The sequence below is a fragment of the Ixodes scapularis genome, unplaced genomic scaffold (genome assembly GCF_016920785.2).
Source record: "Ixodes scapularis isolate PalLabHiFi unplaced genomic scaffold, ASM1692078v2 PGA_scaffold4__175_contigs__length_147842914, whole genome shotgun sequence".
NCBI classification, from domain to species: domain Eukaryota; kingdom Metazoa; phylum Arthropoda; class Arachnida; order Ixodida; family Ixodidae; genus Ixodes; species Ixodes scapularis.
In genome coordinates, this window is record NW_024609879.1 from 145,199,673 (window position 1) to 145,271,761 (window position 72,089).

Here is a 72,089-nt window from a genome sequence, read left to right on the forward strand (position 1 = left end):
GACATCAGTAGATGTTCGTTGCTAGTTGAAACAACTGTGTGTTTGTCCTTGTCCTTACGAGCTTTATTCTTTCTTTGATTCTTGTATTTTAACCAACCCGCTCTTGGTTCTTGGTCTACAACCGGAATTCACCATAAATTGCAAATTTTGCTGTATCTTTTCTGACACGACACATGCCTATAACAACTGAACATAATATTGAGAGCGTTTAGCCCTATCTCTACACATAGCTTTGGTAGGCAAATTTCTGGTCACCCAAGATCAACGTAATACTTCCGTATATCATTTTCGAACGGTAATAGTGTCAAAATAAAGCACGAAAAGTGTGAGTGAAAACGAAACTTAACATAAAGTAACCTATCCCAAATTTGCCCACCTTGCTTGCCTTATTAAGCTTTCTCCAACCATCGCGCATTACTCTAATGTGACATTTTTGTTTGTTAAACTGAACAAACTTCCCATGAGAGGTTCTCGGCATGTGCTACTGGGCCTCAAAACTAGTCAAACTCAAAGTTGGGGCCAAAATTGACGGAGCGCACCGATTGGCTCATCCCGAGGATGACTTGGCGCTTCTTTCGCCGGCATCCAATCGGCTTGCTCCGCTAACTTTTGGCTCCAACTTTGTGTTTGACGAGTTTAGGGCGCCTGGTTTATGACAAGGCGCCATTCTCAAGCCCCTGAGTAGTAGTAATACGTTGTAGTGCGCGCAGGTAACGAGCTGGAAAAAGGTGGTTGAGAACGACAGCTTTCTTTCTGTTTCTGAGAGAAATATTTCTTTTTCTAATTATTTAATACTTATTACTACTCTCGTGAGGTGGAACAAATAAAAGAAAGGCGTGACTCACGTAGGTGTGCTTTTCCACATCGCCGACGTAACTTTTTAACAAAAATTCCTCCCCCAAGACTGAACTTTTTTTAAGGTTAAGTGTGATGTCTTCGTTGATCTTCAGAACATGACTTCCGTCGGATCCTCTCTCCTCCAAAAGGCGAGGGTACACAAGGAGTCCCCTGCTTGACGCTATTCGGGAAAGTTAATGTTTAGATGGTTTACACAAAGATGCAACCAATCTTTGACGACAAAAATAAACATACGTTCCACATTTCCTACCAAACTATTGTCAAAGATCTCGAGCAAATGACACGGACAGTTTAAAGATTCATATCAAGGTCGGAGAGTACTGTACTGTCCCAACGATTCACTCATGTATAAGATACATGCAATCACTTAAAAAGGAAATATTTTTCTTCGCAGAATTGACTTTGAATATCGTATTAACGGGTGGAATAACGTCCATTTTATGCGATTGACCTAAAAGTGGTTTATAATTCGACATTATTTGCGTTTATTTTGCTCTCACTATATCTAACTACCTCCACTTCAACGATAAAAGCTGGTGCTTCATTTTGTTTTGCCACTCTAGTTGGCGTTACATGGTAAATAATCCTATATCCAAACATATCTGCGTCTTTTATAGTTACTCAAAGGAATATACGAACGGTAGGCCTTGTCTTACGAACGCTTGGCCTCCACCACGCGCCTGTGCCCTCCGCCATTCTTGTGGTGCTCGCGCGCACTTGGTGAGCACGAGACTCCGCAGGAAGCTCGTGCTGAAGACGAGACAAACTGAAACTTCTCTCCGGCGTTCCCAACTTGTCAAAAACTACGATGCATCTGAGATTATTTTTATTTCTTAAATGATAAAATCTGTTTCTCTAGCCAATGTGAGAGCTTGCAAGCACTGACAAGAAATTACATCGAGAGTATTTGTTTTTGTTTTTTTATTATCAAACTATGCGGAGAGAACGTCGCCTGCTTCTAGCACAGGAGTTACGTTGACGTTAGAACGACGGAGAGCTCAGATTGGCTTTGAATAGTGGGTAGGCCTCAAGGCTAGACGCCTTAAGGTCGACCCACTATTTTTTTTTTTCAATCAGTTAATAAGAGCTCGGCGTTCTGACATCATCGCAACCCTTGAGCAAGAAGCAGACGAACTTGCGCTCCGCATACGCTTGACTTGAACTTAGGGACATGTTTTCTTTGATAATTGTGCATCGCTCGGAAAAAGTTCTATGTAACCCGAAATGGTCGAGCTATAATACCCAGCCTAGTGGAGACACACTAAGAACTTACAGCTTGCTGTGTCCAAAGCGGTAATGAATGCAATAAAACTCAAAAAGATGAAGACTTTCTTCATTTTGCTCAGTGGTGTGACTCTCCCGAACAATGGCCAGACCTTCTGTTTTATGCGTATGGCACCGCGTCAGCATTTCACCGCCTCACGTCAATGAAAGTTCGGAACGCACCTTTTTCAAGCGCCCTTTCTTCTCTTACTAAAAAAAAAACAAAAAAACTCCCATCTGTCTTTTTAAAAGCAAAGAAAATCCAGAGCGTGGGTGGTTTTGGAAAAAGCCCAGGCTTAACCATGTTGCTTCGTGCTAAAGGCTAGAGGCGTGAAAGTCGTGAAAGGTGAGCGTACGCGTAACTACCTGACATTTCCATAGTGCGGCTGCCTAGAACACGTGTTCAACTGGTGTGTTTTTCGCCTTCTCATAAATGGTCCCTCGCTATCCGCCTGATGACATCATAGAAGTGTCATGCTGTCACAGATCACGAAAGAAAAGCCCTTTTCAAAAAACATCTAATGAGGAGACAAACCCGTCAGGCCACGTGACGTCACCTGACGTCACGTGACCACATCACGTGACGCGACATCACTTTACATACCCAACCTCACTACATTTCATAACATTGAACCATGATCCCACGTCGTGGTGTCAACATCCCGATGCCACGGGACCTAGCGTGGCCTGAAAACACGTCACGTGGTCGGATGACCTGTAGCGGTACCAGCCACGTGACCACATGACTCACAGTGTCATCGACCATGTGACCACGTGAACCATAGTGGTGTCTAGCTAAATTAAGTTAATTACTGTGCGGTACAGTGACGGCGAGACGACATGATTTCGTTGAAACACACATGTCATGAATAAATGAACGATTGAAAGCATTTTACTATATGGCCACTACAGTACGAGCATTGCAGAAAGGATTTTCAGTTTTCCTGGCACCAGCGCGAAATTTTATCTTCGATTGTTTTTATTATTATTAGTATTATTATTATTATAGAGTTCTTATCAGAAGCGTCTTTGTTACTCAGGTACTAATATTTTTATTTATGGGGTGTAATGTAAACGAAAATGTAGTGAATGGATTGTTCTCCTGGACACATTCTTACCTGTAGTTTTTAGCGTACAAAACACGGGCATAAAATAACAGTAATTCGCGAATTTAATTAATGGCCTTTTTTTCACGCTAATGGCGCTAATATCAAGCAGTTAGTCAAGAACCAAAACAATACAATTCGACCTCTTGTGTGCACTTGTTCGTATACAACAATTCCGTCAGACTGGAAAGTTCAATGGGGTGACTCGCCTTGACATTTGTTGTTTTTAACGGATGCTCAACTTTACGCAGTTATTATTGCGAAAGTATTAACTGTCCCATGTAGCGAACCCGGCGTTGTCTGTAACCGCGAAAGACGGCACCTAAATTCCCTGAGCGAAACGGCCGTTAAATTCCCATTGGCTGCGACGTGTCATACCAGATGCTTCGTCACGGACACCTGTGGGGCCCTCAAGGTCAAAGCGGACGCGCCTCAGGAAGTAAACACAAAGAAAAGCACAGCAACGCAATGCTTCGTCACGGAAGCCCTCGTGAAGCTGGAAAGGTCCGCCGCGACTGCGCAGTTGGAGGACCGTGACGTCAGCGCCGGAGCGCCGTGTGCAGTAAGGAGACATGGCGTGCTGCTTGTACAAATGCGCTGCGTGTAGGAATGCTTTCGCATTCCTACACTTAAGTAGTCCTAAGTGTTTTCCTGTATTTTTTTAACACCTCGTCTCGGTAACGAAAATGATGCACTGTGGCGAGGTGCTTGAGTGAGCCACCAACTCCGTCGCATGAGATTTTCCAGACATGTGCGAAAATTGCTACACGTTTTTTCTTATCTTCTTCCGGCATCAAACGTAAGCCCAAATGTTTCTTTTTTCTTTTTTTTTTATAGTTTGGTGTGACTAAAGGCTTGACTTTTATTTTCGATGGTCGCGTAATTAGGTACGCTAGCTGTTCTTAACGTCGATGATTGGTAATTGCTATCACTGTAACCCAAGAATGTGATACAGGACTCAGAATGAGTAAAGCAAAAAAGTAACCCTACATGATCCCCGTGACATCTGGAAAAAGAAATGACTGTAATGACCGTCAACAAAAAAAACGAAGGGTGTGGCGAGTGTGGAACAGTAATCATCGCTACGCATTCAAAAGAGATTCGACCCTTTGCCATTAAATAGGAGAACCGTAGAACGAAACACGAAGCAAGAAGTGTGAACATAGAAAGAATTGACAGCGACCCTAATCTCCAAATTCTTCTAATGCCTTAAATACAGTACATCTGAGGAGCGGTCGTTTAAATTTCTTTAGTAATCAGGTCGTTTAGGGAAGTAAACAAAGAAAAAGGGATTTTTATGAATTCACTCTTTAAATGTAGCAGGGAATCATAATTGGTGCAAAGATCAAGTGACGTCACTTTTCTCGCTAAATTTAGCGGGAAAATATATCGGTGTAATAGGTCGCGTGACGTGAAGTCACGGGACTTCACTTTTTCCGCTAAATTTAGCCGAGGAACTAGGTTGGTGTAGAGGTCTCCTGAAGTTGCGTCACGTGACGTCCATTCCCCCGGCAAATTTAGCGGAGAAACTTAATTGATGTATGGATGGTTGGATGGATGGTAATGGCTACACCCTTTGTAATGGGTGGCAGCTTGCGCCACCTAGCCTAACATTCCGTCATTCCTTTTTTTTTTTAATTTGTAGACTTTTTTTTTCTAACACAACACAATCTCGACGGTAAATTTAGCGGGGAAACTGACTTTGCGTGCGGGTCTCGTGATGTCAATTTTTTTGCTAAATTTAGCGAGGTAACTGAATTCATGTATAGGTTTGGTGACGTCAATTGTCCGGCTAAATTTAGCGGAGAAACTGAATTTATGTATAGGTCCCGTGACGTCGGGTCACGTTACATCAATTTCCCCGCCAAATTTAGCGGGGAATCTGTATTTGTGTATCGGTCACGTGACGTCAATTTTGTAGCAAAATTTAACGTGGAAACTGAAATTGTGTATGTGTCATGTGAAGTAAATTTTCCCGCTAAATTTAGCGGGAAAACTGAATTGGTGCGTGGGACTCGTGACATAAGGTCACCTGACGTCAATATCCCTGCGAAATTTAGCAAAAATGCGCGAAAGAATGTACGCACAAAATTGTGGGGCGGGGGTTTCGCTGAAAGGTATTTCATTCTTTATTAAGCCACTCCCTCCGTTTCATACGCTGTCGGCGATTAGACGCAAATATTATAATTTGTTGCCCACACCCTAAATGAAAAATACGTATCGACGCGATTTATTATTTAATACTGATTATTTATTACTGATTAAGTCGCTGAAACGCAAAACACTTCAGTAGCGAATGTGCCTAAAATATTCGTATTACTCCGCCAAAGAAAACACTGTCTCTTCGTTTTCTTAACGTTACTGCCGTAATAACAAACTTTTTCAGTTATAATATGTCCTCTGGCATGACAGCACCTGGCATTATACAGCTACCTACAAATGTCGTCCCCACGCAGCAATTTTCTTTCTTTTTACGATCGAAAAGTCATCCCGCGGGTGTCCGTATTTTTACGGCGTCACTCGAGCGTCCAGCGCCCAGAGTACAGCGTTCAACGGACGCACTATGTAGGCACTATGTAGGCACTATGTAGTCAACGGACGCAACGGACGACAATGTAGGCTTAGTAAGGTTTTGTTGTCGGGCGTTTTCCCTCGGGCGCGGTCATCGCTACCCGAAGTGGTCCCGCGGCTTGGGATGTAGGTTCTGTACGGAATGCAAGTTCGTCTGCTTCTTGAACAGGGGTTGTGATGATGTCAGAACGCCGAGCTGTTATCGGCCGATTGAAGAACAAATAGTGGGTAGAGCTGGAGGCATCTAGCATTGAGCTCTACCCACTCTCCTTGGATTCAAAGCCAATCAGAGCTGGGCGTCGAAATGACGTCGTCACAACTCCTGCGCAAGAAACAAAGGACTTGCTGTCCTCATATACTTATTTCACGGACTAAAGCCTAGATCGCACTGCTAAGAAATCGTACGAGAAACAGTCTGCCGTCACTATCCGACGCCTTTTTCGACCTTCCTGGCATGAGAGTCCTGTCGCATTGGTTGTGCAAAAACATGCACGGGGCGTATCCGCATACAATTCTATCAAGGTATCTGCAGACGGTGTCTTTTGTATGGTGTGAGCAGCCTGACTGCGGCCCCGTAGCGTAGGGTCAAGGCGCATGCGCTGTGCTCGATCGTCTTGGCACAGTAAGAGCGCTCATAAAAAAAGACAATCAACGGCGTGACGTTGCACCTTTGGCACTGCTTGATTAGTCCCACAGACTCGCACCTCCGAGCTGTGAAACCGGGTAGCGCTCGTTCGTGCGGGTCGCCACCGACGACGAGCTGCTTCGCCGGACGACACGCTTTCTTTTTAAGCGTCATCCGTCTCTAGAGCAATACGGCCTGCAAGTTCGTCTGCTCTTTGCGCACCTAGTGTATTTGTTTAACCCCTGCCACCAAATGCGGAATGCGCTTCACGTGCTTTTGTTTCCCGCCCGACCTCGACCGATGGCGGCACTCGCTTGGCTGCCTCGTCATGAGCCCGTTCTCTGCGCCTCTGAGCCGCATAGAGAGATACAGTTTGGCCATTCATTGGGAAGTGTGGGAGGCAAATGACGTGGCGCCATGGGCCGAAAACGTACTGGGCGTGTTCCACCGCGTCTTCACAAAATTGAATGGGGCCAACCGAAAGCCAGAAATAGTGGTCGCGAGAAACGAAATTAATAAGTGCGTCGGAGTAACTCTCAGTGACCGAAACTATGACGCACGTGATGTTTCAATCACGGTCATCTAAAATCATGGTGAAACAGTACGACTAGCGGAACGATCGACTCTCACGTCTGTGGTGTGTCCGAATGGATTTACGACGTGCTAAGGGTGGTGCTTTTACAGCACCTTCTATCTTGCGGTCCAATCCTTAATATTACCTACTGTGGAATTGGTCATTTTGAACTCAGTTCGTTGCAGTGAAATCTTGTAACTCCTACAATTACGGCGCATGCTGGCTTGATAAAACCCAATTTCAGGGCCTCCACAGTGCTCCACATCCATTTTAATCTCCGTGTGCTCAACCCTTGCAGCACGCCAGCAACATTCAGAATATATGTCTGGAAGAAGGGTTAGATAGCACAGTATTATAAGGAAGTGAATGTTCCATGAAAAGCACCTGTGAACATGATGGTCCCTGCTCAGGGTTTCAGCTGGAACTAGCTATACTCCGCGACAACTTTTCTTGGCAATGCAGTGGAAGGTACGTCCCGCGTACCCTCTCTCATTTTGAGTGTACGCGGGCTCTCCTCCTCCCCCATTTCCGGGGAGAGGAGGAGAGCCTGCGTACACTCAAAATGGGAGAGGAAACGCGGGACGTACCTTCCACTGCATTGCCAAGAAAATTTGTCGCGGAGTATACACAACATTGTTTGATGAGTCTTCTAATTAATTCTGCAGGTTACGACAGTGATGCCCCTTGTTGGAATCCTTCCTAAGTCTCGGGCCGGTGTCATGCAAAGAATATTGCTGTTGGCTTGTCACATTACTCAAAAACTGGAACCCCAACCCCCCCCCCCCCCCCCCTTCCTTTCATAAATGTCAGTTCACAAACGTCTGCAGTCGTCCGTGCCTGTTGGTCTGGCACTTCTGCAACCTGAGGAGTTTACCATGAGTGCATGCACTTTGACAGATGTCTGTGGTGTAGCAGTGGCGACAGCACCAGCCATTAGAGCTGCCGTCTCTCACGGCTTGAATAAAACAGGGCGTACCAACGCTGGATATTGGTTTATTACAAAGTGGTTGTTAATTTTTCTTTTCGCTTGCAAGTAGCTGGTCGCTTTAATGATCAGGTGAAGGTTCCTTGGTTTCCCTCTTATCACATAGTGGAGCACCTACGTTCATCAAATGTATGCACTTTGAGGTGAACAGCCTGAAGAGATTGCTGGCCCAACACGGTTTGAAAGTCCAGACGCCCGATGGATGATGACCACCAACTGGAGCTTGAATATCTCGTTGACAACTGGAACCTTTTATGTCTCCTTGTCACGCTTTCTGGGCAGTCGGGAAGGCTGAAATAACATTAGGCATAGGACTCATTGACTTACACAGTGTAGATAAATTAAACTTGTTTGATTATGCTTCAAGTAACGGACGTGATCACGTGTACATCCCTGATTTAGTAGTCAACATGTTATACCGAGACTAAATGGAGCTTCACACAGCTCGTACTAGCAATCCTAATATACTGTAATTTATCCCCAAACAAGGTGACTCAAATGTTTGTGGAAAACGTAGCAATATAATTAATTATTGCATTGCCATATAAGCGCAGACGTGATTACATATTTGAAAGTGCACCTCTAGTAAAAAAATAATAATATGAATCTATTTAAGAACTCTTATGAAATATCCAAAAACTGATATGCGACATATGAAACTGCTATGAAATACCCAAACACTGATATGCGGCATATAAGAACCGGTCTTCAACATGTGCCAACAGATATGCAGCATACAAGTTCACAGGTGATTTAAATAATAACGTATTTCATTCATATCAGTATTTAGAATATCCTATGCTGCCTAAATGAAAACTTGTATGACGTCAACATCATGCATATCATTTTTTAAGTTATATCTGTTTTTCATACTTCTCCTGTTTTTCATACTTCTATTTATCTGTGTCTTTTGCACTATATTTGTGTTATATAGACCGACACGCGGGGTTGACGTCACGGCGCTGCGGCGGCGCTGCGATCGCGCCGGAGTCGGGTGGTGTGGGCAGAAGAGCGCACGTTTCGCATGGGCGTCATAGCATTTGAGCATGCCGCGAAGCTGTGCTGCCGTTAATTGCTCCGAAAGGTGCAAAGAGGGTACTGGAGTGAGTTTCCACAAGTTCCCGGCAGACTCTGAAAGGCGCAGAAGGTGGATAATATCCGTGGATCGAAAAGAATGGTCGCCTCGCGCGAACGACCATTTGTGCAGCAAGCACTTTCTTGAAGGCAAGTGTGGCCTCCATTTCAATCTCCGTCCCGAGGCTTGCTTATGTGCAGGGAAACCGTCGTCTGATCGAGACCACCCGGATTTTGTTCCCACAAAGCATCGGCCAAGCGCTCGTCGGAGGCTGGCTACGAGAGAACGGCAGCGTTGTTGACGTTACAAGAAAAAAGTAACGAAGTACGTTACTACTTACTTGAAAATAAAAGCTACGCGTTACCGAGCTAGATCACCTAAAAATAAAAGGAACACGTTGCCACCACCGATAAAAAGTAACGCACGTTACTTCTGAGTTACTTTTTAAATTATGATTTAACACGTTTTACTGTTTTGGTGATACAGCAATGCATACGCTGATATATCAAGAAACATTACGTTCATACAGAAACTGAACATAATTACTTTATCTCTTTTTACGGTTTCACCTAATTACTTACGAGAAAAAATGCAACGAAAAACGCTAAAAACTCAGAAATTCACAAGGCTTTGACGCCTAAATACACATAAAAAATTGAAGTGTAATTTCTTTAAAACTTGAGAACTAGTAACGAGTAATGTAACTTCGTTGCCTGGTACTTTGTCGAAAAAGTAACGAGTAGGTTGCTACGTTACTGAAAAAGTAAGGGGCACCTGGTAACGCCGTTACTTGTAACGTGTTACCGCCAAGACTGCAGACGGCAGAAGGCGCTACTGCGTGTCATGTCTTGTGGTCATGAGGGTAGGAAAAATATCATACCTTAATTTGAAGACGCGGTGTGTATTTAATCAATCAATAAATACACTTCCGAATACCCACAGTCTGCTGATCCCGCCGGAAGTACGGAAACCGACTCGAAGTAATCGTAGTCCTCGAGAGACTTGTACGCCTGCACCGTGTCGACCGTGAACTGGCTTGGCGAAAAAACTAAAGAAACGATGACGTGAGCCGTCGACTTCGGTGGCAGAAACGTCACGTCGGAAGTCCAGCAGGCCTTGTTTACGGCGTACGGATCCTGGAAGGCAACGCCGTCCACGCACAGTTTGTTTCGATACTGCTGCCGTTCAGGCTCGGCTAGCGAGCTCAAATAGTCGAATATAGCATACGACATATGTTGTCAGGAAATACTACACACAAATAAAGCTAGAAGCGTCCCTACAACATCAACAACGAGCGCACGCCACACAACGCAGTGGCAAAAACACGGAGAGCCGGGCCGTTTTTGCCCACATAGCTTCCGCGCGTGCGCTGCCTTCCGGCCGTGTTGGTAAACAGAGCCGCTCCGCGTGTCGGTCTATACTTGCCCTGCCAGCCCATCACTCCATTTAAATACATAATTGCATTCATATCATATCTTATACGTTTTCATATCATATAAGTTCTGATATGAAATTGTGTCCAATACACATATCAGAAATACATTTATATATATATATATATTTTGTATAGTGTCTTACGTGCCGCGCGGCTGGATTTATTGGCTTTCATATAATTACGGCATGAGCATTTACATTTTACTAAGACTTCCATCCCTTGAACCGTTCAAAATATTCTCAGAGGTATTACATTACTGAAAAAAGTAAACATGCTGGGAATATTATTTATTGCTTAGGTGGCCACCGAGAAAATTCGTACCTTTAAAAGGACTATTATAAAAGGCGGAAACGCAGAGCTCAAAAGTAGTTATCGAGTGTGCTGTTGTATTCATGTTTTTTGTGCAGTGTATGTGTGTGCGCTCAAAGTACATGTTCAGCTGATGCCACTGGTATGCTTAATGTAACTACATGTGTGTATAATAAAAGTGTCCGAAGGACCCGAAGTGTAATGTGGCGTGAGCAAATAAAATATTTTGTAGCACATGAACGGGGGCCGTACCTAGCGCCACCTAGACTAGCTGAAAGTTATATGCGACATATGAAATTGATACGAAATATCCAAAACTGATATGCGACATATGAAACTGATATGAAATACCCAATAAGTTCCGATGTGAAAATGTGTCCAGAAAATATATCAAAAATGAAAGCCGCTTACAACTCCCTGTAACGCCGAATTAGAGCGCAGCTCTTGAGGAGGAGGAGGGAAGGGCACTGGGGGGGGTTAAACTAACCAGGGGGGATCACGTTACCTTGGGGGTCACGTGACCCCCAATGCCGATGATGTCATCACTGACGTCACTGATGACGTCATCAGTGACGATGACGATGCGGGTACCGATGACGTCATTAGTGACGTCACTGATGACTTCACCAGCGATGATGACGATGACGATGCGAATGTCGGTGACGTCATCAGTGACGTCGCTGATGACGTCATCAGTGATGATGACGATGACGATGCGGATGCCGGTGACGACATCAGTGACGTCACTGATGACGTCATCAGTGATGATGACGATGACAATGCGGATGTCGGTGACGTCATCAGTGATGATGACGATGACGATGTGGATGCCGGTGACGTCATCAGTGATGATGACGATGACGATGTGGATGCCGGTGACGTCATCAGGGATGATGACGATGACGATGTGGATGCCGGTGACGTCATCAGTGATGATGACGATGACAATGCGGATGCCGGTGACGTCATCAGTGATGATGACGATGACGATGTGGATGCCGGTGACGTCATCAGTGATGATGACGATGACGATGTGGATGCCGGTGACGTCATCAGTGATGATGACGATGACGATGCGGATGCCGGTGACGTCATCAGTGATGACGATGACGATGTGGATGCCGGTGACGTCATCAGTGATGATGACGATGACGATGTGGATGCCGGTGACGTCATCAGTGATGATGACGATGACGATGTGGATGCCGGTGACGTCATCAGTGACGATGACGTCATCGGGGGGTCACGCGACATCGGCGGGGGTCACGTGACCTCGAGGAGGGGGCCACGTGACTTCGGGGGGTCACGTGACCCCCCACGAGGTCACGTGACCTTGGTGGGGGGCTCGCGCGGTGCATTATGGGACATTTCCCATGATGCACCGCGCGGTTACGCCGACGGCGACGGCGACGGCGACGGCGACGGCGACGGCGACGCCGACGCCGACGGCGACGCCGCTCAAGCCGGAAACGGGCCCCTAAGAGCTGCGCTCTAAAAAGTGAAAGCCGTTTACAACTTCCTGTAACGCCGAATTGGAGCGCAGCTCTTGAGGAGGAGGAGTGGAGGGTATATTCCTCCTCCTCCCTCGTGATCATGCCTGCTAGTCCTCCTCCCCTCCTGCTCCCCCTCCCTCTCCTTTACCACCTCCTCGTCCTTCAAGCTCCTCCCCTCCCCTCGCCTCCGCCTCCTCGTCTCTCCCCCCCCCCCTCCTCCACCTTCGTACTGCTTTCCTCCTTGCCGCTCAAGCCGGACAATGAGGGGAGGAGGAGGAGAAGGAAGGGGAGGAGGAGGAGGGGGGAGGAGGAGGGGAGGAGGAGAAGGGGGAGGAGGAGGAGGGGAGGAGGAGGGGGAGGAGGAGAGGGAGGAGGAGAGGGAGGGGCGCGGTTACGCCGACGCCGACCGCGTGACCTTGAGATGACCTTGGAAGGGGTCACGTGACCTTGGGGGTCACGTGACCTCGGGGGTCACGTGACCTTGGGGAGGCGACCACGTGACCTCGGGGGTCACGTGACCTCAGGGGTCACGTGACTTGGGGGTCACGTGACCTTCAAAGGATCACGTGGGGTCATCTTGGGGTCACGTGACCTTGAGATGACCTTGGAAGGGGTCACGTGACCTCGAGGGGTCACGTGACCTTCAGGGGGTCACGTGGGGTCACGTGACCTTGAGATGACCTTGGGAGGGGTCACGTGACCTTGGGGGTCACGTGACCTTGGGATGACCTTGGTTACGCCGACGGCGACGGCGACGGCGACGGCGACGCCGACGCCGACGGCGACGCCGCTCAAGCCGGGAACGGGCCCCTAAGAGCTGCGCTCTAAAATAAAAGGCGAAACTGCGGACACCGCAGGGGGTGTTGTTATTTGTTTTGTCTTTGGTGAACTATAAACGTTATATTCCCACATTGTTCCACAATCCTGGGCTATTTATAGTTTTCAAATCAGACGCTCCTCGCAAGTGATGCTCACTTCTCATACCGGCTGCTCTGGTAGTAGTGCCCATGGGAGGAAGCACAGGCGCTTCAGATTCAGACTTCCAACAATTGTCGGCTATAAATTGAAAGGTTGGGACCTCATCATCCGACGGGGAAGTCGTGTAAAGTACTTCGGGTTAGGGATCTGTAGCAGCTGAAACGTTGCGGAAGCGGATGCGCTAAAATAAAAGTGAATGGAAGAATGACAGACAATAATGATCCCTGGAGAGAGGGAACAAAGGTGACAAAGGACAAACACAAATCTCAAAATAAAGCTAGCTGACTGGTGCACGACTGAAACAAATCTGCCTGGTCCTGGTATCCAAACAGAGACCTCTCCATTTCAAGTGGAGTGCTCTACCGACTGAGCTAACCAGGAGTTTGATACCAGAACCAGGCGGATTTTTTCAGTCGCGCATCACTCACCCAGCTGTGTTTGCTGACTCGTGCTTGTCCTTTACCCTCCTTGTTCCCACTCCCCAGGGATTATTGTTGTGATTTTTGTTCAGCTCGCTCGCACCTTTGCATTAATTTCATAATCATCGAACCCAGGGGACAACTTTTTGCCTTCAATATATTCATTTGGTGCTTCTAAACCTAAACACCCTGAAAGCACTGTACCTAAGCAGCCTGTGCATTCAGCCATTCTTTATGCTTTTTTTTCCAAACAAAACTTGACCACTGCGAATTTTATTGCGGGGGGGGGAGGGGGGGGGGGGAAAGGGGGAACTCAACCGTCAAAGGTTTTATAAGATACTGTCCAAGAAACAATGTTTTCGTGAACAGTTTCTGGGAGGCGCAATGCCAATAGTTTGCGCATAAGGCCCATGCTTTGATAAGTGGTGAACACGACTGTAGGACCGTTTGTCGAACGATAATTCGTCGCAAGTCAACTGGTAGCAGGGCTCTTCGTGAGGTAGGGCAATTCGTCAAACCATTAACAGTTTTTTTCTGTTTGTTCTGGCATTTCTGATATTTATCGAATATAGCTCTTCCAGGTGAGTAGAATTGTCAGCGGCCACCTTCCTGGATTTAATGAATTTTTCTTGACACAAAAATTTGACTTTTACAAATTTCAAATAAACACTAACAACCGTAGAACACCGTGCATCTCCCCATTCCACACTAATTGTTTATTCCTAATTTTGTAATACCTGAGAAAATACGCACAACACATTTACTGTAAAATCCTGAGAGATAAACCACCTAACACCAAGAGCAAATCGGCTGAAAATATGGAATGGTCTAATTTTTAGTCTAGAATCAAGAGAAGTTTTAAAAAATTGCTATTTTTAAGTCATATCCCTTCCAAGCTTGTCATGGTGGCGTGGTGCAACGAAGCAAAAATTACTGTACTTCCTAGTAAGCAATGTTCGCTTATATCGCTCCGTAACAAAATAGCCGCATTTATGCCGAGGCCATCATTGATCCTAACACTACCATTACCAGGATTGGGCTATCTATCGGTGTTTAAACAATTATAGCAAATCAAGCCGAAAATAGGGGGTGGGCTATTTTTCGGGGGTGGAGCACCCCTCGGGATTTTACGGTATATGTAAAATTGATGACTGAAGAAGCGCCCATACGCCATTTTTCCGAGATTATCTCAATTTTGAGTGGGCGCCTGCCCAATACATTACGGTACTCATGTCTTGTTCACCACAATCGTGGCACCTTTCTGAATCACTAATAGAAATAAATGGATGGCAGATTGCTAGGCAGTAGTGGAATGTTACGTGAAACATTTCGGTCGTGGATCCGCAGTCTGCGTGTGTTCTGCATGTGCAGTTTGTGTCTGTGTCGCGCACATGGACGAGCTACGTTCTCTCTGTGTCGCTGTGGTTGGTACATCCTCTCCGCGTTGCTGTGGCCTCGAGTGAATAGCGGTGTATGAAAATCCATCACAAAGCCGCATCTCTCCCACTCTTTCCGTCTAGACGACTTCCATGGCAACTTCAAAGAAAGATGCACGAAACCAAACCTTTCATAGCATTCTGCTGATTCCTGAACGAGTCGCTGAAAGTCCCATTTTCAAGACGCCCATTACCTAAGCCAACAGTGCTGAAGGAACTGAAGGGTGGGGGACTTAAACGAAAAGAAGTAGACCAAACTCTCAATAACAAAAGTGACGGAACGCTAAAAAAATCTAGTACTCGGGCAGCAAGGTCTTCAAACATTCGACAAGTTGTTCTAGTGACAAATGACCCTATGATGAATTGACCTTTGTGAAGAATTGCCCTGCTACGAGTTGCCCTGTTACGAACTGTCTTTCGACGAACGCCCTTTTATCCCGGCGAACGCATACTTGATGAACCGTGGAGGTTGCATCCTCGGTCATAGAACCGTATAAAGCAGCAGCAACACCTCTCGTACATCATCCAAAAGACAGTGTGTGCGGCAGACAGAATTGTATTCGGACACGCGTCATCACGGTAGAAGCCCTTCACAAGTATGCATCGACACATGCCTGCAGACAGTCGTTGTATGTGACGTCATACAAGGATGGCCTCAGTGTCTGTAGACTCTTTTGTGTGGCGGATTCTCTGTGTGACAGCGACTTAAACTTTCTAAGAAAACAAGTTGTGAAACGCGCTGCCGCGCGCGCACTTTTATCTAGGTTGTTATCGTATCTCCTTCAGGCACTAATGCACCTCGAAGAGCAAACGGATCATGGTCATAACTTTTGCTCGCCTTTGAAGGAGGCCTTGCGCGAATTAGATTTCAAGCGAGCTCACCCTCCAGCGCTAGCCAGCTTACAGATTGTACAATAGTTATACTTGCACTGGCTGCGTTACCTGAAAGGTAGCAGACCGTCCCACCAAGTGCCGTGAGATCGCAGGCGTATACTTTTATTTTTATTGCCATTTTCCTGTACGTCGAGACGTAGTTAGCCTCCGGTCGCCGGCGTTGGAGGAGAGTGATTTCCTTGCTTTTAGGAGCTTCGCCACATTCTTTTGGCAAAGTCGGGGCTCAAAAAGCTGGACATGCGGCCCCAATAGTTACCGAGTTTTTGAATTATATCGCTGATGTAGCTTATGGTGAATTCCGCTCGCAGATCTCGAGCGCTCCAAAAGCGCTCCATTTTGAGCGCGCATATTCCGCTCGCAGATCTCTGGCAGCAACCGCCCAGTGGAGCGCCTCCAACTCCGCCGAACTTGATCTGCGCGATTTCAGAGATCTACACGGAAGTTGAGAGAGCGCCACAGAGCGCGCTACGTCATTTCGTTTCCCTCGACGGTGGTGCATGGCGCGCCGAGGCTTTGCCAGCGACCGGCCGCGCCTTCGCCGAAGGGACGGAGTCGAGTCGGTCGAGCTGGGTCTTCTCGGATGCGTCGGTTGTTTACGCTGGATTGTGACGGCTCGAACGCCTCTACCTCGCGTTGAAAGCCGGGACAGGATCGTGACAAATCGGAAACGCTGACATCTGTGATCGTGAGAGGAAGAACGAGAAAAAGAACGGCTGAAAGTCGGAAGGAGGCAGACGCAAGATTAGGCCTCTTATTCATTTTGCCACCACTGATTGTTAACTTTTTTAAGCTGCATGTCGCCGGCGCTTTCTCGTGCTATAAAGCAAGAACAGATCAGGCAACGACCGTGCCAGTGATGGTTTGTTACCCCTGTGTTTATTCAAGTCGTCCCAGCAATCTGAACTCCACCGATGGCTATCGCTGTGCTTGCCCCGCCGCTTGGAGGCGGCCGAGAGGTATGTGACGGTGCCGAATGCGGACGTCTTCCTCGTTATTTGTGACGCTCCGTGGTGTGGATATTTTTTGGCCCGCCCTGTGCCGTGTGTTATTTCTGCAGCTAAGCAGTGACAGTTGTCACTGATCGTCGGAAAGATCAGTCGGCTAAGCGTTGTGGGGCTCGTCAAGTTCGAGCAGCGGCCATTTCGAACGGCCGAGGGGGGAGCGGGGGAGAGGTCGCTCCAAAAAGTCGAGTTCACCTTCCGCTCGTCGATTCGCAGCGTGTCTCACGGAGCGGAATTTTGCCTCCCTCGCGAATTATGAAAAGCGCGCCGGATCTACGAGTGGAATTCACCATTAGAAAGGTACGGTAGTGTCACAACAACGATACGTTACGTCCACGACTCCGCAGACATGTTTTTGGCCTCTTTGTCACAGTTGTCCGCCTTGTTCCGAAAAAGCTGATGCGGAGACTCGCAGCTTGGGAGCGTTCTTCGCAATAAGGTTAGCCCGACACTTAAAATTGTGATTTATAGCACTTTATGTTGACCTACGATAATTATCACGCAGTACGAAGAACTTTTTGGTTATAAGTTTATTTTGAAATAGATGGGACGCGACTGTCGAGCTCACACAAGATTGGCTGCCGTTGCTCCGCTGAAAAGAGGAAAAGCTCCTCCCGTTGCCGGAGAAACAGGCGCTCGCGTAAGGACTAGGTTTCACGTAGGTACGGCCGGGAAAGCGTAGAAACGGCAGGAGACAGCGTAGCTTCTTCCGCTCTCCGGGGGTTGGCTCTTGACGTCTCTCGAAAACGTGACAGACGCCAATCTTGCCATGTCGTCACGGCGTCAAGGAGGGCGGTTCAAATGAGCGCGCCGTTGCTTCTCCTACCCCTACGTCACTTCTGTTTCTAGTTTCTCGAAAGTCGAACATAGGTATCCTGCAACACTTCGAAAATTCCTCTCGGCCCGCAAAGGCCTGGAGTGACATAGATGAGAAGCCCTAGATGCCATTAAGGCCAATAAAAGGTCACTACGCTGGAGGAGCACAGAAAGGCCATACTCGAGTCCCTGATGCACTACATCAGGGAGACGCAAATCCATCACCTCATCTAGGTTTCGCCCATCTACATGGATTTCCCTAACCCTCTGACCCTTCAGAACCCTATTCTTTTTCCTCCTCAGGGGTACAACTCCAAAGCCTGTGATCCCTTATATGATATAAAGACATTCTTCTCTCCTTTCGTTCGTTGAGAAACCGCAACTAATTTATTATAACAATATAATTGCCATTTTTTCTGAATATATATAGGTTGTAAAACCAGCAGTTATTTTTCAATAATTACAGAAAAAAAAAAATTGTACCGCTTCAATTATTTTTTTTTATTTTCTAAATTCTTATAATATCTGAAACATGCTATTTTCATGGGTGAATCACACCAGGTAAAGAATCAAAATTCGTCGTCCAAATATATTTTGATTATACTTTTTCAACTTAGTTGTAATATTTCTTTTCTTTCTTCCGGCAGTCGCCGTTGATGCAGACCTAGAAGAAAAACAAAGGACGACACACTGTTAAGTTTTATTTCCACGCTCAGTTATAAAGTTCTGAACAAATACTTGCCAAGCTCTCTTCAACCGTCATTTATTTTCTTTTACATTCTTTTTCTATCTCTACCTCTATTTGTTTCTCCTAAATACTTATATAAAATTTTTAAATCAGTACACGAGCAAAAAGCCAAGGACACTTTACCAGCACCCATGAAAAATAATAAAGGCACCATACCCCTCCAGTTTTATGATATCTCATCAGGAATTCTGTATCATATCAGTCTGTATTGTTTTAGTTACTAGCCAAATACTTTCTTATTTACAAGCCATGTATATTTGCTAGCCATAGGAATTCTCATGCAACAACCAACTCCTTGAATTCACGCACGATATGCATAGTAATAGGGAACTAAACACCCAGACCGAAGCCATTTTCTTAGAATTCTCCAAAGCGTTCGACCACGTGCCGCATTGACATCCAATATCTAAGCTCTCCTCACTTCGCATTGACGATTTAACTCTTTCCTGGATCCGAAACTTTCTCTCCTTAAAAAAAAAAAAGTTCACCACAGCAGGTGCTTTTTACTCGGAGTTTGTCAATGTAACCTCCGGGGTGCCGCAACGTACCCCTGAGGTTACATCGCCCCCATAAGTTCCCTAAATTTAGGCGGCTTTTTCAAGTATGCACCAACACGCCCAAGTCATCACCGTTAATTTTTAAAAGTAGTAAAAAATTATATAATACCGTCGTTGTGTTTGTCTGTTGTATTTGAATACTTTCTCTAAAACGTTTAACTGAACTTATAACTCAATAAATTTTGTCGATGTATTTGTGTTTAAATACATTATTCCAGATATCTTGCCCATTTCTGTGCATTAATAGATGTTGTACCAGTGTTAGCGACAATTAAACCAGATAAATTCTTATTCATTTTTGTGTACAAGCCAGGAGTTTTAGTTGAACAGAAAGTTCTGAATGAATACTTAGTATATTGATTTTCATAATACAAAAAATACAAGGTGAAAAGTTTTTCAAGGACCTGTCAAAAAGAATAAACGCTAAAACAGTCCAATCAGTTTGTTAGCCCCTAATGAAATAATGCGTCTTACGACACTAGTTTTATATTTTAACTAGGCTTTTATTAAGTTCTACGTAATTAAAATATTTTATCAAAGCGTTAAACAATTAAGTAAAACAATTTTTTGTTTGTTAATGGTCTTTAACGCTTTTGTAAAAGATTTTGATAATCTGGAAGTAATATAAGAAAGCTTGTAAAAAATGCGTTTTTGAGAAACTAAAAAACAAATTAACAGATGATCCTTATAAGCTTTATTAAGAGTGCGCACCGCACCGCCATTTCCCTATTCATGAATTGTCCTTTTTACGTACGTCCTATCAAAAGCTCAAAACTACATTCTTGGCTTGCAGAAGGTTCTAAGCGTCAGTGCTATTGGCTTTCTTCAGGTCTAATGTGTTAGGTTACTATTGTACTTCGACTTAGAGGTTCCAAGTTTAGAAAGCCCGATCGCGTACTACGATCATAATACAACAAAGAATGGTTCGAACATTCGCGTTCGAGTGTAACTGACGGCGTTGAACCGGTTGCAACCGCTGCTACGAAAGAAGAAACTAGCGCCATCTATTGAACAGCCCTTCTTCTTTTCAGTCGCGTATATTCGCCAGTGTCCAAGTGCGTCTTTTTTTTTTTTTCGAAAGCGGTTACAAGTAGTTCTAATTCAGTCAATCCCACTCATACGCCAATGTCTGAACCAGCCTTGATGCTCTAAAAGGGGCACGGGAGCACTTACATATCCCTTGTCATTGCATGGTGTGCCATCTGTTACGTAAAGTCCTAAGTGCGTGTCGTAGCCGTATACTCGTCTCGGCATAAAACACTGCATTTCGCAATTTTTAACTCCCATATTCTGAAAAATAAACAAAAAGAACAAGTTTAATAGAAGGGTGGCAAACTTCGTGCTCTTCCATTTAAGATATATGTATATATATATATATACCTCCATGAAGTAGGTGTCGTACAAGTCTGGAAATCCCATCTTGCATTGATTTGTTCTCGACACAACCTCTCCGGGCAACCTAGCAGTCAGTTTGTCTAGTGTAGATTTGGCGTTTTTCTCGTGGAGGCATTTTCCTAGAGGCGACCTGATAAAGACGCATGTGTTTTATTGAGAATTAATCAGACAGCGAACCGTGAAATGCGGAACAAGGAAGAACATTTAAGACAAAAGATAAACTTGCGAAGTTCACTGCGTCGAAATTGCAGATGTTATTAGTGATTACTTTATGGTCAATTATATTTTGTAAGCAGAAACGTTTATAATAGCTATTTTGAATCAAGACATTTTATATTTCGTGTGATTACTTTAATGAGGTTCACCGTCACTTCAGATGAACACCTGATTTTGACAATTAATCCTACAAAATTGAGGACGTCATTGAGCACTGGTGTATGATGTCCGTTACAAATGTCATACGTTTGTCGTATAAATTATGAACAACCGTACCTTTTTTCTAAATTTGGGGACTATCGAAGGCACACACATTAGAAGCGCAAAAGACAAGAACAAGTGGTAGGACAAGCGGTACTATATCACTTTACGTTGTAATACATTAATAGTGAAAAACAAGGAGGTGAGTGATGCGATAACTAAATATACAGAAAGAGGTCATATTAATTTAAAGCAAAGTGCAAAAAAGGATGTTTCCTGAAATTATATAAAAAATAGAATATGAAGGCTTAAAAAAATCTTAAAGCACTCTTCAAGAAAATGCTCCGTGAAATAAAGTTGAGGTAGTTAATTACGTTATCAGATAGCAAGACGGTGCATGCGCACACTTAAGCTTTTGTGGTTGGAGCCTCATAAATATTTCTGATGCTCCGGTTATGGTCTCGCTTGAGGACTTTGGCTAAATACCGGGATGCATGTGCAGTGTCTGACATGTATGGCTAGGTGTCGCGCCCGTGTCGACTTCAGTTAAAAGGCAAGCCCTCGCAGACAGATGTTAACACACACGCCAGCTTGACCCACATAGACTCTCTTGCGAGCAAATGAAATTTCATATATAACACGTACCTTTCAATTGACATACTTGTTTACAGATTGTACCGCGCGTCGGTCAGCTGTCTCTTTCTGGGAGTTAATTTTAGGGCAAAGCTCCTTACGCCTGTCCTGTGCAGATAGTACCACTTGGATCTCAAGCTTGGTGGCAACTCAATTCAAGTTGCGAGATATTTTGAAGGTATAAGGAATAACAGCTGGCAGGCGAATGTTTTCAACGTTTCTTTCTCGACTTCCGCTGATTATCGTCAAGATTTCTACGATCCCATACTAAATAAAAATTGGATATCCAGACTCCTTTAGTAATTCCGCTTGTGCTTCAAAGCTTGTCCCTGCTGTGTGGTCGCAGGACTGCTAGAGGGATGTGCCAAGATATTCTTTTCGCATTTTTTCTCTTTTCATCAGCTTCGAAGGAATCGAATTAGATTGTAAAATTAATTTATCGGACCTAGGCCCATACATCCAACAGGCATGGTTGTTGTTGAACATACACCAACACACGGTCCTGACGTTACACTGCTGCGGTGGCGAAGCTATTGGCATGGCGCATTAGCGGAAATTTCACATCACGCGGATCTGGTTCCCGCGCACGAGCAGTGCTCACACCTCGTGTGGGAACTAGGCGTTTGTCCACATTTCGTGCTCGCGTGTGCTTGCGCGTTGGCCTATGCAACACGAGATCCAAAAAGAATTCACTGTAGCCAACTGATCCAAAAAAGTTCACTGTAGCCAAGATTTAAAAGCTCGCCGTAGTCGTGGGAGCTGGAAACCACGCGTGGTGCTGCTGTCGAAATATCGATGAGTTAATGCTGTATGTGCTATGCCCGTTAAAAAAAGCGAGTGCGCTTGGCACAGGTTTGCGGCTCGTGGTTGCCGTAAGCGAGCCAGTCGAAGCAGTGATCCTGTAAACAGAGCTATCGTCATATGGTAAGTTCAAACGATGTGCCTTTCACGCGATGCCGCCGTTTTTTCACTACTTAATGTTTCTTGTTCACTTTAGGGCTGTCTTACCACTGAATAATAATGACAAGTTGCTGAATCGCGCATCCCCACTTGCTCGCTGTAGCGCTAGTGCTGCCACCGAAAGTTCCGAATCGGCCATCTTGGGTTTGAGTAAAATCTGCCGGGTGAGGCGTTGCAAAAGCTAGGCGGATGCGTGCTGAAGGGCACGTTCTCCGCTCACTCACCGTCATTTGCCGAAAAAAATTCTGAGAACTTTGTGTAAACGGTCGTAGGTGATCCTGAGAACCCGTCAAAATGTTTACGAAAGCGCACCACAGCAGGAAAAAGGCACAGCTGGTTGAACGCAAGTCTCGCGGTTAGGGGGCTTGATCAAAGACAATTCCTTGGCATGCCGAAACGACGCATTTCTGCGTTTTCACACGCTTGGGCATTTACCAAGAATCGACGCCATGTAGATTCTTGGTAAATGTCCAAGAATGTTTTGAAACGGTGTCGCGCGTACGTATATGTCTTTGCTGCATACAAATTGGTCACGGAGTTCTTGATTGCCCAGCTGTTCTGGCGAGTTCCTATCTCTGATCAGCGATTGCTAACAGTCAAGAAAATCACACCCAATATTGTCTCATTCCCTTTTTTCTCCGCATCTCAAGAAGAAGAAACGAAGGCTACGTCGGTCCACCGCTGATCAAAACTTATGGGATGTTATGTGGTTTTTATAACGACAAAATGAACACTTACCATAGGTAAGTATGACATTCCCCCCCGTCCCCCCCCCCCCCCCCCCTACCCTCCCCCTGTTTCGTCGCCATTGAAAAAATCATGTTTCTGACCTGCCAGGCCCGCAAGTTACAAATATATACAGCCGTCACAGTATAGTAAAAGGCTGTTCCAGAGCACGTTACACTCGTAAAAATTCCCCGAAGGGTTAACACATCATTACCGCGCCGATTCTAAATCGGAATCCAAGCGTGCGAAGGTTTGGAGACGCAGGACTTTGGCCGCTGAAGGTACGTCGACAAATTGTGCCTTTTATCTGCAGATCCGCACTTTCCCTTGAAATTCCCCCGGGTTCGCGAAGGTAGTCACAACCGTTTACGCAAGCATTTAAAAAAAAAGAGAGAGAGAGAGAAAAAAAAAAAGCCTTTTTGGCGAATGGTGGCGAACGAGCAGAAAACGTGTTTTTCGGAGCGCAGCCGCCCAGCCTCGGCAACCCTTCACACTGCAGATTTTACACAGCTACAAGATGGCCGATTTGGAACTTCCCATGTCGAAATCTCGGACCTAGAGCCGACAAATTAGCCGCGCTTGGAGCATCTGAATTTCATTCCCAGATTTTCCCCTGCGCGCCGCCATTTTACTGCTCCGTGAAGGACGGGCGTAACTGGCGACCGTTACGAGTCGAAAATGCGACTTCCTGGGCTCGATATACTGCCTCAAGAAACTCAGGCGACAGTCTCGCTTTTTTTGCGGGCCGCTCCGACATTTCCGGAAAATGAAAGCCTGTTTTTCATGATTCCTGTTAAAGTTCTAGATAACTGGCAATAATGATTTCGAACACCAAGATGGCTCGAGTCACCGAAGCACAGCCTATTTGGTGGATCTACCCGAAGCGAAGAAGCATGATCCAACAACTTTCTCTTGGAGATCAGTGTGTCTGACAAAGAAATTAATTACTTCAGCTTCTTTTCATTCAGAATTTTTCTTTTAATAATATACCTCAACAGTTTTTGAAGCCTTCGCGTTTTATTTAATTTATATGATTTCTGACAACTCCATGGACCACAGTTGGTTTTAAATGAGTATTACATCTTTATCTCTATTACATTGTCACGTCCCTCACCTCCTCTTTGTATTTCACCACTAGCGTATTAAAACGTAAGTGATAGTAGAGCTTGTCCTATCTTAGTTAAAGGCCCTGTGCTCGCAGTCACGCTGCCCTCGCTAAATTGCTCATCTACAGTGGGTAACAATGTCGCCATGTTCTGCCAGACTACACTCTCGCTAACAAACGACTATATTTTGTTTTCTTTTACCCCTGCCCGTTTCGATCTGGAGGAGCATCGTACCGGCGTGCGGTCGTGTATCACTACTGCGTGATGCACGATACCCCAGGCTGGCAGTCGTAGTGCACTCGCTAAATTTCTCATCTACAGCGAATAAAAATGTCGTCATACTGTTGCATAACTAAACTTCTGCTGTAGAAAGAGCAAACGACTACTTCAATTAGTTGTCCCGTCTCGCTCTACCACTTGTCCTTGCCATTTGCGCTCTTTATATTCAGGACGTATAAAAAACTATTCCTACAGTTTATTTTGTCACTATCTATGGGCTCCCTGTTGATGTTTCTACGCATTTCTGTAATAATTTGAAAAGAAAGTAAAAAAAAGGATTGCTTATAAAACGGCGTGACTGAGGGCTGAAAAAACACTGGGAACGAATAACTATTTTTAAGCTTCCTGGTTCGTGGTTTGTTCATCGTCAGTAACCAGAAATAGGCTCGAGGTCCTTCGCTACGCCAACCGCATGAGATCTGTGTCATGGCATCATCCTTCACTCTTACGTCCTTCTCGCACATGCATGCAAATCGGCAGTAGTGAATGTAAAAATCTGAATTTATAATCTTAACGGGTGAGCTAAAAGTAAAAAATAAAAGACTTTGGGCCTTTTAAGCTCCTTTCTTCCGGTCAATTTCCAAAGTGAGCACTACGATCTTCTGAAAAAAAAAATAGAATCATTTTGAAATCATTGAGACCTCCAAAAATCACAGGGGCGGATTCTAGTTTCGTGAGTCGTTCTTGGGTGCTTTGATCGTCTTATATCGACTGCGAAATGATAATCCGATGTTGAAGTCTCCACACCCGGTATTGTTTATACTATCAGTGACCATCAGTAGACGCGTATCAAAGTTTTACATGCGCACCAACAACTCTGAAATAAAAAAAAAAGTTCAAGATTAAAAACAACCAGCAGGAACAACCCTAGGCATTTACTTTTGATTCAATCGGCCCACGACAGCTGGAATGCAACGGACGTTCGAGGCACACATTGTAGGCAACACTACGCTAAAATCGTAATGTTGTCCGCGAATAAAACGGTCGTTTTCTAGTTGAATACGGCTGAAGTGTCCGCAACTTTAATTGTAGGGTAACATAAACTGGTTCCTCAAAGGGAATAGAAACAGGTGTGACTTGGCCGTATAGCCATCATACCAGGACATGAGGCTCATCAAGTAGTTACAGCACTTGGAGAATCTGAATTGGTTGAGATTGTCCGTGTTGTAGCTCATGAGGTATCCGTCGCCAAAAGGGCAGTCTCTAGATCCGGGACCTCCAAGTTCGGGGGGTCCGGGATCGCCGTCGTGAGGACATCCCATTCTGTGAAGCGTGAAGGAGTAAAATTATTAGTATTGCGTTAAATTTATAAGGCGTGCACTATTTGTTACAAGTGTACTTGACTGGATGTAATATCCTCATCTGAGTAACAGCCAGCAAGCATTATTAAAATGTAGTTCTGGCATTTCCTCCGAAACACAAGTAGCTATATCCTTTATTTTATCTTAGCAACTTCGTTGGTACGTATCTTTGACTTACTACATTTACCCAGTCCATTGTTCTCAAACTACTCTGCCTCATATATATACATATATATATATATATATGTACATATATATATATAGAGAGAGAGAGAGAGAGATAGATACCGGGTGTTTCATTTTAATTCGAAGAGATTTTTACAAAACATTCTGTAAAAGAGGTACATATACGTTTGTGCGGGCGAGTTTTACGGCCAGGTGGACATTATGTGGATGACTAATCTTTTGCGATAAGGCGGATGATTAACTAAACGTACTTAATTCATTTAAATTAGTAAACATTATCACATAGTTTCAATTAGAAACATTCTGAGCATAATCGAAAGCAACTATGTAAGTCCATTTAGAACTACTTAAGCTCGTGGGAAACTAGAGGGGGCACCAGAGTTGCCACACATATAGCAGGCACAAAGCTAGCAGTGTGGGGAACGCGGTTGATTCGATTATTATGTCTGTTTATATCTATATATATATATATATATATATATATATATATATATATATATATATATATATATATATATATATATATATATATATATTTATATATATATATTTTTTTTTATTGAGAAGTAGTTGTAATTAGTGATCCTTTGGTGCTCGACGACAGTCACATCTTTGCCTGAGTTTGATTTTTACATTGGATGAAATACTCCAACATAATATGCACCAGGATAATTTTGGCATTCAGGTGTATTTAGCGTATGTCTACAAAGCTGTCCTTCAGCCATGTACACTGTCTAAACATACAGCAAATATTATCTCTATCTAGAAACGGTTTATAAAATATTTAATATACTCACACGTGTCCAAGTTCATGAGTCATGACACGCACTCCTATATAAGTGTAGGCCTGGTCTTCACCTAAACCCACTTTTCTCTCTCCACACACTGCTGCAACAAACGCGAACCCTGGAAGTGTAGAGATGAATTACACTTCCTGATCGGGCACCCAAAAGGTGAATGAATGCAATGAACCTCAATTCAAGTCTTGAATCGTCATTGTATAGTTTCCTTTTTGTACTGGCTTCATGCATTATAGATTGCATGTTTTAGTTGTAATTACCGTATATGACGCGAGCGACTTACCCATATTGCCATTGTCTTCTTGTACATACATGTCCCTCCTTGATGTTGCATGTGCCATAAAAAAAACACGCCAATAAAATGTTAGTGGTTCAAGCACACTTGAGATTTCTTAATTGCTACTGATATTGTTGTGGTTATTCTCTGAGTTGCGCTGTAACCAAGTACCCTGAATTTTAATTCACGAACATGGATTTGTTTATGCATGCCGGTTTCGTTCTCGTATGCGTTCCGTATATCTATAGTACATATTACAAACACCTGAAGCACGGGGTTCTTTTAGGAAGAGTGGTAATAAATGAAAAACAGGTCATTCTTGGTGAGATTATATCAGACATATTCCTCGACATTTTTCTTATGTAAAGCTCTTCTGGAAGGCTTAAAAGATAGTAGCCTCCCAGGGTTCGCATGAATCTCAATTTGTGTGTTTTCCGAGAATAGAAACTGCTTCTGCAGAGTAATTCTTTCATATTTTTAAGTTTACCTCAAATAGGTAAGACGACCACAAAAATACTTTGGACACCATATTTTAAACATCCTCACAGGTCCAACCCTTTACATTTCTAAAATTAGAAATTAGGGCTCAATTCCGATGGTGCACAGACTACAGCTATGACAGTTATCTTGCCATTGTTGTCGCGAATGAGAAAAAGATGGACAAACGTAACACTGAAACTAGAGGCTTTATCGGCGAACTTGTGCCGGCAACAAGAGAAAGAACGAGCGTCAAGAAAGCAGGAGCGAAAGTCGATGGTGGCAGCAGCGAGCGGCGTGCGAGGTGTCGCGTGGCAGCTGGTTAGCGCGAGAGTGCGAGAGTGGATCGGCAAGGTCATACTGGGAACTTTGTCTACTCTACCCGGTAACTAGAACACTCGGTCTAGAATGTTCGACCACCGACGACTCGGAAGACTGACTTGGCTAGTTCATATGGACCTCTTATCTATTACACACAGGATAAGGGTAAAAATGAATCTTCTAGAAATACGGCGAAGCGTTCTTTCTCGGCCATGTACCCAGCAGTATTCCTTGTACCGCTCACACCTGTCTCGAGTGTTTCGCAGCCTTCGGTGACATGCGAAGTTCCGGTATTCTGCCTCAGTATCTCGTCCGGTTATTTTGCTTAATCCCTTCGATGGTTCGTTTGGAGTCAGGCTCTCTGGCATTTTTGTTCTTGATTGGCGCCCAGTTTAATAATAACTGAACGTCTTTATTGTTTATGAAAATTAAATGTGCCTTGACCTTCATAAATATTTCACTATTAGAGCTAATAAAAAATGGGCTCATCAGACATGCAATTTCAAGTTATTTTCCCTGAATTTAAAGAGGGTGTGAATTTTTTTACAAATATATTTATGAAATATATTTTCAATCCGACACGTCCTATTTCTCCTATTTGTCGCAGATAGCGTCGACAGCTAAGGAATATTTTGGAATGAGTTCACAACAGCAAATACCGCCGTTAAATTAAAAAAAAAAAACATGTCGACCATTTAGTCATTATTGCACTGCAACTGCGATAAATTATCCTGGTTACCTTGCAAAGCACTTTTAAAAGCTTAGCTTCATTTGTTTTTAAGCATATGCTGCTTTTTATAAAATAAAATTTATGAATGAGCACTTGATTAACACAGTGCGTAATGCTCCAACTCATCAAGCGACAACTAATCAGTCCGAAAGATACCAAGTTTATAAAGTGATTACCCAGTGACCATGTAGACTATGTCATAGACACCGTAGTCCTTCTTGTTTTTATTGACGAAATCCTTCAGGTTGTACACTGACTGTACTCCATCTATTCCGTTGTGCACGTTAGTCTTGATTTTCAAGAATCTTTCTTTTTCCCGCTGCGCCACGTTGTGGAAAAAAGTATTACGAGTGCTTTAATTATTATATAAAAACAAATCTTCCAAACTTCACCACTCGGTCTTGGTAGGTCGGGAAGGTTAGATCACATATTCGTGCTAGTTCCTACATTCTCCACTCGCATTATTCATAAAATATTACAATAAATAAAATACATAAATACTTCAAATATGTTGTCCCTATATCAAATTTGGAGTCTATTAAACGGGCTTGTAAACTAATGATTTAATCATTTCTTTCTCCAAAACGCCATTTTATTCAAACCATATATTTTTCTACTTACATTAATTTATGCCTGAACTGTGTTACGTAAACTGTATCTAGTTTTTTTTTTTTCTAGTGTACCATTTTTGTGTGATCGTCGGCGTATGTAATTTTAAAGAGTTCGCTTCTCACATTTCTTATATTGTTTATACATGTATGAATGCATTACCAGTATTTCCCCTTACTAGCTTTCCTCCCTATGTTGTGTATCAATAGATACATTTAAGGCTAATAAATAAATTAAAATAATTATAGCAGCGTAACGTATAGTGTTAGGAATGGCAAGTATTAAATATTTGTGAGAAGTACTTTACCATTTCCGGGTGATAGAAACGCTAAATTTCGTTATGCCTAGATAACTATTAGAGGGAGGCGAAGTTGTAGAAATCATTCTTACGTCAATTTGTATTGCTTCATCGCAGTAGCACAAGGGAGGTTAGTTCCACTCTAGAAAAGTTAACGTTTAGTAGCTAAACCTCAAAATATATGTGAAATTGCCCTTTTGAGTGCTTACCTTTTTTATAAAAAAAAAAAAACTTTTAATCTGAATTTCTGGCGTTAACCGAGTTAAAATGGGAGCTTAGAAACAGCACGCTCTAAAATATATTGGTGAAACAATGTAGTCGTTTTGAGACGGATATACTGGGTGTTGTTTAATTACATAATTGTTTTTAAAAAGTCCAGAAAGCTACACAAATGCCGTGTGTTCAGGTGGCTTACATAGCCAAAGGGGCATAATATGCGAATAAGCGTCACGATAAGTAGGGTAATTAACTAAAATTTTTTCATGACTTTTTTTTTTGAGTAGTGAAAATAAACCTACGGTTGCAATCAAACCGTTGATGAGCGTCAGCGAAAACGACTATGTAAGTACATTCTTAGAATATTTGGGGGACCTGGAAAGTGCGGCATTACGCCAAAGTTTTCACAAGCGCAACGGGCATAACTCTTGCAATGCGAAAACAGGGATGACGAGGTACTTAAAACCAGCACTCTCTCTTTTTTCGCTTCACTAACAACCTTCTGCCTGTTGCACGAGCGTGACTACTCACTACTAACTTCAGCGAAATACCGCGTTTCCCACGCGCCCCAAGATTTTCTAAATATTACATATGAAGTGGTTTTTGTTGACGCTCAGCAAGTTTCTGATTGGAACCATATTATTCTCTTCAATAGTTAAAACGCTTATTGGCAAATTTTAGGTAATTAATTGAATTATCGTAACCATTATCCCCCTATATGATGTTTCCCTGGCCGTCTAACTCACCTGCATAAACCACGTAAGTTTAAGTTTTAGGAAATCTTTAATACAAATTTGTAAAGCCTGAAAAAAACTCCCTGTATAAATTTGCAAGGACTAATTTTTTTTACAAGTTCAAGCAGAATTTAATGATTCGGTCACGTTTCTCCGTGCTAACGTAAGCAGAAATACTTACCGTAAGTATCTCTAGTCCCCTAAATTTAAACTGCACTTTCGGATGGTCAATGCTCAGGTATCTTAAGTTCACCTGAAATTAAGATATTCGGGCTTATGTTAAAAACTAGCTATTTAATGTAAATATAAATTTAATTGAATGTGATGTTAACTGTTGAGTAAAACTAATAAAACATAATCGTTTAATACTATCGGCGGCAAACATTTCTACTTTTCTCAGGCGTGTGTAACAACCTGCGATGCGTTCTCATAGCACTATATGCATTTCATGCGTCGTAGATTGCGCGATTGCGCGTCAGCGCGAGTCTATTAAATAAACCGAGTATCCGTTCGTGCGTGTACCCCTGATCATATCCTCCTCTAAACTGACAAAGCCTTGCAGATCGCCACTAGAAGCGGCTGCCGAACTGGAAAAGGTGGAGCGGCAGACAATGGATGATAGGAGAGCCACGTGACTGGCGCCCCGTTGCGGCGAGACCCTGAAACACACTCTTCCTGAGCGAACAAGTGTGTTTCGTGTCCTCGCCGATGCAGAAGCTGTACGCTGACGTCCAGGTTCCCCGAGAAATGGCTCTTTGATGTTCTGCGATAGCAGATCCTCGAGCTCCAAATCTGCGACCGGGAACTCTATGGCCCCGTCGTCGAATTCCCAGGCTTTGTGAGTATAGAGGAGGCTATGCCCTGATCCATGAAAAGCCAGGGGTGCCGTTGGCAGCAGTGTCCATTCGAATCTCAAAGTAGTTCGAGCAACGTCGATAAACATTTGCAGTGTTCTATTCATAGTAAATAATATATTTGCGTCATTAAAGTACAGTTTACCATAAGAATAGTATTCCCAACTTAATTCAAAACATAAATATCTCCAAACGACTCTTTTCCCACCAAATTCTTTGATCAAAATATATCTCGAGTGCATAAAAAAAAAAAAAAGTCTAATCAAAATCAGCTAATATGTATTATTCCACATTATTTTAGTCTGCATATTTTTCTCTTATCGCGGTGAGTTTTTTCAGACAATATAATCACAAATAAGTATAAACAAGAATTTAAAAATTCGCCTTATCAAAGGCAATAGCAAAAAAAATGTAATATGGTAATATTCGAAATTTTTTGTACCTCGATAGACGTCTCTTCAGCTCGGCGCGATGGGTTTGCCCCAGGAGTCATTTCGGAGCCAATTCGTTCCAAAGTAGAATTATATACCACTTAAACACCAGTTCAGTATTTCCTTCATATTTAGAGGAAAGAAACTTCCCGCTGTATTCGGTGGGAAAATTGAATAGTTTTGGTGTTATTCATATAGTTGTTACAACAAACGCTAGGGGCTCAGCTGGCGCTAGTCTCTATAGAACTTCCGGTTTGAAGCAGATAGCAAACAATCTACTTTTCAGCCTTTTTGTCTATACGTATGGAAAAACGTACGTGACATTTTTCTCTTTGCCAAGGAATGATAAAAATCAGCGTAGTTTCTTTACTCGAAAAGGGAACTATGTAGCTCTATTCACATTATAAAAGTGTATTTAGTTAATGGTTGTTTTTTTTATTACTGAGCGATGTTTAAGTTAGCAAACATTGACGCCCAGGTCTATGCTCTACAGCATTATATGTCAATACAAGCTATCAATTCAAGCAAAACGAGCAATTAAAAACTGCGTAAGGTTTACTCAAACTGTAATAACATTGAGGTGACGGAAACGCAGTTTGTTACTAACGCACAGTTTGTTACAAATTCAGCACGTGTTCTTCGTTTAATAACTCTATGCTTCGTCTTGACGTCTATTTTGATTGTTTGATGTGGCATATATTAGCATCCTTTTGGCGTCTTTTCAAGCTGATTCACTCTGTTTGCTTCATCGGATTGACTGTACGCGTAAATACGCTCCCTATAATAGCACCCTGCAACGTCAACACGTATGTGTATTTTAGCTCAGTGTTCAACGCCATGAATCCCAAAGAAAAATGTTCCAACTAACATATATTTTTTCACATCCGATCGTGAAACGTTCCATACTTTTTATTCTGTCACAACACTAAGCGATATGTTCTCTTAAGATCGAGCGCGAAAAGATAACGCATATGCATTTTCCCATAGGAATGCATTACCGGAAGACGTTTAGACTGGTTGCTTTCTGCTTCAATGTGCAACAGCACACTAGCGCCACCTAAGCCTCTATTGTTTATTATAATAACGGTATGGTATTATACGAACCGCTCGCCGATGCGTAAGCTACGACACGCTCTTGATGCTCGCCTCTCGCGCTCCTCGTCTGATTCTTTGGGTCACTAAACATTCATTCAGGCTAATGGGGAAACACTTCTCGCTACTATTAATGAGTAAATATAATTGAAGAAAAATTATACAGCAAACCATGTCCTCCGGCAAAATTTAGCGATAAATTTACGACTCATGGATACACACTATCTCAAGATTTTGTGCCCCTCAAGGCGCTGTCATCTTAAAAAAAAAAAAAAAAAAAAAAACCTGGGCTTGATGAGCCCAGAGCATCTTGTCATCGCTTCGAAGTCAGTGAGATGCAGAATTGACCGCTAAGAACTCTGAAGGACAAGCCACGACGGAAAAAGCGCCAACATGATTGGTTGTGTTGATCAGGCTCTCAGCCGAGTATATCCAGCCGGCAATAGCCAGGCGGCGCGAGCAGAGTGAGAGCCCACGGTTATACCCTGTCTCTTTGTAACTTGGCAAAGAATGAACGATACGCAGAACATTGCGTGCCAAAGTCTTCGAAAGGCATTACGTATACGGACGCAACGCACACATATTGGAGCATGACGAAGCGAAACGTCTGATACTTCTTCGCCGTAAAAGCGCACTCCGATAATACATAGTCACGTTCGCATTGGCCCGCCAGGGTCGTAGCTTCCGCCGTACTGTTATGTTATGCGATCACGGCTTCCTGGCCTACCCAGTATTTCTTGCTTCAGACACTAGGCGAAGCGTAGCCACCAGATTAATAGGTCACGTTTGAACAATGCAGCCGCCAATTCAATGCGTGCCCAATGTTTCTTGCTTCAGTCGCTCGATAGCGACAGACCAAATAGCATTGCAGGTTGCCTATAGAGGCGTGAGTTTCAAGTGTTGTTGAGATTTTGTGATTTTTTTTAAGGCAGCAATAAGACGTCAGTATAGTCTCTCAGCATTCACTACCACGAAGAGGCGCTTATCAGGTAAGGGTGCGTTAAATTAAGATTAAGCAGAAAGTGGAGTCTTCGATTAGTCCAGACGAGGCAGAATACACGTCCACATCAGGGAGATGGCATTACCTGATTCAGTTGATGCCTGGTCATAAAAGAAAAAAAGTTCGGTCCGGAAGTCCCGCCGGAAACGTACGGTTCACGGTAGGTTCTAATATTTCGCTCTCAGCCGGTAGCTTTTGCATAGTGTTGGTGGAGCCGACTGAGCCGCTCATATCTATTGTAATAGTCTGGATCGCGGATCGCGAGCCCGCCGGCGGCACCACCGGCGGCCATCGCTTGACACCAGGCAACACACGCAAGTCTATGGCAGAAACACACGAACGTAGGAATATTGAAGCTTGTATGCTGTGCTTGAAGGCGAGTATATTATGAGGTGATGCTATCATTGTATCGGGTGTTTGGAGGTCAAATCGGTATTTGTAGAGCGTTCGAATGCCAATTAAAGAAACTCAAACGTGTCGGAACCCCTACGGCTGAGCTAGCAAACGTGCTCTCGTAGTCAAATAAACGAAAGAACTTGCCGTTAATAAGACTGTCCTCGGGGAAGCCCAGAAGTTGATGAATGTCGATAAAGTTCCATATTGACAGCGGCTTTCCGGGAGTGAGCGAATTCCGCGTAGCAAAGCCTTCGAGCTTGTCGTCTGCTAAACCCAACTTGTCGAAACCGCTACCGACTCCGCGGTAGCTCCAGGTAACTCTCACCTCATTGAGCTGCACCGCATTTCTCGCCCAGCGGAGTCACTCTCGACCACAAAACATTTATTTATTAGAGCTGTTAGGGCTGTCAGCTTTAATGTTTGTACACCTGCTATTTGACAGGCTTCCCTAAAAGTGGTCAAAACGTTTCAGTGCCGACAACAGCTTAAAAACGGGGGAACCGGTACTTTTTCTCGTTTTTCCCATAGAGTTCCATGCATTTAGCGGTGTCAATCAATGGACCGCCGGTGGCAACCCCAGCTGTCGAGGCCGCGGTCCGCGATCCAGCCTACTACTATAGAGATCAGTGGACTGAGCGAACTTAGCGAAGCCGAAAAGCATGGACATGGCGTGGAGCCAGCCGAACCACCAGATCAGTGAGAACACCCGTCCCGCACCGAACACGTGGTTTAAACTGGTCGGAGGGCCGTTGTTCGTCCAAGTGCGTCTCTGCGCAGTTTTCTTTCCTTCGGTTCACTCGCGGGATTAGCCACCCGCTCGTGTTTTGGTTCACCGATGAGTTCATACCCTTCGCTGATTAAAAAAGAGCAATCAAAATCAATTACTAATGTATTTTATCGATATCCTCAACCTTCCGAGACATGATGCGTGCCGCACACCCCCGTGATACTGAACCAGGAAATGTGGGGTTGAACTTCCTCATTGCGGAGAGGGACTTCGATGTCCCATATCATGAGGGGCAGGGTATTTGTTTTGGAGACAACTGAAAGAATGTTTCCCAGTGGGGGCAGAACTTTTATAAATTCATCTGTCTAAGAACTTGAACAAACCCTTCAACAAAATTATTGTAAGATTGTGCCAGTCGTAGATAAAACAGCAGCGGTCTGATTCTTCAAAATAAATGGTGCTGGAACCCACTCTCGGTCAGGCTTTTGCATTGATTCAATGAGGCAACTGAACTACGATCGAGTCAACGAAAATAAACCGTAAGCTCAATTTCATGATATACGTACATGGCAATTTCGTGGGCAGTTGTCGTATTTAGTATGTGAAAGGAATAGCTCGCCTTTCTGCGGTTTTTGATATTGTTGTGCATAGCAGGATGCTCTTTTAATTTGGCCTAAATTTATCGTCCTCACGTCATGATTCTCTTTAGGTGGCATGCCTGCGTATAGAGTCCGATTCCCGTAATTTTTTAAATCACTGTCTGTCGTTTCTTGTAAATAGAAAGCAAGTAGATACAAATATTTTTGATCTCTCAAAAACCCTTCACAAAGTGAGTCGCGTCTTGCCTGTCCGCAAATTATATCTCTACGGTGCCTGTAAGGAATTCTTTCCCTCTTTCAAGAGTTATCTGTCTCTAAGACCGAATATTGGTCGGGTCGATTACAGCTATTATCGAGTGTTTATTTTAACGTCAGACGTACCGTAGGGATTAATCCTGGATCGTCTATTCTTTTCAATTTTCAAAAATGATACAGCGATTGATTGTGTTAAAAATATGGAGGTGTTTTTATTTTCCGATGACATGAGGTTGTTTACTATTTCCCTTTTGATTGCGATATTACGCAACATGGTGTGTTTAGTATTTCACAAGGGTGTAAACTCAGTTATTCCTCACTCCTTTAAAAACAAAAGTGATTTCTTTGTGTAGACGTCACGCGAACATTAATTATTCTTAACATAGTGAAGGCATACTGAAGGAAAGCAAATTGAACAGATAACACTTCTAAATAATCTTGGCGCGTACATTGACGGCGGACTAAACTTAGGACTGTATCCCGATTGACTAATCACTTTAAATGCCCTTTACTTGATACCTCTTTTCAATTCTTTAGTTGTTTGAAGGCTTGAATGTGCCTCTGTGATTTGGAAATCTGTGTCAGTAACTCGGGCAATGAATATTGAGCACGCGCAAAAAGGACTTGTCAGAATTGTTCATGATAGATGCATTGGGCGTGCCTATTATAAATAGGAATGCGTATTAACTTAATTTTTGTTGAAGCCTTTATCTCACAGAAGGACTGTCCGTGATTTGGTATTCCTGCATAAGATTAGGAATAGTGTCACTGGTTCTTCGTGGATTGTTAGTAAAGTAAAATTTCATATTCCAAGCCGCGCTACGAGACAGTTTGCCTGCTTTTATACTCTTTCACCATGCTCTATGACTTCCTCGATTACAGACAGAAAGCAACAGTACTGAGTCTTCCTACCTTGATATCAATACACCCATTTCCACATACCGCCGTCATTTGTACGAACGTTGGTCACCTCGTAGCATGTGAATATATTTATCTACATGTTTATGTATATTAATTACTCTGTTTAGTAAAATAATTGTGTTCGCAGTTTTCAGTTTCTTATTGCTTCTTGATGTTTTTATTGTTTCTGCTCTGATTTTATTTGATATTTTCTGAGTTATGTCACGTTTTAGGGAACCCGAAAATAGAGAGTACTATATTATATAATAATATATGACAACGTTCTTAAATGTTTAGTTCTTGGAGCCTAATGTACTTGGAGAACTGATCCAGCGAAGAGTGCTCGTCACGTCGATCCCTCCACACAACATTTGCTTCACAACTCAAGCCACACCGCAGCAGGTCACGTCAGCAGTGCAACTCAAGCGAGATCCGGAGGAATTGAAGTCAAGGGCGCCCTTCGCTGGCACTGTTCTCGTCTGAAGCCATTAACAAAAGGACATTTCTCTCCCGGTAGCACCTACAGCGAATGATTCAATCAAATGTTCACTTCTACGACTAGACTATAAAGCGCGAGACACATCAGCGAAAATCCATCCCATCCGACGTCCGATCCGGCAGCCTGGCCCGAAACATTTGGTCGCTTCAGACGTCGGATCGGCGATCCGGCGTGCGTCCAGCATGCCAGATAGTTTTGCACGGCGGACGGATTGTCGGATGCGTCCAGCCAATGAGAGCACAGCTAGCGCGAACGTCATGATGACGTACGGGGTCTGCCGGGACGAACAGGATAACAGGACGGACGAGGGGAAGCCGGGCGCTTGAATCCCGCTGACCCATTCGAGAAAGATGGCCCCAGCAAAGATTGCACGCGCCAGCGAGAACGAGCTCGTAATTTCACTCGTGCGAGCTGAACTGTCAATCTGGGACCATAGATCTGTAAAAGAACGCGGACCTTCGCTGGAGCGCTCGGATCTCCTGGGGCCTGGGCGGAGCCGAACGGATTGTTGTGTCGCATGCAAGGTCGGAAGCATGTGTCTCAAACTGTCGAGTGCGGCAATTTGGAGCGGCGTTCGGACTGTCGGATCGGACGTCGGATCGGACGATTCTGCCGTCCATGTGTCTCGGCCTTAGGGATGTCGAGCGTCGGTTTTTCTAACAGTATTATGCCACAAAAATTGAAAATGTAAGAGGTTCTAAGCTTCATGTTAATTGTCTGTGTAATTAGCAATGTCGCGTCTTTTCTAGAGGCCTCTATGGCCCTCAAATTAGTCTCGGGCCTGATAAGGCTTACTGCGACTTGTTGTTTTAAAATAATTCTGGTCGCTTTAAAGAACACCAAGCTTGCTCTCATCTACAACCAGCTGAATCTGCCTCTCAAGCACATCGGCGCACAATCTTTCGGCGTAGACCTCGCAGTGCGTTAGTCAAAATGTCGTGATTCTTACATAGCATTTGAGTTTCCATTCATAAAAATAAACTTCTTGAATCGTGCATATCTGACTATAATTACTTTCAATTCTCGCAAATTTACTTTCACCTCTTGAAATCGTGCGTAGTGTCATGTGTGATTTCTGCTCCGTTGGAAGAAAATTAGGTGCTGTTAAGATATTCGCGTCTACGGAGGTTTTCGGGTAGATGTTTAGTATGAACCGTGTACTCTGCTTTAAAGAAAGCGTACGCAATATTAATTCTTACTTACCGCATTGAATGTGCGCCATAGATATTTGAGCATTTCCTTCTCTGTCTTGAATTTATGGCGAAATACTGAGTCAACTATTACAAATAATTCTGGATAGATTTTTTCGACCTTGTAGACATCTGGCAAAAGCAATCGAGTTCGTTTTAATCATTCTTATGCAGATATACGCAAATGAATATCCAATTTTGTTGCTATGGGGAATTCGGCAGCCTTGAAATAGCCGTCGCCATTTCAAGGCTGCCAAATTCTCCATGGCGCCCATCTATTTTCTTCTTCCAACTTATGCATATAAATATAAGCATCATATACGAGGGCACAAACATTCGATTCGATCAACTATTGTAACCCACACTTTGTGTGCTCCGTTTGCCACTTATCCATCGGACAGGGCGGTGGAATCTGGGTGCGAATTGGACCAGCCAACTTCGGGCCTAGCGCCACGTGATCATGCCCTTTGCTCATAGCTGCACACAAAGAGCGTGGTCAGACGATAAAAGAGTCGCGATTTATTGGCAATGGAGCACGTATAGCATCCAACGCACTGCCTGCTTACCGGCTAACAGGGTACCGCAATTGCTTGTTAACTATTTCGGTCTGCCATATTGTCAGACAGGTATATATGTCAACATTAAATATTTCATGAAAGGTAAAATCACACTAAAATTGGAAGATAATAAAAAAAACTACGTTTTTCTTTTTCTCAGGTTGAGGCCATAATGAATAGATTTAGGGTGTCGTTCAGCAGCACTTCTGCATTAGTATTCAATATAACGACTACAATTATTTCCCTTACACTATTATGCTGCTCAACTCCATATTTTTCGCGAGTTTTTTACGCTGTGGGATAGATAAAAAAATTACCAAATTTCCCCGCACGCTCTGTAACGTTTTGGTAGGATCTCTCGGGCATCACTGAAACAATCAAGTTAAAACTTTCTTAATTACTCACGCAACAATCGCAACGCGTCGGTGGAATCTTTTTGTTTTGTTCACACTTATAAGGAATCAAAAACCGGAACACAAAAGCATGTCAATAATCCAGTTCTAAATATTGATCTAATTTAATCTAAATAAAGTGTCAAATTTTTACAATTATTCTTGTTAATATTAATGAAACCTTCATTAGCATGTTTTAAAAGGCTCAGGGTACACCTAAGCACCACTTATAAATTGTGAATGCGAAAGCACTCACGCCGCCTCTTCGCTCCCTTCTTTAATCTGCGGCGCACAACGCGCTGACCTTGGGCATGAAACAGTGGAGCCGCTGCCTCGCGGACAGGGAGCGCCATCGGGTGAGCGACCGTTCAAACTGTTGTGTGCATTGCGGCGCGAGGAAGGAACAGACCGCATCGTAGTTCCCAGCAGAACAAACCCCTTGGTTGATTACATGCGCCTTATATATTGCCACGCGCCGTGCAACCGATAGGAGGCGAGCGAACGCGGTGATCAATGATAACACCACAGTGTGATAACACTGTCAGGATGACACCACACAAACTAACGCGCAGCGGCCAATGGGAGCCTCGTCGACGCGTGCCAGCCAATGGGACCGAAGTGCAAAAGGTGCCGTTGACTAGCTTTACGCGTTGTTTAATTAAAGTGTTGTTTTGCGTGGTTTCAAAGTTGATGACGTCGGCTCGCTCCCTGAGACAGTTAAATGTTTTCGCATTAGTAAAGCAGAAACAAGGATCAAGCGATTTCAAACGGGATATTGTTTTTTTTCTAAGGCCAAGCTGCAATTTTTTCACAATGCACAAAATGGTAGCGTTCTTGATATACCACTAGAAGCCAAGTGAAATCTTAATTTACAAGCAGAAACAGTACCATTACAATTTCGTTTTGCCAGTTTTAAAACCTCAAACATTATGAAGCTCATACTGCTTAAACACATTTTTTGTAGATACGGTAAGCTGCACCAGGTAATTTCTCAAAGCACAGATGTGTGGTTCTGGTATTGCAATTCGTATAAACTGAACAAAAAACAGTTTTTTTTCTGCTTTTACATTAGCGCGGGCTGCATCAAAGCCGAAAAACAAACCACGAATCAAAGAGCGTAAAGCTAGTAAGCCACGCCCGGTGTTCATTAAGCCCTCGGTGACTCAAGATGGCGCCTGTTTGCCGACTTCTATTGACGACAAATATAGTGTGAACTGAATCCCCGTATCCGTCTGGTGTTCGTCCCCAGAGATTTAAAGCGCCACCTTTCTTGCACGCAGCGGCCGCTCTCTGTTCTATTGTTGTATGGACGCGCCCCGGACGTTTTGACCAAAGGTGCTGCGACGGGCTGGTGATGGCATTAGGGAGTTTGGAAAAGTATGGAGTATATCTGTCTTGTTAAATTTTGGCGATATGAGTTGATCTTGTAACCTTCAATGTTTGACTCGGCGAGAAAGCTTCACAAAACGCCGCTGGAATCTTAAACGTTTCGCTCTTGTTTTGGTGAGTTGCATAACGTTTATTCACGTCTAGATAAATTCGCACTATAGTTGTTTTGGGTCATGACATCCTAAGGTACACACCATAGTCATTGTGAAGACCTTCGTGTGAGTCGGGAATCTCATGTAGCCAATGGGCAACGCGGCCATCAGATGACCGTTCCTGCTCAAGCGCCGGCACTATTCTTAACTTGTTTCCGATCATTCCTTCCTGAAACAAAATACGACCATGCACAAATTTCATTCAAGATTCTTCAATAAAGGAAATAAAAAATCCACGTTAACGCTTTATCAATTTATTGTGCAAAATATTATTTGAAACTACATAAACATGCCATTTTCGGGAAGAAATTGGTATCAACATGTTTTCCTATTAAATAAATTCTTTGAGCACTTATGCGGGGAATAATCATTGATATCCAGCCGATGACAGATATTAATTTAGCACTATTAGTTGTTTAAAATTTCAGAAGGAAGAGAGGCAACATAAAGTTTAAGGGGCGAAATTTGTGTGCTTTCTGCTTTAGAAAGATATTGAATGCGTTTGAAGATGAGATTTTATGCGTTTCTCATTGTAGTCATGAATGGCCCATTCGATATCAATCTTATTCATAACTATCGCTCCAAAAGGTGGGGTTAAACATATTTTTGCGGGTTAACACGTCGCGCAGCAATATGACTACTGTATACTTTAAAAATACACATTTTGCTTGTGCTTGTCCCTTAATACGTTTGAATCCTAATTCTTTCATTTCAAATTGAAACAACTTTTTTTTACTGTGTTATTTTTACAATATGCTTGCCGTTTTCTTTAACTGTTCTATTGGTATTCGTGAAGAAGTGCTTAGTAGAAGCTGTATGTAGCAAATAAAGAGTGCTATGAATGTACATTTACAGCTAAGAAGACACAAATCACCTTACCACTTGTAGCCCTTCCTCATCCGATATGGTGACGGATGCCATTGCATCCTCGTCATGGAACAGGTCCTCTTCTAGATAAGACCCATTCATCTAAATATTAAATGAAATATTGTTAAAAAGACTCCTGTTATAGATAATGTCCAAGGTTCCAGTATTGGGATACTAAACACGGGAACGTTGGATCAACGCCTCTAGCGGTGCCGGGTTACGCAGCGCTCTCAATACAAACAGTCGTGTTCTGCAAGGGGCTTGACTAGGGTGCCTTCATGGGTGTTTGGCTTAGGGTCACGACAACCTGATCTCTCTGCTCCAAAAGCCTCTTTTTTTTCTAAATCGCGTGAAAGAGCGTATCCAGTGAGAGCTCTAGGCCATGATTATTCTACGGAAGCATTCTGTTTCCGTCTTATTTTATTATTTTTCATGTGAGGGCGCGCAGTCGGGCTTCTCTTGTGCCGCCTCCAGCGCAAGCTTCGTACCTTCGACAAGTCTTTGGCGTCTGGTACACCTCGAGCGCACTCGCGCTGCCAAAGCACGGGGGAAGGCATAGAGCGCGTGCTGGAGGGCGGGTACTTGAAAGACTCGCCCCTTCGTTGTTCTTTTCTCGGTTACCATACAAGGAACCTCATCGCCCCAAACGGAAAAAAACTGAGGCATCCTAGACATGGCACGGTGTTGGCCATGATCCTTATGCAAACCACAGGGCGAGGCTTTCCACGTTCACGCTTGTTGTGGCGTGATTCAATCTTCGCCGCTCTTATCTGCTAGTGCGTCATCCTTATTGGCTGCTAAGCAATAATTACATTACCAAGGTTCGCTACACCCTACATCTCTTAATCTGCCGGTGAGTGTGGACAATACTTACATATGTGTGCTTGCGAATGCCGTCAACGTAGCTCCTCACTAGAAACTCGTCGGCTAGGACAGAACTTTTCTTCAGGTTTAGCGTAATGTCCTCGTTGATCTTGAGGACGCGACTTCCGGACAACCCTCGGCCTTCGAGGAACGCGGGATACACGAGGGTTGGTTCGGGCTGCTGTACTGAAATTATAAACGAAGCAAACCGCCAGGGCAAGCAACATCATTAGAATGAACTCTGATTACCGAGAGTTGTAAATGCTGATTCAGACTTGCGACTGCCTGGGACCGAGCGTCTTAAAACCTGTTGTGATCTCGTCCAACGAGACAACATATTGGCGTCGTCTTTCGGGTAGACGTGGAACGCGTGAGTTTTCAGAGTCATGTCGTTTAACACCTGAGTCTGTGGAGCAAAAAAAGAAAACAAAATCTTTTATTCGAACAAGCAGACACAGAAGGGAACGTCTGAAACTCAACTTCTGTGTCTGTGTCTGGTCCTTCGACTCCCTTCCTTCTGTGTCTGTTCCTTCGACTAAAAGTTTTTTTTTTTGTGTGTGTGTGCACCACAGACTCACGCGTTAAACGACAGGATTAGCTGCCACCAGCTCGCCTTAGCGCTTAGTCTTTTCGCTAACATTTCCGAGTGTTCCTTATCTTTTAACGCATCCTTTTTTCTGTTGTTGTTTTTTTTTTGCCTCGTAAGTATTTTTGATAGCGTTATAAGCCATTCTTTCTCACAGATAGTAGGTACGTTCAATCTCGCAAGTACTGCGAAACAAAAAACATTCGCTCTCGTAAAATGCAGCTCCAGGGCCACCTTGTAGATGCAGCCAGCGTGCAAGTGGGTACTCTGGTCGTACGAAATAAAAAAGAACTCGATCGTAAGCAACCGCAAGTGCGTGAACTGGCCTTAAATAAGAAGTTCAGGGAGCATGGCCTATTCTGATCACGCCTTTCGCTTCATGACTCGTTTTCGGCGCTCATGTCGGCTAATGCTGCACTCGCAATGGCTGCGGAACGATAAGAAGATGCAAGGGGATTGCACGCCCAGTGCTTTTCAGGCTGTCATCTACTATAGAAATTAAACTTCTCGGACAAAAAAAAATGGTAGCCAATGTGCCGTCCGTCCGCGCATTTTCCGCTAACTTTAGCGTGAAAGTGGCGTCACGTGACCTTTACACCTAGGGGAAATCAACGCCACGTGACCAAAACGTCGACTTAGTTCATCCATTAAATTTAGCGGGAACATTAAACTCTTGGGGCCAAAACATCAATCCGCTTTTCCCGCTAAATGTTGCGGGATGTTGAGGTCACGTGACCTTTGGACCAATTCAGTTATCCCCTAAATTTAGCGAGAAAATTCACGTCTTGTGACCAAAGTCTCCAATTCAGTCGAAAATAATCCTTGGAGAAAGGGAACAATTGGGGGACAAAGGATAAACATTTATCTCCAATCACAGCGAGGTGACTGGTGCCCGACCGAAAAAATCGACTTGCCCCTGCTATTGAACCCGGTACCTACCCATTTAAAGCTGAGTGCTCTACCAACAGAGCTAATGAGGAGTTAGACGTCAGTAGGGCAAAAGGTTTTTATCAACTGCTACCACACTAACACCGACAAGGGCGAATGGCCTGAATTTTAAGGTCATGACGATAATACAACTAAGGCAAATGTGCAAGCGGGCCGGACACGACTGAAGATAATAATCCCGGGAGAAGGGGAACAAACTGGTCAAAGGACAAACACAAATCTCCAAACACAGCTAGTTGACTGGTGCGCAATCGAAAAAATCGGCCCGGTCCTTGTATCAATCCAGGGACCTCCCCATTTCCAGTGGAGCGCTCTGCCAACTGAGCGAACCAGGAGTTAGACGTCGGCAGAACAAACGGCTTGTTGGTGTTACGCATGCCACATGCGGTTTAAAGCTTTGGTAAAATGTCCTACTACAAATATCACTTCACCAAAAGAACACAACGCGTGAAACAGGCTTTGCCGCGCGTTACCCCAACAGCGCATATGAAGCGAGCTGACGAGCCGAGGGATCCAAGATCTACGCGGTCTGTCCCAGTCGCTCCTACCCGTGACGTCACAAACGATGATGATGATAGCTAGAGAAGCGCCCCCCGTAGCTCGCGCACCTCGACGATTCCCAAGTGTCCATCGTCTCTTCGAGATCCGAGTGACTCTGTGCGTAACAACCGCGGGAGCTGAGCGCTTGTTCTCTTCTCTAGGACAGTTGAAACCATACCTGAGAGCGTCCACTTCGAATGAGCGACTGCTCGGTCTAGCGGTTTCGAAAGTTCACCGAGACATTGAAGTTCAAGCGGAGGACGTTCTGGATTATTCTTTATTTTGAACGCAGGTGGCTGCTTTTCAATCTGTAGGCGCTTTGCATATATGAAATGATCAAGAGAGCCTGTAAGTTGCTTTCTGAAATAACTAGTCACACTTACTTTTTTATTCGTTGTAATTTCTAGTTGAAAGCACGTAATTCTGATCACTACTCAAGGTTTACGTGAGCGCAGCGCCAGCCGTTGCTTACAGTGCAGTTGTTTTTACAAATCCTTTAACACATCACTGACATTGTTTTATACTATAACCATGTGTTCGTTTTATAATGTTCGCTTTGGTTTTATTGAGCTGGGTATTTTAGTGAGGATAGTTTGTTATACATGGCCTTGAAATTGCCATCCTTCACCCCACAAATGTTTCCATATATCCGTTTTCTCTAAATATCTGAGAGCAAGTTCCGCATCCCATCAAACAAACTGGAATAAAAAATATATTGCCTATTTTATTTATTTCAGCATTTTCTACCCCACAAACACTTCCCGAAAACATATAAGTTGAACATAGTCCGCACTGCCCCTTCCTCCATGCCCCGTGCAAAACAGCCTGCCGCGCGCGGTGGTGGTGGTGGGGGGGGGGGGGGGGGGGGGGGGGGGGGTTTCGACCCCCCAAACCCCCCCTCTGCCTACGCCACTGGGTCGCAGGCAACAGAACCTGATGTGCAGCCTCACAGCTGAGGTCTGAGAACTGCAAACGTCCTTTCAGTCGCAGCAGCCCTTCATCGTCCAGACACGAATTCAGACTTCACAATTCTGATGACTCGCTTAAATATTTGCCATGCTCCAAGTGGTCAAGTTCTTTGCCAAAGGCCTCTCGCTACACCTGACGAAGCAACAAGAGACGAGCCTCCTGTATTTCTTCTGCGTTAAGTGGTCCCCTCTGAGTTCCTGCTTTCCGTTGGCAGTTACTTATGAAACGCTGAAGACAGGCTGTGACACGTAGCAGGCGGTTCATCTCACTGAACCTCTCAATAGGCATCACTGATTGAAGGGAGACTGAGGTGACATGCCCCACCACCTGTGCAGATGACTTTCTTTTCTCATCACTGGACGGACCCGGGATGCTGCTGGGAGTAGCTAACCAGGTTCTGGGCAACTGTGACAGCCACGTTGGTCTTTTCCACCACTTGTCACAACCCTTTAGTGCATCTGAAGCGACACCCCGAGTGAGCAGATCCGCCGGGTCGTCAATTACTGGACAGTGTCTCCAATCGCTGGGCTCCGTCTTCTTTTGAACTTCCATGACGCGGTTTGCTACGAAGGGTCTCCACTGAGCTGCTGGACCCCTCACCCAGTGAAGCGCTATCATAGAAACAGTCCACAGTGTCACTGTCGAGAAGCTCAAGCTCATTGCCTGTTTCAAGTAGGAACACATTCGAGCGCTCAATAATGTTCCCATCAACTCTAGTCGGGGAAGTGTAAGAGTCTTGATGGGAGCGACACGTGTCTTGGCCATGATAAGTGTCACGGTTGTTTTGTCTCCATCATCACTCGGCGCATAGGACACCGCTCCATAGACTTGTGGACTCGCATCCGTGAAAATATGCAACTCCGTCGCCACTCCAACCAAAAGATAACAACGACGAATCGAGATATCTCTGAGATGGGGCAGAGCGTAATCAATCCATTTGTCCCACCTCACGCTGATACCTGGCGGCAGTGGTGTGTCCCAGTCCAGTCCGAGGATCCACAAGTCTTGCAGCAGCATTTTCACCGTTATCGTCGCGGGCCCCAGAAGACCAAGGGGGTCGAAAATTCTAGCTGAGGCCTGTAGAACGAAACGCTTGGTGTTCCGGTTGGTGGTGAAAAGCTCCAGCACGGCTCCCAGGGAATTCTTGAGCTCGTCACTTTCTCTATCCCACTCAAGCCCCAAGCCTCGAGTCACAGCTGTGGTTGTTGTTGACGTCTCGCGGAACGGGTTTCCAAGGCCATTCCAGTTGAATCGTTGCAGCAACAAGTAAGTGTTCGTACTCCACTTTCTCAGCTTCATTCCGGCTGAATCCAAAATCTGTCGGGCTTCTTTGTATAGGCTTGCTGCCCGTTCTTCTGTGTCGGTGCCAGCAATCAGATCATATACATAGAGGCACTTTTTCAGTACTTTTACTGTGTCACTCAAGTCCTCCGAGACGCTTCCTAGGTGGTGCTTAATCGTTGCTGCCAGCATGAACGGGCTACTCGTCGCGCCGAATGGAAAACGTGTAATGCGCCAAACCTCGATCGTCGCACTCGTCGAGTCCCGCTCAGGTGGACTTGCGTACCACAAGAAGCGGAGGGCATTGCGGTCTTCATATTTGATTACGACTTGCTACCTCAGGCAGCCGCTGGGGTCCCGAGTCTGCGGCACCAAATAACTTGTGAAGGATGCTCGTTCGTTGATAAACGTTGCTGGTCCTCCAGCAGCTGACAAGGGGCTTATTTACACATTTTACAATCTCAACGGCAATCAGAGTGGTGCGCTCCCTATGACACACAAATAAAGCATTCTTCTTCACAACACGTCATCCTCGCCGAGGGGCCCTGGGCCCGGATGTCACTCCACGGCTCCAGAGCCGTGTATTGGGAGAGTTTGGCCAACAGGCGGAGCTAAGGCCGCCGCCAGCGCCGAATATCCCCCCCGCGCTTAGAGCGTAAACTAAATTTGTGACACAGCGTCGACCAATCAGGAGACCGCGACGTCAGAATATTGCAAACAACATTCAAAGCGTGAAATAGAGGCGTTCAATCTAGGCCTCTCTGCTCCATCTCACAAATGTCGGCAGTGAAGACAAAGGTGCAGGCGCGTGAAGCTAGCTCAGCAAAACGCTTTTGTGTGTACGAGAACTCGTGCATAGGAGCCACTTTCCAAAGCCACGCGCTCGTGCCCATGCCTTTCTCTGCACTGCTGATGTTGGCTTGTTAGAACAGCGTACAGCGTCCTGGAGACGCGGTGTCCCGCTCGGCTTGTGCGCTGGCTTTGACAGTACTTTCTTTCACCGTCTCAGCTGAGACGCTGTTTCTAGCAAGTTGGCCCTGGTTTGGAGCGCACGTTCGTTTATTCTACACTTGAATATTGGCGTGACGAAAACCTCGCACGCACAAAGTTTTCAGTCACTGAGAGTTACACCTTTTAACTCTAGCGACGCTAAAACGGCTTGAATTAGTCGTGTCACAAATTTAGAGCTCACGACCACTGCTAGGGGCTGTTCCGCGGCCTGTGGTTGGCCCCGAGATGCTCGCCTATTCAAACCAATGTATGGCCAAACTCTCTCGATAAACGGCTCTGCACGGCTCCGTCCGGCGGCTCCATCTTGCGAGGGACTCGGGAAGCCGTCCTTGCGCTGATGCCTGCTCCTCTCACCGGGAAGGGGGGGGGGGGGGGGGGGGGGGGGGCGATGCGATCTGTCGTGCGATCTGTCGTGCAACCAGTCAAATAGATGTGTTTGGAGATTTGTGTTTGTCCTTTATCCAGCTTGTTCCCCTTCTCCAGGGATTGTTTTCGTCATTCTTGTCGAGCTCGCTTGCACCTTTGCATTGATTGTATTATCACCATAATCAATTCAATTTCCCCGGCATATTTAGCGGCGGAAATCGTCGATCGCCAAGTGACCTGACGTCACGTGACCTATACAACCATTCAGCTTCCCCACTAAATTTAGCGGAAAAAGTACCACGTAACACATCGATTTCCTCGCCGATTCCCTGTAATCCATTTTATGCATCGTAGGACTTTGAAGGTAAAGGTCGCTGCTTATATTTTTTACATACATATTGCATTATTGGAAGTTATTGATGACATTCTAGATATGAGAGAAAATAGATTTAATTTCGTCCAATACGTTCCAAAAAGTGAAAATTTGATATTTTAAGTTTATGCTCACCAACCACCCTTTCAACATCGGGTGTTACTAAAAATAACTTATATGCCGTTTCGACTTAAGTCGAGACTCAGCCGACCCTACGAGCTGATGTGACCAATCAGACAGCTTCAAAAGCGCGCCGTCATGGTGTTCGTCATGACCCTGTACTCTTTCTGTCATGGCTGTACCAATCATAAACATAAAAGACCTCCTGACATGCGCTTTGGACGCTGCTGATTGGTCCCATTACCTTATAGCATCGGCTGCGTCTTAACTAGAACCGAAACAACGCACAAAAATGATCAATTTGAAAGTGGATCGTGTATTCCGAACAGCTACATTACGGACAGCATGCTTGTCCAGGAAAAACAAGCATAGGAATCGTATACTATCAACGTTCACTCCGTAATACATAAATATGTTTAAGAAACTGAACCGGTTTCTTAAATAAAACCACATGTTGTTTGCACGTCACTAGTGATAAGGACATTTCAATTTTTCAGGGCCTTTGCTGCAGTAATTTCCTTATATTTATTAGCACCTTGCGGCACGTGCGAACTTCGATGTGTATGTAAGCAATCATTAATCGTGTACGAAGCTACCTCCAGCATAAAACATTTGGGCAAATTTCAGAACGAGACAATTAAATCGTCCGTAAGTTACGTGTTGTACTCACGTTGCTTGCAATGAAGAACATGACTGAAAGTCGAAAAAACAAGAACAAGCAAAACGCCACCCATCGATGTTATCTTAATTCGCTGTGGGGTGACCGCTTATGCTTGCATATTTTACCCGGCTTTAAAGCTTTTTTTTGTGACATTTTCTATGACAATTTCGTCATTGTTCATCTGCCATCACGCATGTTGTTATTACGCGCAGGTGGCTGAGTGTTAAACGCCGTGGTATTTCCGACATGACTTTCCACGGACCCATTGTTCTATGCAGAATACAATGCAGACTTCGACGTCATATGGCGCATCCAGCACATGACATTTTGCGCTTTAAAATCTTTTCGTGTTTCAAGTGTTATTTATCTTCGCTTGAAACGGTTTCGGTCGACCACTGCCAAGCCGAAAACAAAACAGTCTAAGATTTGACTAGGAATGATGCTGTAAACTCCAAATACAGTGCAAATAAACTGAATGTGATGTTGTAAGTACAGAAAACAGCTTTTACAAGCCGGGTATATGTACTGGATGTGCGTATCCAGTTAATGTAGGGTGAATTTTTACGGAAGTCGACCATGCTGAAAAATAGTTTCAATGAAAATGTATCTGAACCCTAATCTTGATATGCCAAATCTGGTCTCCACATTGAGATACTGGAATCAACATGTACACTCCGCCAGGAGGTGCACATAATTTAAAATTAAATTACTGAAAAATATTGCTAGGCACTTGATCGATTAATCTACCGATTCATCAACTCATGTTTTGATCGCAATTAATTTTAAGCGGGTAATCGGTTCAATAATAAATAAGAAAAAAATAAAAAATGCAACGTTTTTCAACGCAGACGTGAACAAGTAAACCTGTAGAAGGGTAAACTTTACGGAAAATTTTGACCTAAAGTAAACTTTCGAGGCATTATTTGTAACTCCAATCAACTGGAGGAGGTTATAGCTGCCGCAGCCACTTAAACGCCGTCCGTGTGTCAGGTTAGTTTAGCAGAGTCTGTTGTGAACCATCGAGCAAATTCGCTGCTGCCGGGCAATGTCAATAAACCTCTTTGCTCCTGCGGTTGAAGTAATGAGCTACGCCCAAAAAGGGTGAGGATGTAATCCGGAGAGGGTAAAACGTGCCAGCTTAGGAGCTGCGACAATCAATCGTGAGAGAACCTGCGTGACGTGTGAGTTTTTCTCAATCGGTTTGGAGAAGCTTGGTAAAAAAATACTTCAACGTTGACTCGTCACGAGTAAGACATCTTGGATCGATATATTTTGTGAGGAAATACTGTTTATTTTGTAAAAGCAAAACACTGAAATCTTGCGCACTCTACTCAACGGCATCGTAATGTCAGAAGGCGCCCCCTGCATTAAAGCATGGATCGATCTTTTTTACTGATGTAATGATCGACATAAAATAAATAACCGCGGACTGCATGACAGTGACAACGAAGACTTCATCGAAGTGAAAGGAAAATCTGGGAACTGTAGGGATTCCATGTTTCATTGACGTAGTTACCATCCAAGCCTGCGGAAGAGCAGTGGATTCGTGGAGCAATGGGGATAACGACTATCTGTAGTACGTCGCACCTGCACCGCGGGCGTTCGAAAATAAAAATGATTACTGCTGTGTATGTTTCTGTGGAATGTGAATGGGTGACCGTGTAAAAAAATTACGGACCGCACTAAGAAAAATATTCAGTAAGCTTTTTTCTGCATTCGGTATGCTTTCTTTAACAGCGCGTGCATTCTACGTCTTTCAGAAATACCTTCAGCGCACGAAAAAAATTAAAATCCCTAAATAAATTCTGAAGTGCGATTAAATATTTCATCAGTTGAATTTCTTCGTTATTGCGTGACAAAGGCAAATATTGTTCCGTGTGTCTTCGGTGGCCTTGTCTTCTCTCGCTGTAGTTCTGTTGTTGAGTGGGTTCACCGCAATCAACAAACGGAAAGATATTTGTGTAATACTGAACAGTATAATTAGAGTGATGAAAAAATGAAATCTCGTCGAATCATATTCATGCGTATTACCAGAGTCCTCAATGATGCTGGATTGCCAAATCTACATTATATCAGGTCTGTAAATAAGGAGGCCATTGATTGTGCGCATATTTTTGTTTTTACCTCAAACACTGGCTGCGGGGAAATCCTAGGTTAAAACTATTTAAACACTAGCTACGGAAATTTTCACTTACGTCTCTAGATTGTAGTGATTAAGTCACTTCTCCAGCAGCCGACAATCCAGCGCCATTTCCAAAATAGTTTCTAGCTTCCACCTATCCAGCTTAGTTTCCCAAATCCAATCATCCAATCCGGTTTTCAGTATACTGATTCCTGCTTTATTTTCTAGTTCCATAATCTACCAAGATTTTTGACTGACAAAAGCCGTGGTGGATTTTTCGGTAGGGAATTCCGAAGATAGTTTAAATGTAAACTCAATCTTGGCTTTATTTTCTTAGTTACCGCTAAAGTAGTGGGTTATTCTACGCAAACTTAATCACCTAAATTTCATGTTGCGGTGCCTTCGCAATTATATGAGACTGAGAGCAATCTCATATCTGACTTTAAGGGTGCGCTCAGGTAGCACGCCAAATACACACCTAACGTCGCACAAGTTTGGCAATTCTAGGGGCCAAACATGGGCCTAAATAGCATTTCGTTGAAGGCGGTGGTTATTGCCAGAGAATTTTGTTTTTCGTTTCTATGGCTTTCATCTGTATCACCACATAATTGCTAAAGAGCCAGACTTGCAGTCAAAAATACCACATGAACCACAGAGCCAGCAGTGACGACTCAATCTGGAACTTATTTCGCGATCTAGGGCCAAAGTTGCCGCCTGAAGACCAAACAACCACAAGTGAATTAAAACCGTGGTACCTCCTTAGAAATCTAGGCCCAAAGTTGCCACATAAAAACCGAACAACAAGAACTGAAGCCTAACTCTGGCACTTGTTGGCAAATTCAGGGAGAAGATACCCATACTCTGACCAAAGATGGTCAAGTTTGGTACTATTCAATGGCTCCTAGCTTTATAAAGTAATAGATTCCCCCCCCCCCCCCCAAAAAAAAAAAAACATATACCGATTTAAAGAAATGCGCTGCCTGGGCATATCCACAAAAACCGTGTGACCAAGAAACACCGCAGCAACCTCCAAATGTCGCCCTCATACACTAGTAACAGCCAGTGGCTAGCGGAATCATATAGTGGGCATGGTAGGGTTATTGTGTAGTTGGTTGATACTTTACGCCGGAAGCGCGTACCTTTAGAGTATACTTTAGAAGCCATAATGCTAAGGAGGCAGAGGCTAAAGCTTTTTTATCTACCAATTGACAAGTTCCACGGAAGAGCGTCCCTCGAAAAAGCCATTTTCTGTTTCCCGCACACGAGCAGATACAGGCAGATCGCGCAGTTTGCACCACCAGGGGCACCGCTCCAAAAGGCAACTCAGGACGCTCTTCAAAATATGCTCTATTAGCGCGAGCATTCGCGCAAACTTCATATTTACCATAAAATCCATTAGAGAATCACTTTCTACTGCAAGCAAGTGTATCCAACGTTCCACCGGTACCGTGGTTTCTGCTCTTATAAGCTGGTATGATACCGAGTCGTTTATACTGAGAGAGTTTGGCATTCTTAAATTGATTTTGACAGCCTGGCAACCACAGCAGAGCAGTCTGACAACGGGTAATGACTACTTCAGTCCGCCATTTGTTGCTCTGGCTCATAGAAACCCTACGCGATTTCTCAAGAATAAACAAGATAAAGAAGTAACGCCATTTTGTGTTATCGCGAAATCCGCTGGTCCTAGCTGGCAACAAGCTCCGCCCATTGACCAAACTCTCTCAATATAAACGACTCTGGACTAATAGCAGAGCGAGCGCAACCTAGCGAACGCGTCACAAACAAGCAGCCAGGCGTTTGAGGAAGCTCGTCAATTGACTTTGATTTAGAAACATCGAGTTACCACAAGCAGCATGTTTTCCTACGTTCCCCTAGTGAAAAACATCCGCAAATTAAAAACTCTGAAAACTGATCTAACTTTTGCATTTTATTGATAAAGTAGTTTCGCTAACTCACTTGAATGTTTTGAATGTAGATAAAATATAAATAATACATTTAATTAGTATTTTGCTCCTTTAATGACATATCTAGCGTGCACAAAAGAAGTGGCACGACACAAGGCATGTCAAGATATCTCATTTTTGGGTTTCTTTTTAAGTGGTGGCGTTAAATTCACCTTTACTTTAAAAGTGTTGCGACATCTGGCTTAATGGGTGCAACATCTGTTGTTGTTGTTGTTGTTTTTATTTTGTTTTGGTTGGAGGACATAAAGGGCATGTGCCAAAGGTGACTTTTTTTTCGGAGGTTTTGAAAAAAAGAACAGCGTTTTCTTTTCGAAAAATCTCCTATATATCAGGCTTGAGGGGCCTCGAAGCCCTTTATATAAAGAGTATCCTCGAGCGAAAAAACATATAATTACACATTTTTCAATACTAAAGAGATTAAAAGTACAGATGAAGGTTGAAATATTCGGGAGACTACAATATATGTGCTGGGAAATGATACATTTGTAGTCATGGAAAAGATAAACTTTTCTTTTTGCATATAAGTGACAAAATACCTCGAATTTAAGTTTCAGTGTACACCGATAACAAGCGTATATTGATTAGGTTTCATAAACAAAATATACAATTAAATGTTTATTGCTTTAGCACTTGTTTTCAAGTTGTATTACAGTATTTTTTAGGGTTTAAAGCAGAAAACAATTAATGAAACGAGGAGGCGTTTTGTTTCCTTTCACCGCGCTCAAATTGCGAGCAAAAAATGCTTTACGAACTCGTTCGATAGTTTCATCCAGAAAAAAAAAAAAAGATCATTATGATATTTAGGTGATGAGGTATTTTTTTCAGTCAATATAAATCAGACATATATTCATGTTATATTCTAGGTCCCACGCTTTCGGCAAAAATGCATCTAGGGAGAATTTATATCGATATGAGGTGCCTCCGTAATTGAATCATTCTAACGCAAGCATTCATTTGAGGAAAGCAAAACTGCTCCAAAATGTTTGTCGGGCTAAAGACTGACCGGTCGTTAGAAAATAAATTATATTTAGAAAATCTTCGGAACACTTTCTGCAGCGCATTTCAACAAATTAATTACTGCAAGTAAAACAAAATCAGCCGAAAATGTGTGCATTGTTTTTCGTTCTCAAGCCCTTCGTTCCACCTCCCATCGGAAGATATATATTATAAGCCATCTGGTGCACCTACCTTTCTTGCGAAGCATTTGTGAAAATATGTTCAGACATACAAAGCAATCTGGGCTGCGACACTGGGCCTGACTTTACACCAGGACGGACTTGTATGATACTCATTAGAGGTAATCAAATTACTTGTAACTTTTCGAGGTAACTTTGTAATCATTTTAATAAATGTATTAAGACCACTTGAATCGATGCATATTCTGTTGATGTCCTGTTAGAAACCGAAACCTTGCTTTCTTCGAATATTGCGGACTCAGAGCTGTAATAGTAGCTATTAGAAACAGCGTCTCATCCTCTGTTCTTCTGTGGATTCTGTGGGTTCTTCTGTGGGTGCGCCACGGCGCACCCACAGAATTGCAAAATTGGTAAAAAATCAGATTCTAATTCGGTTTCATATAGTACACTATTGAACAGCAGAAAACAAAATATGGTTCAAATTTGCAGGAAAGACTGTCTTTTTGAAAATTCTAAGTAATCGAAAAAGTGACGTAAGGTAATGTTTTTCTCAAGTAATTAACCCATTTATTTGAATACTTTTTTTAAACGGATGCTGGTCCAAAGATTATTGTGTCTACAATACGTGGCGCACAGTCCTTCTGCTAGCCAGCAGTGGCCCCTGTGCGCGAGCGCACACAACGAAACTGATGTCATAGTCCTCCGTTCACGCCTAAGATGACAGTGAAATGTACACGGTCCGGGCAAAAGGAGATTGAAGACGGGCTTTTTGTCTCCACAGCGAGGTTGTGGCGGGCTATCCGTCTAGGAGCCGGCAGCTCGCGCGCGTGGCGAGCAAACTTTCACGGCTTAAAGTTCACGACTTTGAAAGTCAGTCCTTTACTCCCAAAAAAGGGTGCTCCTGAAAAAAGAACGAAAAGCTCAACGGCCGCTGCCTTCTCAAAGTTCAAAGCTGGTGTTTGTCCCTTCTCGACTCAATGCTTGGCGCCGAACTCATAGAGCGAGTTCGCGCGTCAAATTAAAACAATAGGCTATTTTGTTTTCGATGTCTCCCCTTATATTACAGCAGCAGCTGTTAGCGGGAACTTCCTCGGGGAATTGAGAGGTTGTTCGCCGCGAAAACTTGCAATGACATCATAAACCACGCCAATGAATCACGTGATCTTTTCCTGCCGCCGCATCTGGGATTCCCTGCTGTGCCCGTCGCCGCCGCTGCCGCTCTAGTCGACACCCCGTTCCTCCGGCGCGTACGCACGACCATTCGAGACCGGAAACTCCCTCTAGTCCTCCGGAGCACCCTTTGGGAATAGGGCCGGAGGGGAAACAAAACCAAATAGTAGACGCATATAGCGGGTAAACAAGCGCACGAGGTGTGCAAAGAACAAACAAACCTATACACGCCGTATGTGTAGACCTCGGGGAGTCTGTGACGGGTCCGATGAAAGCGACTTGCAGTTACAGCTTGCTACCACCGCTGTGAAAAAAACGTCACGCAATACCGTAAACGCTCTGAGATGTCTTTTCTTTCTAGAACGTAGTAATTATCTTGGAAATGAACATCTTTGAAACAAGAACAGGAACCTCTTTGAACCATCTCTGAAACAGGAACTTATTTCGCAGCCTTCCTACTTCTCATCCCGCATGGATCACCAGTTCATAGTTGTCATTCCTAACTGCAGTACAAATATTTTTTTTTTTAATTCGTTCATGCCCAAAACCAGCTCAGAGTTGAATCCGCTTTCCCCTTCCATTGCCTCCATTGCGGATTCTTTATTATTTAAATTCGACATAACCAAATATTTTTTTCTAATTCTGCACTTGTTTAATGTTTTTTTACTGCATATTGCGCCAATGTTGAATTATTTATTTCACGTAGCCACACCCTCTGTAATGCCCCATGGGCCTTGAGGGTATTCAAAATAAATAAATAAATAGATAAATAAAAAAACATTTTATGTTGTATACCTATGGTGGGAAGTGACATCTTGTGAACGTATTTTGATGGTGCTTGAACGGTAAAAGGTCTTGCTCGATCGGAGCACCGTCTCTAGGTTGCTAGGTCGGAGAAACAAAATGTCACATCCTTTGTTTCTTAAACTCTCTGTGACAATAAACGGAATCCAGCAGGCCTACAGCCAAATTTCATCCGTCGGAACGTCGCTATATGGCCAACTAGAAGTTCTCACGAAAAACCCTGACGTTATGCTGCTACAAAATCATTGCTGGCTCGCATCTTGACGCCTACATAAAGATCATGGTGTATGCTCCATCGAAACAAGATGTGTAAATTGACCCCCCACAAATCACCACTAGTGTAGAAGAAAAAAAATGCGTCCTTAACAGTTCTTAGAACTCTGTGAGTGTGTCCTAGAGCAAACGTTTAGACAAATGTTGGTAAAGGAAAAAAAAAAAACTTTAGTACGTAAAAGGAGCGCACTAAATCTTCTGAGAAATATATCTTTAGGTGATGCATCTAACGTACTCAAACTTAATAAGTGTGGGTTTCTGGACAAAAGAACTCAAGAAGTACGTTTTGTTCCTATGCACAAGTAAAAATTCGAAACCAAACCGTTGTCTTGGCACTGGCATTCACAAATGACGTTACATAGAGCAAACACTTCAAGGGTTCTTCGAGATGACCACACTAGAAAATATCCAGTACACCTGAGTGTGTGTGGAATGCCGTCCATGAGTAAGAGCATCAAACAAACGATTTGTTTACGTTTTTCTTCCGAAACGTAAAAAAAAAACACACACACAATTTGTTTTTGTGCAATTTTTCAGAGAATTATACTCGAATAAATTTAGCACGATAAATGTACCACCTGAAGAAGTGTATGAAAAACGTTTCAGTGCCTCCCTTTCATTAGCTCACAGAAGTAGAACCTTTGTTGTTGTTGTTATTTTGCCTTGATTTGCTTTGGTTTTTGACTGAACAACGCTCTAAAACACCTTGCACCAAGCCAGATCACAACATATGTGACACGAAACACTGCTAGAAGGATATTTACAGATGTTCGAACGAGGTAAAGGCAATATTAGCTTACGTAACAATATCGACCTTATTGTAAACGTGTTAACTTTCGACAGGTGCTTACACTCTGTCATATGTTCAGGACTCATGGCCATCGACACCGTCGGCAACGTTATGGCGGGCTAGAAGTTTAGGTATCGAACGGGTGAGAGCGATCCCGCCATCCATGCCTAAGGGGGACCAGCAGAATCGGTACGCTGGAAACAGCACCATCTTGCGCACCGGGGTTGTAAAAGGAAATGCAAACCAAATACACAGCTTACGCATCGCATTTACCGTGCTGACGTATTGTTCAGTCGTAAATCGGAACAAAATCTCGTATAAACGTTTTTTTTAGAGCGCAGCTCTTAAGCCCGAACCACATAGGCCGTATTCGCGACGTATTTACGGGTGTTCTGGTGGGCCTAATCCCGACGTACAGCGGGCGTTGGGGCGACCGTTTCCTCGGTCGGCGTAAATACGCGCGTGTTCGGCGATCCGACCGAGACAGGTCTCGGCGCATCGGCGTATTTCGGCGTGGCGTATCCGGAGGCGTACGGCGCGGTGCCGGCCAATCAGCTCCCGAGTTGAGAGCCGGAAGTTGCCCGAGAGTCGGCTTGCCTACAGCTATGGGACCGGCTGGCTGGCTTGACTTGGCCGCCGAAATGGGAGCTCGATTGTCACGTTCTTCGCCGGTTTATCGGCGAACTGTACGGAATCTCTCTATCTCTTTGGAACGAGCGTTGAACGACTGAGACAGAAGAAAATGCCATCTATGTAGCGGGCGATGTGAAAAGATTTGCAAAAGGAAGGGTTTTGAGCAGAGATCGCGGCCGTCCTCCTGCCGGGAGTTTTTGGCAACTTGACGTTTCCAACGAGCATTTCTGAAACATGTGCTAGAAAATTAGGCTTCGGTTGCTGATTATCATTCAGTTATATCTGTCCCCTTGCGGAACGTATTAATATAGCAGCCGATCTACATTGTGCCTCCTTTCATGAAAGGCGCGAGTCGGGCTACACTGCATCAAACGCCGAGGAGACGTCGACGAAACGTGTGGTGTGTGGTTTGGCGACCTTCCCCTCTTCCCTTCTGTGAAAAAAGCGCCCGCCCAATCCCGTGATCACGCCCGGTGGTACGCGCGTAAATTTGTTCATAATATGCCCTATAGGGGTCGGCCTTTGGTCGCCTGTTTATGGCTTGAGCGGCGTTGCCGTCGCCGTCGGCGTAACCGCGCGGTGCATTATGGGACAGGTGACGTCACTGAAAACAGATGTGACGTCACAAGGACCACCAGTGACGTCACAAGGACCACCAGTGACGTCACAAGGACCACCAGTTACGTCACTTGACGTCATCGGGATGATGTCATCGTCATCATCATCGTCACTGACGGCGTCATCAGTGACATCAATATTGACGTCACGTGTGACGTCACTAGCGGAAGAATTCCCGCTAAATCTAGCGGAAAAACTTCCCCGCCAAAATTAGCGGAAAAGATTTCCCTCCTAAATCTAGCGGAAAAAAATGTACCCGTTAAATTCTGCAGAAAAGGTTTCCCGCTAAATCTAGCGGAAACAATTTCCCCGCTAAGTTTATCGGAAAAGATTTCCCCACTAAAGTCATCGGAAAACATTTCCCTGCTTAATTTATTGGAAAATATTTCCCCGCTAAATCTAGTGGAAAAAATTCCCCGCTGAAGTTAGGGGAAAAAATTGGCCCACTACATTCCCATCAAATTTACACGCGATGCTCTCACCGAAGATGTGCATTTTCTGTGACTTGCGTTAAGCACACGTCGATCCACACCCATGTTAGGAGTGGGGGACTTTCCACCTTCTCCCCTCCCCCCCCCCCCCAGTACCCTCCCCTCCTCCTCTTCAAGAGCTGCGCTCTAATTCGGCATTACAGGAAATTGTAAACGTCTTTTTTTTAACAGATTTTTTTGTTTTGTTTGGATTTCAAGTTCCATATAAATTACCTGTCTCTGCCTGTGTGGCGATGTTGCCAGCTTATAGGTAAACGCCCCTTGATGAGTTTGCGTTTGCAGGTTGCGGCAAATTCGCCACTTGCGGCCATTTCTAGCAAAAGGCGGCGATGCACTGAAATGAGCGGCCGTCGGAAATGAACGACGGAGGAACACTCGCTTGTGACATGTGTCATACCCGTTCTCATAACAGTGATTGGCGGTACTTGCAAGAAACGCCAGGCGTGGATTTTATCGAGGGCCTTTATTTGCAGGTGGGGCCATGGTGTAAAGGATGGCTCTCGGCCACTGGGACGAGCCAGCAACCCCCGCACGTCGCTCTTCTAGCCCCCATTTCAGCAGAGTGACCTCAGGCCACAGATGATTCTAATCGTCGTCGTCCTCGTAGTCATCGCCGTCTCCGGTTCCCTTCTTTTTCTTTTTCTCTTCTTCTTTCTTACTTTTTTCTGCCTCTTCCTTTCGCTTCTGTTCTTCCTTTTCTTTTCTTCTTTTCTTTTCTCTCTTCGCCTTCCCTTCGTCTTCATTGCAACCTTTATGCGGCCACTCGTTACCGGTAGACGTCGCTTCCTTCACTGGCGGCCCTTTCGCCGCGGTAACACCTTCCCATTCCCTGCATTCACCGGCGAAGCACGTCTGAAATTGCAGTGAATCAGCGAGCGTGAGACAAGTATGCCGCTTGCGGTCGAGGTGCAATGTCGATCTACGCCTCGCTATTACGATCGAGTATTATAAAACTCTGGGTCTCTAAATAATTGTTTCCTGCTTTGTTTTCGTTTTGTAACTATTTTCTTTCGAGTTATATTTAACTGCGTGCTTGCGTGTTGTCTTTTTTTTTTTCTGTTTCGATGCATATGTACCGTATTTCTATTTACGCAAAAATGTACCCCCCTCCCCTTTTTCTGCTATAATGCATCTAGGACTGTGGGATGACCACAAATAAAGAAGTAAAAAATTGTTGAAAATCTCTCGTGGAGCTACTAAATTTTAAAAACCTCCAAATTGCCCCCGTGATTCTTGGCGCATACAAAGGAACCCTGAACGCCTCTTTGGTGTTGAAACTATACCATTCGGGGGACGAAAAAGATCCGTCGAACGTTAGGGACGCCTGGACACTGATCGCTCCGGTTGCTTACCCGGCCCTCGCCACAACTCATTCCGTCGAGTGCACTGACTGTGTACCACATTCTCGAAAATCCTCTTCGCTCACCGCATCGAACCTTGCATTAAACAAGTTCCTCTTTGACCTGCAAGACAAGAAATTCATTTTAAAGAATTCATGCATATATATAAGACCGTAGACGGGCAATACTGTTAAACAAGCTCCCCATTTTGTTTTTTTCTTTTCGCTGGTCGGCTGCACCTTCTCGGTTGCTGCTCCCGGCGCCATCTATCAATACGCGCGCCAAAAGCACCCGGCAACTCGACTCCGCCGTCGGCGTCGCCGTCCGCTGCTCACCCTGGCAAGTCTTTTGGCCCCACTTTTTACAGAAAGGAAGTACGCTTCGTAATTTTACAAAGAAAAACACCCGACCAGTGAAAACACCCGACCAGCGACCAGTTGTTCTTAAATCTGACTCATTATTAAAATGGTTTGAACACTACTTAAAAGGAAGGGAACAGTTCGTAAGATACAACAATAAAGCTTCAGTTACATCGCCCGTAACCTCAGGAGTACCTCAAGGTACAGTTCTGGCACCCATGTGGTTTTTAATATTTATCAATGATATAATTAACGACATAAATGTTCGCATAAAATTGTTCGCAGATGACTGTGTCTTATATTCTGAAGTAAAATCGCGCAACGACCAGATAGCATTAAACAATAACCTAAACAAAATTTACAAGTGGTGCAACGATTGGCAAATGACATTAAATGAAAACAAACTCTGTGTATGACTATTTCACGTAAGAAACTCCCCCTTGACTTCAATTATGAGTTATCTGGTCGCAATCTAAACAAGGTAAAAACCTTTAAATATCTAGGCGTTATGTTTTCTTCTGAACTTAAATGGGACCTTCACATTGATTACATCATAAAGAGAGCCAACAGTAAGTTGTGGTTTTTGAAACGAACCTACAAAATTGCTTGCTTATAAAACTTTAATCCGGCCGATTCTTGAGTATGCCAGCGTCGTTTCGGACCCTTTCACACAAAAGAACGTAAACAAACTAGAGATGATTCAGAGAAAAGCTCTTAGGTTTATCTTCAACAAATTCGGAAAAAAGAACTCACCATCAAAATTAATGCTTCAAACGGATTTAACATCGCTGTTATCCAGAAGGAAGATAGCCGGGCTAAAAATGCTTTATCTAATCGTGAATGGAGCCATAAGAATACCTCAAGATAAATATATCGCTTTTTCCCAAAGGACAAACACTCCATTCACACACCCGAAAACAATTATTGAAGGTCACTCTCGGGTAGATGCGTTTAAGTACTCCTTTTTTCCGCGTGCTGTGTCCGATTGGAACAAATTACCTCGAGATATAGTCAACTGTGAGTGTGTTTCCTCGTTTCTTGAGCAACTGTTATCAACTGTATAAATTATTTTTTTTTTTTTTGCAATCGGCGCTTCACTGTCAAAGGCGTTCCACTGTTAAAACTCTTGTGTCATGTTTTCTACTGTTTGCAAGATAATCTTTTATGTAATTGTTCATGTACTGCTATGTGTATACTTGCCGACACACTGCTGTCAAAGCCCAGAGTTTCTTTCGTGGCATTCTGGTGGCGGGGGCCTACACTTGCATTGCAAGCATCTTGTATACATAGTGCTTCATTCTTGTGCCACTCCTATTATATTCCATGTATTGGAATAATAGTATTGATAAATAAAAAAAATAAATAAAATACACTTCTCACGAATAGTTTAGATTGCTACGTGCAAGCGTCGATGTTTACGGTCCATTTTAGATCGAGCCTTGTGATTTGGGGCACCTTATATATATATATATATATTGTAGCGGTGCTGCTGAGGCGCGTGCTGGAACCCACCGAGGACGACGACGAAGCGCGTGCAGACGGCGCGTGACACACTTCGAATTGGGTCTGATTTTGTTATGGACGTCCTTTTGTAAATTAAAAACGTAACATTTGGTGTCAGAAGTGGGATTTCTGGCATGGCGCCTCAAGTTACCCGGAATGCCTCCTCTCGAGAAGAACATCCTCTGCAGTGTGGTCAGCGCCGGCGTCTCATGGAGCCAATGGCTGGCGGCTGGATTGCCTGACGCCGCTAATCTTCATGCCGGAACCGCAACGAACCATGTTCCGTACGACCATTGTGTGGCCGTGCAATGAAGAGCCTGCGTTGGCCTATGGCCACATTTGCATCCGAAAGCTTCAAGGCATTAAGGTGCGTAAGTGCGCGCTGGACTTGAATGTTTTTCTGACTGTCGTTCTGGACATTCGGCGGATGAGGTCGTGAGCATAACGTTCTATCTTCTGGACTTTGGCCTTACCGGCACATTTCATTTTCGGTGTTGGTTTTCAGAATGCGCAAATATGCAGTGATGCTTTGCACCGATGTGATATGTGCCGGCATCAGAGTTCTGATTAGACATGTCACCAGGGGTGACGAAAACAGGAGCCAGCGGCGGCCAAGTGACAAGTGTCCGGGCACCAACTTCGAAAAGCGCCAATGTGCTGGATTTTGGTGTTGCGGAGGAACTGTCGCGATGAGCATCGGCAACGACACCTGCAAATAGAACTGTCTATCTTGAATGGAACGTGGCGAGGTTGTTAAGCAGAATGAACCAACCTACGAAGAAACATCATTAAAAAACTCAGAGTGGAAATATTGTAGCGGTGCTGCTGAGGCGCGTGCTGGAACCCACCGAGGACGACGACGAAGCGCGTGCAGACGGCGCGTGACACACTTCGAATTGGGTCTGATTTTGTTATGGACGTCCTTTTGTAAATTAAAAACGTAACATTTGGTGTCAGAAGTGGGATTTCTGGCATGGCGCCTCAAGTTACCCGGAATGCCTCCTCTCGAGAAGAACATCCTCTGCAGTGTGGTCAGCGCCGGCGTCTCATGGAGCCAATGGCTGGCGGCTGGATTGCCTGACGCCGCTAATCTTCATGCCGGAACCGCAACGAACCATGTTCCGTACGACCATTGTGTGGCCGTGCAATGAAGAGCCTGCGTTGGCCTATGGCCACATTTGCATCCGAAAGCTTCAAGGCATTAAGGTGCGTAAGTGCGCGCTGGACTTGAATGTTTTTCTGACTGTCGTTCTGGACATTCGGCGGATGAGGTCGTGAGCATAACGTTCTATCTTCTGGACTTTGGCCTTACCGGCACATTTCATTTTCGGTGTTGGTTTTCAGAATGCGCAAATATGCAGTGATGCTTTGCACCGATGTGATATGTGCCGGCATCAGAGTTCTGATTAGACATGTCACCAGGGGTGACGAAAACAGGAGCCAGCGGCGGCCAAGTGACAAGTGTCCGGGCACCAACTTCGAAAAGCGCCAATGTGCTGGATTTTGGTGTTGCGGAGGAACTGTCGCGATGAGCATCGGCAACGACACCTGCAAATAGAACTGTCTATCTTGAATGGAACGTGGCGAGGTTGTTAAGCAGAATGAACCAACCTACGAAGAAACATCATTAAAAAACTCAGAGTGGAAATATTGTAGCGGTGCTGCTGAGGCGCGTGCTGGAACCCACCGAGGACGACGACGAAGCGCGTGCAGACGGCGCGTGACACACTTCGAATTGGGTCTGATTTGGTTATGGACGTCCTTTTGTAAATTAAAAACGTAACAATATATATATATATATATATATATATATATATATATATATATATATATATAGGGCGGTTTAAGTCACCATGCTCGATCTAAAATAGACCGTAAAAATTGACGCCAGCACGTAGCCATCTAAACTTTTCGTCATAGGTGTAATTCACAGGTCGGTTTTTTCTTGTAAAATTACAAAGCGTAGGTTTCTTTCTGTAAAAATAAGGCCAAGGAACTTGCCAGGGTCTACGGCGGGCAGCAACGCAGACGACAGGGGCCCAGTAGCGGGTTGTTTTTGGCGTTCGTATTGATAGATGGCGCTACCTGCTTAACGCGGCAGCTCGCGACCACCGTGGTTTATTAAAATGATTATAATCCTTTTGAAATGTAACTTCGGTTAAAAAATAAATGCAAACAATAAAATCAAAACTTAGAGTAAAAAACGCGTCTGCATAACGGCGCCGCTTTTGCTGCCAACGGATTTCATCTGCGTGTTGTCTGCTTTCTTTCGCTGGTCGGCCGCACCTTCAGACGCTGCTCCCAACGCCATCTATGAATACGAACGCCAAACACACCCCGCTACTGGAATTGATTGTCTAAGTCACTGCCCGCCGTAGACCCTGGCAAGTGTCTCGGGCTAATTTTGTACTAAAAGAGAACTACGCTTTGTAATTTTACAAAAACCCGACCTGTGAAATACACCTTTGACGAAAAGCTTAGATGGCTACGTGCAGGCGCCAATTTTTACGGTGCATTTTAGATCGAGCCTGGTGACTTGAACCACCATATATATACAGAACCTCGTGATTCTGAGATTGATGTTTTTGCGATTTCTCGCACAACTTCTACTTAGACAGAAATGGAAGGATACTACTCGTATGTAAAATATGTTACGAGAAATTAAAGCACAACAGGAAATAAAGAAGTTAGCTGAAAACCATCACCTATCTAAAAATTTTATCGTCAAGACCACTTACTAGAAATTCACAAAAATGCTCACATGAATTAAGTGTTGGATTAGGAATCAGGGGACGGAACTCACGTCTAAAGAAGGGGTAAATATAGTTTAAAATGTAAATACATAACTGAGTATCTAATTTTTCGGTAATCATTTTCTGCGTATTGGTATTTGCCTACGTATTGCCAAGCAATGTGGAGCGCTAGTTGGTTTGCTTCTTTTGTATGGGTTGTGGTGACGTCAGAACGCCGAGCTCTGATATGCTCTGATTAAAGGATAGTGACCTCAAAGCAAGCAGCCTTGAGGTCTACGCACTATAGTTCCAATCGGAACCAATCAGAGCTCGGCTTGTCGTTCGTTCAGATACTAACGCACATCCAAGGACCCGTTCGCACACTTGCCGTTGCTCGCGACCGAGTTCTTTCGATATCCTTCGACGAAAGAGCACACACTGGCCTGTTGGCGTCATCTATGGGGTTGTCTTGGAAACGAGTTATTTTAGATCGGATGTTTGGCAGTATCTGCGGGTCAAACGTACGTGCTATATATGAGAAACTGTCGCGAACACATTTGACTAAGTGTAACTTAGTCAAAAGTTTCTCAAGCCCGACAAGAAAAACAATGTACGCAAAACAAATTTAAAACGTGCGAATTCTAAGTGTTCGGCAACTAACCGATTAATTTTGCCAGTGTGTTATTTGGTCGTTAGAGATCTTAGAGCTTTTGAATCTCACGGTATTAAGCAGTTGAAAGTGTGTGAACCAGCCTTAATTGCTTTCACCTCAACTCCTATAGTGCTCTCAAAGAAGCTAAGCGCATCTTCGGGTGTGGCGCTTCGAGAGCGGGAACTTGACTGGTATATGTAGGGATAAGCAACATTAAACATCGTAGTCAGGTCACATTCAACAATTATTTCTCGAAAAAATGCACGAACCACTTGTAATTCTCCGTTGTTGGATAGTGTAAGTGATGAAATTGCATCAGCATTGTGGAAGAGGTCATCCTCCAGTTAGGAACCGTCCATGTAAAGAAAGAAAAGTAAAAAATAGTAGATAGCGCGGTTGTTTCAAATGCCCAACATTTTTAACAGGGTACCAAGGAATGAACAGGTATCAAGAAGAAATACAAAAACGCTTGCGCTATATTTGTACGTGTTCGAGATCTTGCATTTCACAAAAATGCTCTATCTTTGCGGCGGAAGTACGGTTTCAAATATCCGCTATTTAAAATCTCATCCGTGCCCAAACAGCAAAATATTCCCACTTCCAACTTCGCCATATTCGAGCATATGAACGGAGAACATTTTATCAATAATGCTTTTCATTTCTCTTATGGTGAATTCCACTCGCAAATTTAGAGCAATCCGAAAGCACCCCCTTTCTGGACTGCGCACGCATCTTCCGCTGCCAGATCCCGCTAATGTTGGTCATATTCCGCTTGCATATTTGTGGAAGCGCCAACTCCGTGGAGCGCTTCTTACCGCGCCGAAACCGCCGTTGCGAAATCGGCAAATCTTCAAGGACGTCGACAACAGCGCCCTACGTCAGTTCCTTTCCCTCAGCGCTGCGCGTGCGCATGCGCGGTGTGGCCGCTACACGGGATGGTGACGGAACTGGCATGATGTCATACTTAACGACGTCAGAAAAGGAACTCACTCTCAGGCTGCCTTGAGCACCCACGCTGCTCTAATTGTCCGTTCTTAGCTTGGTCGAATACGTAAGGCTCAGGCTACGTCTGCTCCGTGCCTATGGTCTGCTTCGTTTGGCCACTGTCACGGCTGACTTTCGATACGATTGACGCACCAAAGAAAGTGTAGATGCACACACACATTCTCATCGTGACAAAAGGCCAAAAACGCGTGCTGCAAGCAGGGTATACAGCCTTGTCAACGCAGTGCTATTCTCAGCGTTTTCTGCCTACGGCGCATGATATGGTTGCTTTCTAAAGCCGCGCTATGACGACTCACTCCAGACGACGCTCTCGGTGCAGTGTCTAGAGAGTCCGACAGGCGCCGACTTCCCACTGGCCAGGCAAGTATGACGTTCGGAATCCCAGCCGTTCGACACCGATTCAGTGGACACCGCCATGTAAATAGTGGGCAGAAAACAGCGTTGCCACGGCAATGGAGTGGCAACGCGGTTGTCTGCCTCGTACTCGCATGGCGCGCCCATTATCTGAGTGTTCTAAATAACAATGAGTGTGCAGCCGAGCTGTATACATTTGATTATATAGTAATGCCTGAGATTGCGGCGCAGAAAAATAAGAAACTTTCAACTCGAAGTAAGAGACAACAAATAGAGAACGCCGAGGGACTAAGGGGGCAATTTGTGGCCATGCCTACTTCCGTCGCTCCTTCCTTCAATAAATTGAGAATACCGGACTCCACCTCCTGTCATTATAACCTCCTTCGTGCACTGCGCCTCGTACGCTGCTATCTCGCCTTATTTAGAGGAGCAGCAAAGAACGAGAGAAAATCCGAAGATCGAAGCGGAGGCAAGTTTAGGCCTGTTAATATTTTCGCAGCCGATTGTTTACCTTTGTGCACAGAATGCCGCCGGTGCTTTCTTCCGCAATAAGACAAGAAGTGACTAGGTATCAACCGTGCAAGTAATGGTTCGATACCAGTCTGCGTTTATTAAAGACCATGCAATCTGAACTCTTCCGATGGCAATATGGCGGTGCGTGCACCACCGTTTCGAGGTCGCCGAAATTAATCGGAAGGTCCCGAACTCGGGCATATTTCTCTCTATTTGCTACACGGGCTCATTTATACGGATTATGAGCGCGACCTCTGTCGGGTGTTGCTTCTACTGCTGGACAGCGGCAGTAGTGTTGGGTCTTCTGGGAGCTGAATCAACTCGTCATGTTAAAACTGATCAAGTTTGAGCAGCGGCCCTTTTTGCACCACAGACCCTCCCCGGCGGTTCGCTCCGAAAATGTGGGTCCATTTTCCGCTCGTCGATTTCGAGTATGCTCCATGGAGCGGGATTTCTTCTCCCTCGCGGATTTAAAAACCATTGCATGTCTACTACGGAATTCACCTTAAATATCAAAGTTGGGCTGTATCTCCTGTACGCACGTATGTGTGACTCGACACATGTCTACAACAACTGAATTTACTTTTGAGAGACTAGCGCTATTTCCACCCAGAGTTTTGTAAGCCAATTTCTGGTCGCCAAAGATCAACTTAATGATTACGAAACTTAATATAAAGTAACCTATCCTAACTGTGCCCAGCTTCCTTGCCTTATTAAACTTTCTCCAGTCATTGCGTATTATTCTAATGCGACATTTTTTTGTTTGTTAAACTTCCCAAATTTCCCATGAAAGCTTCTCCGGATTGACTACTTGGCCTCTAAACTCATCAAACACAAAGTTGGGGCCAAAGTTGTCGGAGCGCACCGATTGGGTTATCCCGACGGTGATTTCGCGCTTTTTTCGCCGACGTCCAATCGGCGGGCTCCGCAAACTTTTGGCTCCGACTTTGTTGGGTGAGTTTAGGGCGTAACAAGACGCAATTCTCGAACCCCTGAGGGGGGGGGGGGGGGGGGGGTGATACGCGGTAGTGCGCGCGGAAAACGAGCTGGGAGAACTGTGGCTGAGAACAACAGCTTTTTTGTGTTTCTGAGAGAAGTATATTTGAGAGCAAAGCTGTTTATAGCTAAGCTTCCGTGTATTTTGTGTGTGCGTGACCCAAAAAAACTCTACGCTCGAACAGCCGCACGTGCCGCACACGCGTGCCTTCCCCGTATAAAAGATTCGAAGCAAAAAAAAAAAAAAAAAAAAAAAAAAAAAAAAAACGCTGACGAACGCGCGTGGAAGATGTCATCTGTTTAAGGCTTAAGCTTTAGAAGAGTTACTGCTGCCATGGCCTCCTCTGTACTCAAAAAGCCTGGCAGTTCGACGACGGGACGACGGAGCGATTGAGTGCCCGGTCGCAGATTTGAAGCGCGAGGATCTGGTAGCAGAAAGCATTTCGCGGGGAAGCTGGTATTCACCGTGCAGCTTTTGCAGTGACGAGGATCCGAAACACGGTTTTCAAATCCGACGAGAAAAGAAGCGGTAGCGCGAGGAACGCGAGGAGCACGAGCGGACATTCCGTCGCTCGGGAAAAGTGTGTTTCGGCGTCTCGCCGGAGCGGGACGCCCGCTACATAGAGGGGCTTTCGTCTCTCCCACGGTGGTCTCTCCTCTCACCCGTTGCCTGCCGCCTTTTCCCTCTCGGCGGCCGCGTCTCATGGAGATCTGCCAGGCTTTGTCAGTAGAGACGAGGCCATGCTGCTGCAGACGCCAGCACGTGCGGCGCGTGAAACACCATTCTCTGCATTCTCCTTAATGCTTGGGTAATTTAGCAATATGTCTATTCATTAGATTAGTTATCAATAAGCACCATTTTCAAGATATGTAGACTCCCAGGCAGAATAATAAAGGTTTCTCAAAGATTTGCCGCTCCGCGACCCCCGTCGGCCATGGTCATGCTCGCACCGCCCTCTCTTTGTCGTCGTTCCAAGCGCTTGCGTGTCTAGTTTCCTTTCCTTCCGCTCTCCTAGGGTGGCGGTCCCTTCGCGCGCGTCTACCTTTCGCCGCGTGGCGGTCCCGTTACGCGTGTCTAGTTTCCTCCGACTCCTCGGCGCGGGTTGGAGGTTCTGCTAAAAAGCTTCGCTGGTCATCCACCTTCGCTGAGTAGAATGGCTCATGTTTTATACTTAAACACCGGAAAGAATAAACACAAATTCGGGACGCAAACAGACGATACGAACGGTGTATCGTCTGTTTGCGTCCCGAATGTGTGTTTATTCTTTCCGGTGTTTAAGTATTTACCAACACGCTCGTTTTTTAATGTTAATCATGTTTTATTATTATTTTTTTCTAATCAACACTCTCGTGGGGCGGAGCAAATGAAAGAAGCGCGTGACTCACGTAGGTGCGCTTTTCCACTTGGCCGACGTAACCTTTTAACAACATTCTTTTCCCGAGTATGAACTTTTTTTAAGGTTGAGTGTGATGTCCTCGTTGATCTCCAGAACACGACTTCCAACGGATCCTCTCTCTTCTAAAACTCAAGGGTGTTCACAAGAGCCCCATGCTCGTTGCTATTTGGGAAAGTCAAAGTTTAGATGATTTACTCGAAGATGAGACCGATCCTTGACGACGAAAATAAACGAACACTCTACATTTCTTATTAAAATATTGTCAGAGAAGTCTGGAGCCTGGTATGGAGAGTTTAAAGATTTATATCAAAGATGGACAGTGTTCTGTCCCAACGCTTCACTCGTATATAAGTGACATGCAATCAATTAAACGACTAATATTTTTCCTCCCGAAATTGATCTTTCATGTCGTATTAGCGGGTGGAGTAACGGAAATTTTATGTGAACGGCCTAAAAATGGTTTAAAATTTTACATTCCTGTCATTTATTTTGCACTCACTATACTTAACTACCTCTACTTCAACGATAAAAGCTGGTACGTCATTTTCTTTTCTACTCTAGTTGGGATTACATGGTAAATAGACCTACATCCAAACATTCGCGTCTTCTTTTAATATTACTCAAAAGAATATACGAACGGTCGGCCGTGTCTTTCGAACGCCTGGACTTCGGCACGCGCTTTGGGCTTTTGGCGTTCTTTTGGTACTCGCGCGAACTTGGTGTGTACGAGACTCCGCAGGAAGCTCGCGCTAAAGACGAGAAGAACGGAAACTTCTGTCTAGCGGTCCCACCTTGTCAAAAACTACAATGTATCTGAGAGTTTCTTTTTTCCCAAGTAAAAACACAAATTAGTTACTCTAGCCAAGGTGCGAGCTTGCAAGCACAGACAAGGAGTGACATGAAAAGGTTTTCTTTTTTTCCAAAATATTCGGAAAGAAAGTCGCCTGCTTCTAGTAAAGGAGTTGCGGTGACGTCAGAACGACGCCGAGCGCTGATTGGTTTTACCCACCATTTTTTTTTTAATCAGCCAATAAGAGCTCGGCGTTCTGACATCATCGCAACCCCTGTGCAAGAAGCAGACCAACTTGCGCTCCGCATGCGTTTCACTTGAACTTAGGGACATGCTTTCTTTGATAATTGTGCATTGCTCGGAAAAATTTGAATGTAACCCAAAATGGACGAGCTTTAATACCCTGCCTAGTAGAGACAAGATCGGAGCTTACAACTTGAATAGTCCAAACCGGTAATGAATACAATAAAACTCAAAAAGATTGAGAGTGTCTTCATTTTTCTTAGTGGTGTGACTCTCCCGAACAATGGCCGGACTTTCTGTTTTATGCGTATGGCACCACGTTCGCATTTCACAACCTCACGTAAATGAAAGTTTGCAACGCTCCTTTTTCAAGCGCCCTTTCATCTCTCACTAACAAAAACAAAAAAAAAACACCCATCTATCAAAAGGCCCACGCTTGACTCTGTTGCTTTGTGCTAAAGGCTAGACGCGTGCAAGTCGTGAAAGGTGAAGATACGCGTAACCACCGGACGTTTCCATAGTACGCTTGCCTGTAACACGTACGCAGATGGTGTGTTTTTCGCCTTCTCAAAAGTGG

General features: G+C 44.4%; 1 protein-coding gene and 1 pseudogene across 1 annotated transcript; both read right to left on the reverse strand.

The window, feature by feature from the left end:
• The window catches only part of LOC8034850, an 18,499-nt pseudogene extending 16,231 nt beyond the window's left edge, over positions 1-2,268 (reverse strand).
• Positions 2,269-18,318: 16,050 nt separating this feature from the next.
• Positions 18,319-49,700, reverse strand: LOC8034854 (venom metalloproteinase antarease-like TtrivMP_A). Its single transcript, XM_029979589.4, has 14 exons — positions 49,637-49,700; positions 42,783-42,958; positions 41,921-42,010; positions 41,084-41,210; positions 39,426-39,476; positions 38,565-38,683; positions 30,790-30,861; positions 28,928-29,070; positions 27,230-27,267; positions 26,944-27,052; positions 25,758-25,922; positions 20,524-20,668; positions 20,317-20,433; positions 18,319-18,502 (listed from the first exon to the last, which is right to left on the reverse strand). The coding sequence occupies exons 1-14, from the start codon at positions 49,698-49,700 to the stop codon at positions 18,452-18,454; spliced, it is 1,467 nt and encodes a 488-aa protein (XP_029835449.3). The 3' UTR covers positions 18,319-18,451.
• Positions 49,701-72,089: the final 22,389 nt, after the last annotated feature.

What these genes read in the sequence shown, in the direction of transcription:
- LOC8034854 (XM_029979589.4), bottom strand. Translation starts at nt 49,700, where the DNA reads ATGGGTGGCGTTTTGCTTGTTCTTGTTTTTTCGACTTTCAGTCATGTT. An exon ending in TTGATGAGCCTCATGTCCTG is followed by an intron (nt 20,669 to 25,757) that starts GTATGATGGCTA and finishes CGTCTTTATCAG; the next exon opens with GTCGCCTCTAGGAAAATGCC. An exon ending in CATGCAATGACAAGGGATAT is followed by an intron (nt 18,503 to 20,316) that starts GTAAGTGCTCCC and finishes TTTTTCTTCTAG; the next exon opens with GTCTGCATCAACGGCGACTG.